At 36.0% G+C, this 72,089-nt stretch overlaps 1 protein-coding gene and 1 non-coding gene across 2 annotated transcripts; both read left to right on the top strand.

Moving 5' to 3' along the window:
- Positions 1 to 20,188: 20,188 nt before the first annotated feature.
- Positions 20,189 to 20,294, top strand: LOC131165143 (small nucleolar RNA R71). Its single transcript, XR_009139464.1, has one exon. It is a non-coding gene; the product is annotated as a small nucleolar RNA R71 (small nucleolar RNA).
- Positions 20,295 to 36,439: 16,145 nt separating this feature from the next.
- On the top strand, positions 36,440 to 46,462 carry LOC131163449 (putative 12-oxophytodienoate reductase 11). The gene is made up of 8 exons (XM_058120037.1): positions 36,440 to 36,583; positions 37,019 to 37,240; positions 37,389 to 37,694; positions 38,472 to 38,566; positions 38,627 to 38,898; positions 40,813 to 40,859; positions 44,203 to 44,221; positions 45,864 to 46,462. The coding sequence occupies exons 1-8, from the start codon at positions 36,440 to 36,442 to the stop codon at positions 46,460 to 46,462; spliced, it is 1,704 nt and encodes a 567-aa protein (XP_057976020.1).
- Positions 46,463 to 72,089: the final 25,627 nt, after the last annotated feature.

Raw genomic sequence — 72,089 nt, 5'->3', positions numbered from 1 at the left:
ATCATAATTCATGGGGTGTCTATATATACCCCTCCATTTGGGAAAATTAGTAAGGAGATTAACAAACCCAATTAAAAATTCTCTCTCAAGACAAAAATTTTCTACTACTCATTCTCTTACTCCAATCAATCACACTTACCCTCTACTATTGCTTAAACTCTTTGTAAGTTTATTAAGTGTATGTGTTGATAGGTTTGCTCTTCCATCTTTGTTTGATTGAATCAATTTTATTGAGAGTCAAACCTAAGTGTTCTTAGGGGACTTTGTTAATCAGTCTCTCGTAAGAAGACTTGTATTAAAATTCTGAGTATTGCACATTCGTTGCAATATCTTAGGTAGTTTGTATTTGTTTTTGGATTGCAAACACTTTTTCGAAACATTCTCAAATATCTTGGTTGATTTATCTTGACATACTTCTGAAAAGATATTTGTTTATATGGTCAAATCTTTGTTGCAATATTCATTGACTTATATATCATTTGCTGAATACAAAGATTAAACTCGTTTTGCAAACCAAACACATACATTACTTAAGCTTTATATGATTGAGAGAATATGCTGGTAGAAATATATGAAGTTAGACTGATATCTTTGTTTGAACATTTATGTTAAACATCTTGTGATACAAAGATCATACTGATTTGCACTCTCATGCACTGATTACATTGATAGCAAATGTATTTGAGAGTTGATATATTAGACCACATTGAGCTTACTTATTATATCTTGTTTGTGGTGTATGTGATTGCGCGGAACTGTACATATCTGCTTTACATGAAATCATAATCACTGTACCATTTCATTGATTGTGAACATACTTTTGTATTTCCAGGCACGAGCCTGAAGAGGGAGACTAGCCCTTTGAAATAGTCCCGAATTGGCTTAGACCCGGTTAGGAAAGTTAGGTGCACCATCTAGTTAAGGCGTGCTGGTTGAGGTTAGCCCCGCTAATTGACCTAGTTGTAAAGGTTAAGATCAACCCTGTGCTAATTGACCTGGTTGTAATCGGTGCCGCTCCACCCGTTAAGTGAGCCTTTAGTGGAATCCTCAGGCTTGTGAGCTAGAGGCGGGAACGTGGGCATAATTGGCCAAACCCCGATAACATATTGTGTGTCTGTTTACATTTCCACACTTTATATTTATCGCACGTGTATGTTATGGTATGAATGATGTGCATGATTTAAATTCCCGAATATTTTATTTATAGGCACGTTTGGAATTGTGTAGAAAGACCCTAGGTTACCAAATCACATTGACTTCTAATTTAACCTAGGAGAAAAGTTTAAAGTTCCAATTCACCCCCCCCCCCTCTTGGGAATACACCAATTCTAACAGTGATGCTAGGGTAAGACACCTTTTAGTAAAGGAGACAAATTAATATCAGTATGTGACAAAATGAGTATTTTTCGTGATATACATATAAATAGTACATAATTCATATCAGGTATAAATAGTTATATCATATTTGAATAAAACATGATTTAACATAACATAGTTTAACATACTAAATTCATGTACTAAAAAATCATCTTATATAAACATATCATACTTGAATTATTACCCATGATAGATAGATAGTTAGCTATCCTCATGTCTTACCTCCTACATAACAGGGTTGTGCGGTCCAAAGGCGGGACCTAGGAATGGTTGGCCGACCATGCTAAATCAAACATAGGTTATAGTGTAAGTACGATGGGCCTGTTCCACTTGTGTCAGACTATCAGGGGAACTACGACACTCCCATATAGCCACATCAAATGCCATCTCCCAAACTCTACACAAGATGTGTGGTAGCACTAACATAAAAGTAAACGTGAACATACCGCTACGGTACCGTGCTTCATAAAGCTGAACTAAGCTATCCGGGTTGTGATAACATATAATACATTTCATGATATTGAACATAGCATTTTCATATTTCAGAGTAAAACATGACATGGTAATATTTTCTTGAATCTTGGCATAATATGCGTAATTATGACATTTTATGTCGTCATATCATAACGTAAAAATCATGACACCGCCAGCATAACATGACGTACTTGTACATGGAATCTGCACTTGTTAACAAAATATTTTTATAATCATGGTTCTTGTACTGTTTTTATGGCTTTCCCTAAAACTGTTATAACATACTTATCTTGGAAAAATCATAATATTTCAAAATAACATAATTATCATGGAAATATTATACTCATGCCACACATATATAAATAACCCTCTATACTCACAATTTGTTCTGAAATCATATTTTCTTATAAAATGTATTAAAATCATTTCCCTGTTCAACAGTAGTATTCCCAAACATAGTTCTACAACATACATATTTTATTGAAAATAAACGCTATATAATAATAAATAATTCCATGAAAAAGACTAACTTAATTTATCCCCTTACCTGGCTTACTAAGAAGCCCAAATTTAAACCAAACCTACACCTATGTGTTCCCCTGCTCAACACCCTGAAATTATATTTTTCCTAACAAAATTTAGTATTATTCTATCTAAAGCATTTTCCGCTGTCTAGAAACACCAAATACCTTATAAAACTTAGAATACCCAACTTACCCAGATTTTGGGATGGTGCCCAAGTTAGCCTAACCAACAAACTACTCTAGCAGACTTGAAGAGAATCTTCGGAGGAGTAGTGTGGCAACTTCCGATCGTCGAACTGGTGAAGAACGAAACCAGAATCGAAAAGAGAAGGTGGGAGAGTCAAAACTTAGAGAGAGAAAGAGATTCATGCAAAATTATCGCTGAAAACCCCGGGCTCAACTTATTTATAAGGTGCGGATTTGTCGACGAGACACGTCATCTCATCAACGAGTCCATAAAGGGAGTTTATTGACGAACACTTATCCCTCGTCGATGAATTTCAGGCCCTGAAATCAGCCCTCTCAGTAATGTCTTGTTAACGAGACACATGTCCACGTCAATGAGCCCAAGAAGCCTGTTCGTTGACGAGACCCTACCGAATCTCCTTTTGAAAAATCCTTTTTCCTCCCTTCTTTTATTATTTAATTTCTATAATTCTTCGGGTCTCTACATTCTCCCCTCCTTATAAAATTTCATCCTCGAAATTTACTATCCATATTGAACACCATCCTTTCTGGAAAATGGGCTACCTATTTTATTACTTACCCTCACTTGTGGCGAAAGAATACCGTGGTTACATTCAGGGTTCTGGGAGATTACATAATATATATATATATATATATATATATATATATATATATATATATACAAGAAAATTCTCCCAAAACAAAAATACCACCTACTAATAGAAAATTATTACATGTACTAACTAACCTACACAAAGGAAACTTAACATACTTACCTTAATATTTTCGTGATTACTGCTGATCCCCATTAAATAGATGCAGGTATTTCTATCGTATTTCTTTCTCAAGTTCCCATGAAACTTCTTCAATCGCATGATTCCTCCACAGGAGTTTTACTAATGGAATTCTCTTATTATGAAATTAATGTTCCTTCTTGTCTAAGATCTGCACTGGTATCTCCTCATAAGTCAGGGATTCACAACTCTATCTTTGCATAACCGACCACGTGGGAGGGATCTAGGATGTATTTTCTTAGCATACAAACATGAAACACGCCATGTATTCTGGATAAAATTGGTGGTAAGGTTAGCCGATGGGCAACTAACCCCACCCTCTAAAGTATCTCAAAGGGCTAATAAATCTAGGGCTCAGCTTACCCTTTCTCCCAAACCTCATAGTACCTTTTAATAGCTCTATTTTCATAAATACATGGTCTCTTACTTTGAATTCCGATTTTCGACGATGATTATTGCATAGATTTTCTGCTGACTCTGAGCTACACTGATTCTTTCTCTAATAATCCAAACTTTATCGTATGCCTGCTACACTATTTCTGGTCCAAAAACTCACCTCTCACCTATCTCATCCCAGTATAAAGGAGAACGACATCTCTTACCATATAGTGCCTCATAAGGTGTTGACCCTATGGGTCACAACCGATTTTGATAATGATAAATGCTCTAGTATTTTATATCTGTCAAGTTTGTGTGCAAGTTTATATTGTCAGATCATATGCTGGTACATGAGAAGAATTGAAGACTAAAGACCCTAAAGATTCATTGAAATTTATATTTTGTACAATATGGGTTTGTAATAGTAATATAGGAACGGTCTGTAATAATTAATGCATGACATGCATGTAGGTACTAAAGCTCAAAGACCGTAGAAACCTTAGGGAACACTCTTTGGTCGACTGACGCCAGGTTTTTGGCATACTCAGTAAGACCTTAGAAAAGACCCCAGGTCCCAACATTTGCACATAAGAAAGTCTCCAACATCACTTATTATATCAAGGGAATCAATTCAGGCTAAAAATGAACTTAACAGAGAATATTGAGAGGGTTCGGGCGACCGAACCCAGGCCGTGTAAAATGGCACGAACGACCGAACTTGTAAACATGTTGACTTTGTGTTCGGGAACCCGAACTCATTTTGAGCGTATCGCCCCCAGGCACCCGAACCGGTGTCACGGCACCTTTTAACTACCCAGGCGACCGAACAACATGTTCAAATTGGGCTCAGGCGACTGAATTAGTCAGTTCGGCTAACCAAACTTGGAGTCAAGCACCTGAACTAATGAAAAAATGCTACTAACTTTTGTTCGGCCAACCGACTCACTCTTCGAGCACCCGAACCACTAAAAACTTGATTTTTTGCTGAGTTTGTTCGGGCACCCGAACCTCTGGCCGAGCGACCGAACATCGCGGGTTAAAATAATTTTTACTGAGTTTTTAAATGGGGTAAACTGGGTTAATTTTCTTAATGACTTTTGAAATAATTTTAATTATACCCATTGTGTCCCCAAAGGTCAAAAAATCCTCCTTGCCTATAAATACATGTTCATTTGTCTTAATTAGCAAGGATTAGCAAATTTGATTAGGGAAAAATTCTCTAAAAATTCAAAACCCCATTTTAGCCTATACTACTCCAAAACACTCATACACATAATCCTTATTGATCTTTAGAGTGTTGTGAGTATATTTAGAGTGCTTGTACTTAATCCTCATTAGCTCATACTCTCATTTGTTGTGCCTACTGTTTTTATTATTGAGAGTAAAACCTTAAGTTCTCCCATCAATTTTATTTGATAAATCTTATGTGGGAAGACTTAGTGGCTTGTGGTTCTTGCATTGTCATTGCAAGTTACCTTAGCCTATATTTTTGTATGCAAAAAAATATTTTAAAAGTTTGCATTCAAACATCCATTGTGCTTAGAACATTAAGAACATCTTATTAAGGTTGTTTGAATCATCTAGCTTGCATATTTGAAACATTGATCTGATATTGTGATATTCATATATTGTGTTTGAAATCTTGCTTTAATAAACACTTTTGTGCTTGATAGACCATAGACATAACCTTGAGTGTTGATTACAGACGTAAAGCACCGAGCTTATAGTTCTTACATCATTAAAGTGCATTGATTATATTGAATTGTACTGGTACACATTTGCTTGTCTAGAAGTGAATTTCCCTGTACACATTTTATACAAATTGGTAAATTTCCAAGCACGGGCCTAAAGAGGGAGACTAGCCTTGTGGAATAGTCCTGGATTGGCTTAGACCCGGCTAGGAAAGCTAGGTGCGCCATCCTGTTAAGGCGTGGTGGTTGAGGTCAGCCCCACTAATTGACCTGGTGTAAAGGTTGAGGTCAGTCCTATGTTAATTGACCTGGTTGTTTTAGGTGCCACACCACCCATTAAGTGATCCATTAGTGGAATCTTTGGGCTTGCGAGCTAGAGGCAGGGACGTAGGCACAGTTGGCCGAACCCCGATCACATATCTTGTGTGCACTGTTTATCTTTCTGCGATTTACATTCCCACATATTTATGTTATAGTTGGTGAATATTGCGCATGATTTTAATTTCCGCACATTATATTTATCTACACATTTGGAACTACATAGACAGACCCTAGGTTGTGAATATACTGCTGCTATTTAAGTCAAACCTAGAAAAAAGTTTTAAATTCCAATTCACCCCCCCCCCCTCTTGGGAATACACCAAAGCTAACAATTGGTGTCAAACCCTCGTTGCACTAGATTTAAAAGTTTTTGCAAAAAGATCGCAATGGCTCAATTTGGTGTATCCCCATTCGGTGAGGGACAGTCACCCACCAGTCCTCCATTGTTTTGTGGTGCTAACTACACCCACTAGAAAATTTGAATGTGCATGTTTATAAAATCTATGAACTGGAGGGTCTGGTAGGGGATTGATAAGGGAATTTGTATGCCCGTAGAAAATGATATTAATTTTATGCAGGCAAATTCATATGCCATGGATCTACTGTACTGTGCTTTAGATACTAATATTCTTCATGAGATTATGGCATGTAGTAGTGCATAGGAGATCTGGGTTGAGCTGGCAAAGAAATATGGAGAGACCCAAGAAAAAGAGATTGCCACTCCAAGATCAGATGATCTAGTAGTGGTGAATCACGAGCCAGTAATCAACGAGGAGGTATATGATTCACCTCTTGTTTCAGTTTGTTATGTGGTTAATGATTCTTATGTTGATTGTTGCAAAATATCATGTGGAGAATCATCTGTTAATCCTTGTGAAAATACTGCTATTGTTGCATGGAATGATTCATGTGAAAATTATTGTGTTAATTCATTTAATGAATCATTTGATATTCCTTGTGATAATTCCATTGACAAAGCATGCAATGATTCATGTAATAATTATGATATATCTTATGATGAATCATGTATTGAATTTACTGTTGAAAGCATGCCTTCGTGTGAAAAACTAGAAAATGCTTTATTGAAAATGAATAAGTTTTTAGTTAGGGTGAACAAAAAGAAGGTATCTTTCAAAAATGAAATTGAAAGGATAGCTCAAAAATTAGAAAAATTGAAGGAATATCATGCTATCCTTGAGAAGAAAAAGATTAAGAAGGTCTTGAAAATCATCCGCTTAGAAAGAAAAATTGACAATTATTCTGAAATGATTTTCAAATATAAGAAGTATAGTTCAAATAAACCCTTAGGAGCAGAAATAAATAAATCTTTTAAAAAGGGATCATTTTTTAAGTCCCACAGTCACAAAAATGCCTTAATGAGTAAAACTAGAATAAATAAGCATAATATTTCACGCATGCACAAAATTTGCTTATTCTGTGAAATGTTATGGCACACTCAATTTACCTGTCCATCTAGAAGTACTAGAGGCTTAGATAAGGAGAAGGCGTGGGTAGTTATAAAAGCAAACCCTATAGGACCTTTGATAAAATGGATCTAAATTAATATTATATAATCATCTAAGCCATCCTTAGTTCCTAGGTTTAGGGGTTAGTAATGCCAATAGGCTTGGGAAGTGGCTTAGGTTTAAAATGTAGAAGCTTTGTATACACATCCACTTCCAAATTGACAAGGCTTCTATGCCAAGTATATAATTCAAAATGCTTATCTCACACATAAATATGAAAAACTTAAGGTTAAGTATACATTGTCCATAGCACAAGATTGTGGTTTAGGGAACCCATATCGCACTATATATCATTTAATCCTAAACCCATCCATGAAATTAAAAGCCTTGAACAAGTAGCAGTCATCATTCTAGGCTTAGAGCACTATTGATCATAATTGACTAATACATATTAAGTGCTCATCATTAGACATCCTTTCTACTCACCAACTGTATCCCTGCTTCATAATTATAATTATATCTAAAAGATACATACCACTGTCCAAAGAGCTGTATTCAAAAATTCATACTCTCTTAGACACTCTTTGCTCATACCCAGACATGATTACTAAGCAACGAAAATATTTTGGAAAATGTCCACTCATTCTAAATACTCTTCTAGACTAAATAATAATTTAACTTTAAGAGTATTTATTTTTAATTCGCTTCATAAGCTCTCAAACCTTAAAATCAAATAATTTGGAGCTTCATCTTCAAGAAATAAGTTAAATGGCTAATACGATGGCCATAGGTTTCAACATATATAAAAACGCAATAACTATGAAACCTATGCATGACTGTTAAGAAAGAAAATCCATTTGAACTCGGGCCTCTGTCATATATTAAAATTCATAAGTAAAGAGACATACATTGGCTTTTGACCCTGAAGAAGTATTGAATGTGAATCTTTGGTTCTCTAAGCCTAAGCATGTTTAGCCAAGATCGAATCACGAAAAATCTAAACACTTGGCTAAGTAATTAAAAATGAAAAAGGCATAAAATGAGTTGAATGCATGAATCAGGGGGAGCTTCTATCCTTCATATATATAAATTTGAATGCTCTCATATTCTTATATCACTTATGCCTTTAGGCATATATGTGTACAGCATTGTCGCACTATCCATGATTCTATAAATGATTAAAATTTCTTTGATGGATAGTTTATTTCTTCTTCTAGCACAAACTTCTATTGAGCTATATTGAATATCTTGTGTTGTATATACTACTGGAATGCATGCTTAGTATTGAATGCCTCCTACATGGCGGATGCAGTTGATGAGAAATGCATGCTGGTAGTAGATTATAGGTTCTCGCATGCTCAAATTGATTTATTTTGAATTGATTGCTTGAATCTATCAGGTTTTGGTGCATGAAAATTTGGGAAATGTTCGACTTACAGACAATATGCTACCAAAATTTCGACAGGATTTTTCTCAAACCAAAACTTTGTGTTAAAGATGATTATGATAATAAAAATTTTAAAATATTTTTGAAAGGATGAGTGAAAATCAATTGAAAAATTAAACCTCATCCTCGCATAATCATCAGATATTTAGAAAGGCTCAAATCCATATAGGAGGTGCATAAATGATCCATATGCATCACTTTCATTTATTGATTATCGAGGCTCTTTAGAATACCCTAAACATTATATCCAATGCTTAAAGGCTTATGATTTGATATGAAATGTTCTTGGGTCATGAACATTATTGCACACCTCAATATATACTCTCTAATGCATCTACGATCTATAGGGACAACTATACTAATCAAGTGACAAATGTAATCGACAAATACTCAGTATAGTTGATTTTAAAGATTTGGATTGATGGCTTATACTACTGAGCATAATGAAATTAATCCTTGATTAGTATAAGTGGTTAAGAAAAAAAATCTAAGCACGTTCTCAAATTGATAGGGGGAGCATCTTAAATTTAAATTCTATCTTGTTATGCTCACCAATATTTTTGGCTAAGATCAGTTTGTTATTCACTGTGGCATGTGCTCAATTGTGATGGCCTCATTGAATATCTTAATTGAAAAATATAATATTTAGCCACAAGTTCTTTGTGTTTGCCATATGATATTGCATGTAATTGTTGAATTATTAGGATCATTATGGTTGTGATTTTCTGGTTATACTTTAGTATGTGCTTAATGGACATACCAGAAAATTTGTTGCTTGCTTGCATGATCTTTAAATTCGTTTTTGGCAAGCAACCCCTAGTATTTTTTGCAAACATCAAAGGGGGATATATATTTATATTTATATACATATGTATTTATTTTAATACTTCATGGAAAGAACTAATTTTAAAACTAAAACTTTTTCCCTTGCCTCATTATTAATACATACATATATGTTTTTAAAATTGCATAACTGGTTTTGTAACTTCATATGAAAATGCATGCGAACTAGTTAGACTGTTTTATGCTCAAACCTTCTATCTGTTATCATATGTCGTGTGTGTTAAACTCATATCTTCCACTGGTCTTATGATATAATTTAAATTGCTATAGTTTGAGGATATTTCTGGTTTAACTATGTTTTTCATGTCATTTAAATTTTTTTTAATAACCAGTTATACAGTTTATGTGCTTAATTGTTAAACCTGTCATTGCTTTATATTCTATGAATTTGTTTGTGATATGAAAAGCATGACTATAATATCTCTTGCGTGTTGGTAGTTATATTTATGTTTTTAGAATACTTAACTGTTTGAGTTGATTGTTGAGGATATATTGTAAATTTAAAATTCAATAAGGTCATTTCTATACAGTTATTTTTGGAAAAATGCTTTATTTTTAAACAACATGCTGCCGAATTTTCTTAAAACTTTCCCAAGCCATATCTTGTATATAAATGATAATTATCTTTTATTTACCTATATACTTAAATGATTTATTTAGGCCATTTTTGCTGTTGCCAAAAGGGGGAGAAGTAGCCAAGTATTTGTCATCATCGAAAAGAGGGAGATTGTTGAACCTATGGGTCACACCCGGTTTTCATAATGAAAAATACTCTAGTATTTGATGTCTATTAAGTTTTTGTGCAAGTTTATATTGTTAGATCATATGCTGGCACATGAGAAGTCTTGAAGACTAAAAAACTTGAAGAGTTATTGTAATTTATATTTTGTATAATTTGGGTCTATAATAGTAATATAGGAATGGTTTGTAATAATTAATGCATGACATACATGTAGGAACTAAAGCGAAAAGACCACAAAGACCTTAGGGAACACCCTTCGGTCGACTGATGCAAGGTTTTTGGCATACTCAGTAAGATCTTTGAAAAGACCCTAGGTTCCAGCACTTGCACATAAGAAAGTCTCCAACATCACTTATTATATCAGGGAATCAATTCAGGCTAAAAATGAACTTAATAGAAAATATTGAGAGGGTTCAGGTGACCGAACCTAGGCCGTGTAAAATAGCATGGGCAACCGAACTAGTCAACATGTTGACTTTGTGTTCGGGCACCCGAACTCGTTTTGAGGGTATCGTCCTCGGGCACTCGAACCTGTGTCAAGACACTTTTTAACTACTTGAGCGATTGAATGACACGTTCAAATTGGGTTCGGGTGACCGAATTAGTCAGTTCAGTTAACAAAACTTGGAGCCAAGCACCTGAACTAACGAAAAAATGCTACTGACTTTTGTTCGGCCGACCGACTCACTCTTCGGGCACCCGAACCACTAAAAACTTGATTTTTGGCTGAGTCTATTTGGGCACCCGAACCTCTGGCCGGGCGACCAAACATCGCGGGTTAAAATAATTTTTACTAAGGTTTTAAATGGGGTAAACTGGGTTAATTTTCTTAATGACTTTTGAAACAATTTTAATTATACCCATTATGTCCCCAACGGTCAAAAAATCCTCCTTGCCTATAAATACATGTTCATTTGTCTTAATTAGCAAGGACTAGCAAATTTGATTAGGGCAAAATTCTCTCAAAATTTAAAACCCTATATTAGGCTATACTACTCCAAAACACCCATACACATCATCCTTATTGATCTTTCAAGTGTTGTGAGTATATTTAGAGTGCATGTGCTTAATCCTCATTAGCTATACTCTCATTTGTTGTGTCTATTGTTTTTATTATTGAGAGTAAAACTTTAAGTTCTCCCATCAATTTTATTTGATAAATCTTGTGTGGAAAGACTTAATGGCTTGTGGTTCTTGCATTGTCATTGCAAGTTACCTTAGCCTATACTTTTGTGTGCAAAAAATTATTTTCAAAGTTTGCATTCAAACATCCATTGTGCTTAGAACATTGAGAACATCTTATTAAGGTTGTTTGAATCATCTAGCTTGCATATTTGAAAACTTGATCTGATATTGTGATATTCATATATTGTGTTTCAAATCTTGCTTTAATAAACACTTTTGTGCTTGATAGACTATAGACATAACCTTGAGTGTTGATTGCACACGTAGAGCACCGAGCTTATATTTCTTACATCATTAAGGTGCATGGATTATATTGAGCTATACTGGTACACATCTGCTTGTCTAGAAACTAATTTCCATGTACACATTTTATACACATTGGTTGTATTCTAGGCATGGGCCTGAAGAGGGAGACTAGCCCTGTGGAATAGTCCCGGATTGGCTTAGACCCAGTTAGGAAAGTTAGGTGCGCCATCCTGTTAAGGCGTGGTGGTTGAGGTCAGACCCGCTAATTAACCTAGTGTAAAGGTTGAGGTCAGCCCTGTGCTAATTGACCTAGTAGTATTAGGTGCTGCTCCACCCGTTAAGTGAGCCATTAGTGGAATCCTCGGGCTTGAGAGTTAGAGGCAGGGACGTAGGCACAATTGGTCAAACCCCGATAACATATCTTGTGTGCATTGTTTATCTTTTTGCAATTTACATTCCTGCACATTTATGTTATAGTTGGTGAATGTTGCGCATGATTTTAATTTCCGCACATTATATTTATCTGTGCATTTGGAACTGCATAGACATACCCTATGTTGTGAATATATTGCTGCTATTTAGGGCAAAGCTAGAAAAAAGTTTTAAATTCCAATTCACCCCCCCCCCCTCTTAGGAATACACCAAAGCTAACATAAGGTGTCATGCCAATGCTGGTTTGATAGCTGTTATTGTATGCAAACTCTACCAGCGGTAGATGCTGGGTCCAACTACCCCCAAAATCCAGCACACATGCCCGTAGCATATCCTCTAATATCTGAATCGTCCTCTCTGGCTACCCATCCGTCTGAGGATGAAATGTCATGCTGAATGATAACTGAGACCCCAGAGTTGCCTACAGACTCCTCCAAAATCATGGCGTGAAATATGGGTCTCGGTATGATATTATAGACACTTGCACACCATGTGATCATATAATATATATTTCTGTCAGTTTGTCCATGGACTAGTTGACTTTGATAGGAATAAAGTTAGCGGTCTTCGTTAATTGATCTATGACCACCTAAATAGCATTTTGCCCTTTTCGTACCGACGGTAAACCCATCACAAATTCCACAGAAATGTGATTCCATTTCCACTCTGGGACGTAAAGTGGTTGTAGCTAGCTCGCTGGCCTTTGGTGCTCAGCCTTTACCTGCTGGCATGTCAAACACTACTGCACAAATTCGGCAATCTCTCTCTTTATGCTGCTCCACTAGAAATACTCTCGCAGATCTTTATACATTTTAGTGTTACTAGGATGTACCGTGTATAGGGACCTGTGAGCCTCCTCAAGGATCACCTTTCTAATATCCTCATCTACAGGCACGCACAATTTGGTACGGAACCGCAGAGCTCCATCCTCTGATATAATAAACTCCTCCCCCTGTCCGTCCTGTACCTACTCTATCAACTCCATCAACTCTACATCATTCTTTTGGGATGCTTTAATCTTTCATATAGCGTAGGTTGTACCACCAGGTTGGCAATAAATGCCTGGTGATCACTCTGGAGTGCATACGGATAAAAAAAAATAATTTGATCATGCAAACCCTAATTATGTGATTAGGATTATAGCTGTGAGATCTGTTTGGTTTGATCCCGAATCTGCAAGTACGAAAATGAGCTCTTGAAGATGACCATGAATCTTCTACTACATTCCTTGAACACACCTTGCTCCTAAGAGAGTGGGCTCGTAAGCGGCTACTAGGGTTTTCTTCTCTTACGAAAAATGTGTTTCTTTGTAAGAGTTCACTCGTCTCACCCTAGATGCTGAATGGAGTGCGTGTATATAGGCTACAATAGGGACTTCTGATCAAATATGACTAGAGCTTCCCATGTAATTAAGAATTCCTAATGTGAACCGAATTCATCCTTAATTACGTTAATTATAATTCATACCACTAAAGAATTATAATTGCACTCCTTGTCATATTCAAAATTAAATTTCGAGCTCCTATTATTAAATTCTTGTTTATCTCCCCACTTAAAGAATACAGATTCTCATCTATTAAATTAAATTACCGATAATTTAATTAATTGACATATTAATTCCTTGAGACCTTCCACTTAACTTATTTGATGTGTTAGATTCAAAATCCACCTATAGGGTTTGATGCAATCAAAACTTATAAGCTTCCTCAAGGGGGTATCATCAATCCTGATACCAGAACGTGGATTCCATCAACAATTAATGTTCACCATACACATAATGTCATCGCCCAACCCACTGAGTTTTTTAACCCATAAAGAATCTCACTCTTCTATTAACCAAAGTAATAAACACTATATGCACGTGTCCAATAATCACATCAGGATTAAGAGTATAAGCATTCATAATAACCATGAGGTATTAATTGTTTTATACAGTTAGTATAAAAACAATTACCCCAAGATGATCATGTTCAATACACACAAAGTGTACTAGAACAAGGAGTTGGAACTGTACCATTCCTAATAGTCAAGACAGACCTATTAAAACCTTATGCTATAGTCCTATCAATCGTGTGTCTAATTTCATATAAGATTGTGAACAATAAACTTATATTCTATAAGAACTGATGATCTAATCTTCTGTGTATAAGTCGAACTCTACATACTAGATCACCTACTATATAGAATAAAAGACACGCATGCATAATCATTAAATAAATAATGTCAGGAAAACATTGCTCAAAAAGATTTTTATTAAAATGGACTAACTGAAGTTATTAATAAATACTAAAACTGATTACACATAAAGCATGTCTTTCAGTATAAATCCCTAACATCATTAACTTGGAAAATATTTTTATGAAATCTAAAATTCTTTTCAAAATAAATACAAACAAGTTTTGGAATCAAAATATAAAAACAAACTAAGTTACATAGTGTTCATGCAACTGAGGCAAATTGCTCAGGTGACTGAATTGCTACTGCCAGTGTAGAAGAAATCAAAACATTAGTTCAAGCAATTGATATGCTACTGCTAGTTCTAGAGCACTTATTTCAAATGGTTCAGGCAACTGAACATATGGCTCAGGTGACTGAAGTCTATGTTTCAAACTTACGAATTGCCCTGATTTCTTTCCTAAATTACAAGATATGGTTTCCAAGCTTGGGGAAAACCATAAGAATTTTTCCTGATCTATATAAGGCTTTTTATTTGAGCATTAGGGTAACCAATACACACAAATACTCATTAAAATACATTCAATACTCTTTTGATTCATACTCTGAAAAAGTTGTTGTGTGCATTCTTCGAGCCCTAATTGATTTCTGAATCACTCTACTAAAATTCTCAAACCACAAATCAAAAAACCGTCAATTTCTTAGTGAGCGTCATTGCAAATTGTTGTTTAGAGTATATAGTTCGTTTATCTTTGTACAAAATTTGCTCTATTGTGAGAGTAATCTACTTGTACAAACAATTGATTTACTATTTTTTCAAACTAATAACTCAGGGATAAAGTTGTTGCCTAGCAAGAGGATGTTCTTGCTAGAGAGGGGTCTCCACCTTCTAATGGAGAGAGGCTGCTCCACCTATTGAACGAAGTGGGTAAGGATAATCCTTATAGCAAGTTGTTTGGGGTAAGGACTTAGGCGGGAAGCCGAACCTTATAAAAAATTTGTGTGTTCAATTTTCATTCCCTAACTCTCTTTAATTTCTACACTTATTAACTGTTGTGTATGCCTAAATTTATTGGAAAAATCTGATTGAATGTTGAGTTTGGATTTGGATCACTTTGATTAATTACATCGGATTGTGAATGCTTTGTATGGTTTAAGTTTCCAATTGGAAATCAGTTAATTGTTGAAACTCTGAATTTAATTTGGTTGGATAAGGTAAAATTATTTTAGTTGTTTGATTGTTCAAGTATAAGAAGAATACTCACTTGATTAATATTATTGAATCTTGTTTTAAGAATATACTTGTCTATTGTTGGAATTCAGAGTTGATAGTTGAACTTGTTGAAGGTAAAATTTAGATTGTGTTTTTAAATTTCATAAATACCTAGGATTGTGGTAGGCTCGCCAAGGCTTGGGTCCTTAACTACCAAAAATATTATTTATACAACCTAACTATCCCAAGTTCAGTAGAAAGTGGGTAAGTTAGGTATCGATCCATGGAAACTTAAAGCATAGTTATCAAACCACTTCCATATTAGTTTATTAGAGCCTTGTTATGAAAAATAAGTAAAAGGTGGTATTTTTCAATGGGTGAAATCTAACCAACTACTAGAAAACATTTAAATGAAAGTAAGTAAATCTATATTAACTCTACTCTACAAAGTAGTGTTTAGACATGAGTATAGTTTAGGATGTTGTTCTGCTTACTCCAAGTTCACTGAGTTTACCATACTAAACTAACCAGAACCTAGCTAAATAATCCAAGGAGCCATTCAAGGGTATAGAGTAGCAAGGGTGCACCAGCCGTCTAAAGCACAGTTGGGAACCGGAGTATACTCTAGCACAATGATCACGAGAACCTTAATGGGAGACTGTAGCCTAAAACATGTACCTGACTAAAGCAATAGAGGTGCTAATCTTGCCACTAAACATCATCACAATCTAAACCACAAATTAAAGCATTAAAGGAAAGCTGTAAATGAAAGCATGTAAAAAGATCATCCCTTTGAATTCATTACGTCTACCACTAACCTTCGGAAGTACAAAAGAAGATAATAATATACGATTATTGTATGAACGCCGCCGATTGTCACTGGCCGTCGTACACTCCATACATGAACCGAAACTACTCTACTCCTATTCTAACTTGGCTCTCAATGACTTCCTATGTCTGTCACTAACCTAAGAGAGGCCAAAGAGGAACCTAGAGCTTGTGTTCATAGTGAATACTTGTAGGCTCTAGGGTTTACAAGGGTTGTTTTACAAGTTAGGAAAGTTTGCAGCAAATATCGTGCAGCAGATCGTCGCTTTCGACCAAGTCGCTCCTCTAGAATTCTTTTGTGCACCCTAGTCGAATCTCACGAGAAGTCAGGGATTCGAATCTTCAATGTCTTTGACTATGTCGTGCCTCAAGGTCTTGATGGTTGAGCTGATGGTTGAGACTTGCAGTATCTCGATCTTCGAGAAATCTCAGTATCTTGACATAGTCACCCTAGAAGGTCTCTTGGTCGCACACTTCGTCGAGACTCTTGGTATTTCTAAATTTTAGTTCTGTCTTAGTATCTCAACGTAGTCACTCCAGGGTTTCACTTGGTTATGCCCTTAGTCGAACCTTGTAGCATTTTGATCTCATTATGAACCTTAGAGTTTGTAGTGGAAGACTAAGTCGCCCCTGTGGTTTGCTAGTCACGCCACATTGTCGAGCATCATCTTCTTGTCTATTTATGATTTGAAGCTTCTGGAGCTTGGCTAAATATCTAAATCCGAGCTTCGTATCCTCCAAATCCTCGTTGGCTTCTTGTAATGCCTAACTCCATGGTTTTAACCTCTTTTTCCTGAAAAGACAAACAAACCTTGCATAGCTCTGAACAATGATAACTCTGGGTAAATACATAATAAAATGAGGATAAACAAAGGTAAATAAGGGTCTAAAAACATGTATTTTAGGGACTCATCACAACCCCCAACTTACACTTTACTAGTCCTCGAGCAAAGCAAAATCTAAGAAAACTACCAAATCCTACCTATTTCCTTTTTCGCGGGAAATACGATTGCATTTACCATATGCAACAAGGTTTTAAACTCCTAGATTGATCCTAGTTGATGAGTTCTAGTCTCATGAGGGTTTCCAGGGCGATAACCACAAAGCTCATGCATGTAACATTAGGTTATATAAGAGTATGTAGAGGGTATAAATATGTTAGCATAGTTCACTGTATTTTCAAAAATTTAAAATTGATTCATTTTTGTGCATGAATGTGCCATGCAGTGTGCCACCCCCTACCCCCCAATTTAGAACTTCAGTGTCCTCACTGAAGTGTGGAAAAAAAAAGAAACTCAGGTAAGGGATAGTACAGTGCAATGTGCCAATAAGAACATACAGTGTACCTTCATAATACAATAACCGAAATAGCATGCATGCAGAGATACCCTGTAGCACAAAAGACCAATGCCAGCCAAAAGAACCATATATATGTCGTTAGTATCAACAATTGGTACAATGGTGGAGAAGACATTTTGGTGAGTGTGTACTGATACTAGTGACAAGGTCGAAAGGAGAATGACAAAGCGGGAAAAGAGTTAAGCGTGAAAGCTTGTTTTAAATGACATTGCTGAGTTTTTGGCTAGGGCGCACACAATTTAGTGCTGGTTGTGGACATGATCAACCTTCTCAAAAAATACTGAAATTCAGCACAATGTAAGGGTTGGACCTAGTCTCCCAAGTATATGATGGTTGCTGCATTTGTCACATCCCCAACTTATCCTAAAACCTGCTCTAAGGACTCTGAGTTCTAATTAATCTATTCTAAATACTCTAAGAACCTAAAAGAAAAAATAAAACTATCAGGTTGCCTCTTGGAAGTTCTAAGTTAACTATCTTCAGCCAGACACATTGAAGCTCAATTTGGACTCATCCTGGTTCCCAAGTAGCATTGGCTTCTCTCTTTTCTTCCTCACATCCAAAGTTGCATAACCCCAACTTATGTTCAGAATTGGGGACCCACTCATGTTCTATTATAAATTGCTTAAAAGGGTCCACAAATTCAGCAGTGGTAGAGCTATCAAGTTGAAGCATACTTTCCCAAGGGTGTTGCCATAGCATCGAAGGAGTTACTTAACAATTTTTTTCAATCACATCTTCGTCCACAGCTTGGGTGGTGTTCAGACGATGTTGGGAAGCATTAAATATGTTCAGCTTACGCTACTTATGGTCCCATGAGATGTCCATAATCCTCGTCCTACATTGAATGTAGGCGTTAGCTATGGCTAGGAATGGTCGTCCCAAATGGACAGGGATCAGGTTTGTGGAAGTATCCATGTCCAAAATGATGAAATCAATAGGGTAATGGAAATCTCCCACCTTGACTACGACGTCTTCTACCACACCCCAGGGTTACTTAAGAGATTGATGAGCAAGGCATAAAGAAATCGAGGTGGGTCGCAACACTCCTGGCTTAAGTTTTTTATAAGCCGAGTATGAAAGGATGTTCACGCTTGCTCCTAAGTCTAGAAGGGCCTCATCAATGGTGTAATTGCCAATTGCGTATGAAATAGTAGGTGAGCTGGGGTCTTTTAGTTTAGAAACAAGGTGCTTTAGTATTATGGAACTCATGTGCTCGTCCTGCTTAACCAAACCATCCATGTGCACCCTTGATTCTATCCTATGCAATGACAAGTCCGTGAGGAATTTTATGAACGCATGTGATTGTTTAATTTCATCGAGGAGAGACTTATCCATTCTCACTTTTTTAAACATGTCCCAGATAGACTCAATGGAAGCCTATTTCCTAAATATAGAGGGTGCAAGTGGGGCTGTCAGATGTGTCACTGAGTGGCCGTGAAGAGCCATATGGGGGGCGAAGTGAGGTGTGGTCTTTCTGGTGGTAGGCGTGAGACTCAATGATCTTTATACCCGACTAGAGGAAGAAAGAGTGCATGAATCAGCGTTGGGTGCTTCCATTTTTTCATCTTGGGTCTCCCCCATGCTAAGCTGCTCCTTGCCTTGTTTAGATGTTAGCTTGCCATTTTGAAATGTGGTTACCGCATGGTCCTACTCCTTGTCCGGTTCACACTCTACCTCATATTGTCCTTTAGGACTTATTTTAGGTTGACTTGGAAACTTGCCTTCATCTCTATGACTCAAGGTGGTAGCTAGTTGTCCCAAAGTGGCTTCTAGCTTCGTAATGGATTTGGAGTGAAAGTGAAGAAGTTGCCGATCAGCTTCAATATTTTTAAGGGACCTCAACTTCGCCTCTTGAAATGTGTTGTACTTGGGTTGCAAGGGAGACGATTGCTGGGTGGTTGAAAATTTGGGGGCTGAATCAAGATGATTTTTGAGATTTGGTATGGCGTGGAGCCAATGCATTTGGGGCTTATGGAGGTCTTTAGGCTTGAAAACCCAGAGCTTGCAGCATCCATGAGAAGTTAGGACGTTATTTCCACCGAGGGTTGTATGTGTTTGAATACAGGTCATTATAGGGCTTATCATACTAGTTGTGGGTGGCCTTTACTTCCTCATGCCTAAGCTCATGTGGGGAATGCACGTGTGGACAATTATAACATGTATGGGAAGGGTCGGAGGATATTGCCCATATCTTTACACACACCGTTGTTTGCGGTCCTAGGGAAAAGCATTAATCTAGCTTTTTGGATATGACATGTAGAGTAGGAGCTAAGTCTTGACTCGTGGCTAACTCGTAAACTCCCTTAGGTTTTGAAGTTGATGGATTAGGTAGTCTACGGGTGGCAGCCATATGCTGCTGAGAGTTTTCAGCCAAATTTTCAAAGAGAATACAGGTCTCGTTCTCGTGCTTAGTGAGGAAACTACCTCCGCAACACACATCAACCATAGACCTATCTCTCTCAGCCAACCCTTCATAGAATGTTTGGACTAATTGCCACTTGGGGACCTAGTGATGTGGGCATTTACGGAGTAGGTCCCTAAAGCGCTCCCAAGTCTCGAAAAGAGTTCCCCATCCATCTTGTGAGAAAATTATATTTGGTCTTCGAAGCTGGTTAGTATTCCCAATTGGAAAGTACTTTTTTAAGAAATTCATGTTGCATGGTGGCCCAGTTGGTCACTGAGTTCGGTTCTAAGGACGTCAACCAATATTTGGCTTTATGGAAGAGCCTAATATAGAGAGCATCATTACTGCAATTAGGGATGCGTATGGTGGAACAAATTTCCAAGAACTCATCTAGATGTTGATAAGGATTTTCTGTCAAGTTCACATGAAAGTTAGGCAGCATTGCGATGATTGAAGTCTTTATCTCAAATTGTACTGCCTGAACATCCAGGAACCAGATGCAAGACGGGGATGTATATGCATTAGGTACAAAGTAGTCCCTAAGAGGCCGAAGGTGTTGCTCTGCCACCACAAGTAGGTGGGGAGCATGGGGTTCCAGGATTTGTTCAAGAAGAACCAAGGGGTTATCTTCAGCCATTGCTTTCAGTTTAGACAGCTCGACCTTCTCCGAATTAAAGATAGGTTTCCTAAGGGACCTACGGGATTTTTCAATCTCAATATCTATGGGAATTATCTCGGGTTCTAAAGAATGCAGACCAAACATACACACGTGTAAGCACACAGATTCAGACTTAAAAAAAAATAAAGAAAATAGAAATTAATAAAGAAAGTAAAAACAAAAAGAGGGCAAATCAAAAGAACAAGGCAATAATACTCTAAAGCGGAAGTTGGCTTATAACCATTGTCAAGTCCTCGGCAATGGCGCCAAAATTTGGTAGGCTCGCCAAGGCTTGGGTCCTTAACTACCAAAAATAATATTTATAAAACCTAACTATCCCAAGTTCAGTAGAAAGTGGGTAAGTTGGGTATTGATCTACGGAGACTTAAAGTGCAATTATCAAAACACTTTCATATTAGTTTATTATAGCCTTGTTATGAAAAAGAAGTAAAAGGTGGTATTTTTCAATGGGCGAAATCTAACCAACTATTGGAAAGCAATTAAATTAAAGCAAGTAAATCTATATTAACTCTACTCCTACTAAGTAGTGTTTAGACATGATTATAGTTTAGGATTTTGTTCTGCTTACTCCAAGTTTAGTGAGTTTACCGTACTAAACTAACCGGAACTCGGCTAAACAATCCAAGGAGCCGTTCGAGGGTATAGAGTAGCAAGGATGCACCAGCTATCCAGAGCACGGTCAGGATTTAGAGTATACTCTAACATAACAATCACGAGAACCTATATGGGAGACTGTAGCCTAATATGTGTACCTAAATGAAGCAATAGATGTAATGACCTACTTATTTATGCCATATATTTTTTTCGACATAATAACATTTAACAATTCTAATGTCCTTCTAAACTGTCAAAGTCATTATCAACCTAGACCCATGGGTACCAGGGATATACCTGTCATACTCCTCTAATACCTAAGCAGCGAAAAACATAAATTACATACATACTATACAACACCAAACATAATGTCAAAGTTCTACTAAATCTGTCATATATATATATATATATATATATATATATATATATAATCATCCACAAAAAGACCAAAAAACATCCTAGGATCATAATCCCGAAAACCAATCTGACCCCAACTCAAATACTTACCCTTCTGACAGGGCAACTCAGTCAACCTCTACTACTGCGGGGCTCTATCCACCCTTCTATGTAGATTTCCTATAATGTTTGTAATGCTAAGATGAGACACCTCTTAGTAAGAGAGATACAGTAATATCAGTGGGTGGTAACATAAGTATTTTCGTGTTATACATATAAACAGTACATAAATCATATCTGGTAAAAACTGTCTGTATCATATCTAAATAAAACATGATTCGCCATAACATAGTATAATATACTAAATTTATGTACATTAAAATCATCTTATATAACTATACCATACAGTAATGTTACCCAGGATAGACAGCTAGTTGTTGTCATGTCTTACCCCCCTCCCACATGACAGTGTTGTGCGGCCCGTAGGCGGGACCTAGCAATGGCTGGCCGACCATGCTAAGTCAAACATAGGTGTGTAAGTACGATGTGCTTGCCCCACCTGGTTCAGACTGCAAAGGGAACTACAACACTCCCATAAAGCCACATTGACTGTTATCTCCCACACTCTATTTAAGATGTGTGGTAGCACTAACATAAACATAATCTTGAACATATAGCTACGGTACCATGCTTCGTAAAACTAAACTAAGTCATCCGGGTTCTGATAACATATAATACATTTCATATTTATTAAAACATAGTTGTTTCGTATTTTAAAGTAATATTTGACATAATCATATTTCATGTTTTCTTACATATCATAAATAATCACGGCATCTATGCCGATATATTGCATAACGTAAAAATCACGACATCTACGTCGACATAATTCATAATGTAAAAATCATGAGGTTTCTGCACTGTTTAGCATAATATTCTAAAACCTTAGTTCCTGTACAACTTTTATGGTTTTTCTAAAAACCGTCGTAACATGCTTATCTTGGAAAAATCATAATATTTTAATATAACATAATTTTCATGGAAATTATACTCATGTCACACAAATGTGAGTAACATTATAAACTCATAATTTGTTCTAAATCATATTTTCTTATAAAATGTATTAAAATCATTTCCCTGTTCAACAACAGTATTCCCAAATATAGTTCTATAACATCGCATTTTTTTGAAAATAAATGATGTATAACAATAAATAATTTTATGAAAAATGTTGACTTAATTTATCCTCTTACCTAACTTACTGAGAAGCTCGCAATTTATTCCAAACCTACACCCATGATGTTCCTAACTCAACACCCTTAAATTTACATTTTCCCCACAAAACTCCAATATTATCTCATCTAATACATTTCCTTCAGTCCATAAATACCAAATACCTTATAAAACTTGAAATAACCAACTTACCCAAATTTTGGGATGGTACCTAAGTTGGCCTAACCAACAAACTACTTAAGCAAACTTGTAAAGAAACTTCTCAGGAGTAGCGCAGCGGCTTCTGATCGTCAAATCGGCAAGAATTGAAGTCAAAAATCTAAAGAGAAGGTGGAGGGAGTCGGTTTCTAGAAAGAGGGTTTTATGAATTCTCGCTGAATCCCAAGTTTGGTATATTTATAAAGTGTTGACTCATCAACGAGCCATGTCACCTTGTCGACGAGACCAAGAAGGAGATTCGTGGACAAATCTTAGCCTTCGTCGACAAAATTCATACCCTGATAACAACCCTCTTAATAAATTCTCGTCGACGAGACATGTGTCCATGTTGACGTGCCCAAGAAGGTTGTTCGTCGACGAACGCTTTGCACTCATCGACGAGACCCTATTGAGTCCCCCTTGGAATTTTCCTTTTCTATCCTTTCTTTTATTATTTAATTACTATAATTCTTTGAGTCTCTACATTCTCCCCTCCTTATAAAATTTTGTCCCCGAAATTTACTGTCTATGCTATACACCGTCCTTCGAGGAAAAATTGGCTACTTATTTTATTACTTAGCCTCACTTGTGACGGAGGAATACCATGGTTACATTTAGGGTTCTGGGAGATTACAAATACATAAAATAAAATTCTCCCAAACCAAAATCCTATCTACTATCAGAAAATTATTACATATACTGATTAACCTGTACAAAAGAAATTTTACATATTTACCTGATTAATTTCCTAATTATTGTTGGTCCCCACTGAATAGGTGTAGGTATTTCTGTTATATCTCTTCCTCAAGCTCCTATGAAGTTTCTTCCACCACGTGATTCCTCCATAAGACTTTTACTAATGGAATTCTCTTACTGCGCAATTCCTATTCTTTCCTATCCAGAATCTGTACCGGTGTCTCTTCATAAGCCAGTGAATCTGTGAGCTCTATCTCTACATAACTAACCATGTGGGAGGGATCTGAGATGTATTTCCTCAGCATGGAAATAATGAAATACTTCATGTATATAGGAAAAAGCTGGTCGTAAAGCTAGCCAGTAGGCAACTGACCCCACTCTCTCAAGTATCTCGAATTGGCCAATAAACCTAGGGTTCAACTTACCCTTCCTCCCAAACCTCATAGCTTCTTTCAATGGCGCTATTTTTAGAAATACATGGTCTTCCACTTCAAATTCCAAATTTTGGTGGCAAGTATCTGCGTAGCTTTTCTGCCGACTCTGAGTTGCACTGATTCTTTCTTTAATAAGTCAAACTTTATCGTACGCTTGCTGCACCAATTCTGGTTCCAAAACTCGCCTCTCACCCATCTCATCCTAGTATTGTAGAGATCGGCATCTCCTACCATATAACTCCTAGTAAGGTGCTATGTCAATGCTAGCCTGATAACTGTTATTATATGCAAACTAGACCAACGTCATATACTGGGTCCAACTATCCTTGAAGTCCAACATGCATACGTGTAGCATATCCTCAATGATCTGTATCATCCTCTCTGTCTGCCCATCATTTTGAGGATGGAACACAGTGTTGAATGATAACTAAGACCCCATAGCTTCCTACAAACTCCTCCAAAATTGGGATGTGAAACGTGGGTCTCGGTTTGATACAATAGACACTGGCATGGGATCGTACTATCTCTTGAATATATAATTCTTCCAGTTTGTCCATGGAATAGTTGATTTTAATAGGGATAAAGTGAGTGGTCTTCGTCAGTCAATCTACAACCACCTAAATAGCATTTTGTCCCTACCGCGTTGGTGGTAAACCCGTCACAAAGTCCATAGTAATGTGATCTCATTTCCATTTCGGGATGTAAAGTGGCTACAACTATCCTACTGGCCTCTGGTGCTCAGCCTTAACCCGCTGGCACATCAATTAATGCTATACAAATTTGGTAATCTCCCTCTTCTCTTTGCTCCACTAGAAAGATTCTCGAAGATCCCGATACATTTTGGTGCTATGAGGATGAACCGTGTATAAGGATCTGTGAGCCTCCTCTAGGATCATTCTTCTAATATCCACATCTGTAGGCATACATAACCTAGTACGGAACCTCAAAGTTCCATCATCTAAAATACTAAATTCCTCTCCTTGTCCATCCTGCACTTTACTTATCAGCTCTACTAATTATGTGTCATTCTTCTGGGCTACTTTAATCTTTTCCTATAAGGTAGGCTACACCACCAGGTTGAAAATAATTTTTTGGTGATCACTCTCTACTAGCTCCACACCAAGCCTCTCCAAGTCCATCTAGATCGGATGTTGAATTTCCACTACTAACAATGCTGCTACCATGGAATTCTGACTCAGCGTATCAGCCACCACATTTGCCTTCACTAGATGATAACTGATGGTACAATCATAATCCTTGATGAGCTCTAACCATCTTCCTTGCTGCATATTCAACTCCTTCTACCTAAACAAGTACTTTAAACTTTTATGATCTGAAAATATTTCACATCTCTCTCTGTACAGATAATGCCTCCAAATTTTCAATGTATGAACCACTACAGCCAATTTTAAATCATGTGTAGGATAATTCTTTTCATATTATTTCAATTTTATGGAAGCATATGCCACAACTTTGCCCTGCTGCATTAACACACATCTGACCCCTTTCAAGGATGCGTCACTGTAGACATATAGCCATCACCTCTGGATGAAATGGTCAATACTAATGTAGTGACGAGTCTTTACTTCAATTCCTGGAAGCTCTGCTCACAATCATCATTCCATTCAAACCTAGCATTCTTCCTGGTTAGTCACGCCAGAGGCCCTGATAATTTTGAAAATCCCTCTACAAACCGAGGGTAATAACTCACCAGTCCCAAGAAACTCCTGATTTCCTATACATTCCTCGGCCTAGCCCAATTTATCACTGTCTCTATCTTGCTGGGATCTACTGAAATTCCATCCCCTGATATAACATGCCCCAGAAACGAAACTTTCTTACCCCAGAATTCACATTTGCTAAACTTGACATACAATTTCTTTTCTCTGAGCATCTGAAGTACCAGCCTTAAATGTATCTTGAAATTAGGAATAGCTTCCCAAGAGGGGGTGAATTGGAATCTTTTTAATTTGATGATATTTAATATTTTTTTTTTCTTAAGATACTAAAGAAAGCACAACAGATAATTTATAAGCACACTTTAGAATACTTGTAATTTAAATGAACAAGACAATCAATAAAGCTAAAATAATTCAATCACTCAATCAAGGATAATTTTGCTTTTTGTTGATTTCCTTATGAATGTTTATCACCTTCATTGAATTAGATTTTAGTATGCACTTCTCTTGATTAAGATTTCCATAAATTAACCAACGTACTCCCTTTTGGGTTTCCGCAAACGGTTAATCGAAACGTACTCTCTAAATACCAAAAGTCTTTGTTTCTTTCTCTTTGGAACTTGTAACCTGCACTTTGAAATTATACAACATAACAAGTATAGTATGTAAAATAGAGAGAAAGATGCAAGATTTTTACGAGGTTCGGTTTCAACATTGCCTACGTCCTCGCCCTTGGCAAAATACCAAAGGATTCCATTATAGCAGTTCCGTTACCGGGTGGAACAACGCCTATTTACAACCACTCCTTTAGTCAAGGCTAGAGCCCGCCTTCTCCAAACAATGTGCCCTTGTTTGGTCAACGTTCCAACAGCTTGGAATCGTTCAAAATCTACAAGAAAAATATCAAAATATGGTATACAAGAGAAGCTCACACAAAGAGCAGATTAGTACAAATCAAAACTATGTACTTCAAAAGATAAAATATCAAGAATGAAATAAACTTTTGAAGCTTTTCAAAGAATTCACCAAAATCCTTTTCTCCAGATGAGAAATCAGTAATTCTTCACGATTTGATGAACAAAAGATCAGAACAACAATACTTTCAGCTTTGCAAGAGATTGAGTAAAAGAGATTTTGAGAGCAAGAGAGCTTTAAGAGAATTTCAATGCTTAGGATAAGTTTTTAATTCACAAGAACCATGTATTTATAGGCTTCTAAGTAGGTTTCCTTGTTGCAAGAGTTTCCTTAAAAAATTTCCGAAGATATTAGAAAATTTGGGTTTCAAACGGCTACAATTTAAAAATAAGAGTTTTAAAATTTTTTCCTGTTGAACAGTGTTCAGACGTCTGAAGAGTCAAGGTCAGACGTCTGAAGTTCCTGAAACCTTTGATAAATAGAACTGGATACAGGTCAGATGTCTGAAGTTAGGGTTCAGTCATCTGAGGTCGCAGGTTCAGATGTCTAAAGTCGCAAGTTCAAAGAACTTGCTACTGAAACTCTTTGCCTGTTTTGTAAATTCTTCAGACGTCTGCACTTAATCTTCAGACGTCTGAAGTAATTCTTCAGATGTCTGAACTTAAATTTCAGTCATCTGAACTATTAAAAATTTGTTTTATAAAATGTATTTCTTTAAAACTCTTTTGCTCTCCCATGATCTTTATAAAAACTCAATTTAATATATTTAAATAGGTCTTTAAATCTTTATAATCTCTTTCAAAAAGCTTCAAAATATATTTCAAATGATATTTTGCCTTTTGAAATACTTACAAATATGTTTCCTAAGCCTTCATGCTTAAGTTCTCTTTGCTTTTGAGATTCTTTGAACAATTTGTTTGAGTTGGGCTATATTTGAACTTTGCTTTGAATCACACTTGATCCATATTTCCCAAAACACCTTGCTTTGAACCACACTTGATCCATATTTCCTGAAACACCAAAACTCAACCTTTTTCAAGTTAAATCATCCTTTATTTGTTATCACCAAAACCAATTGAAAGACCTTGTTAGGCCAACACATCTCATGTTCCTCAAAACTCCTCGAGTAGACCAGTATGTCATCAATGAAAACCATAATGAACTGGTCTAAATACTAGTGAAAGACTTTATTCATCAAATCTATGAATACAGCAAGAGCATTTGTCATACTAAATGGCATAACTAGAAACTTATAATTCTCATACCTGGTCTTGAAAGTGGTCTTTGAGATGTCCTCTGCTCCGACCTTTACCTGATGGTACCCAGAGCGTAGATAAATATTTGAATAAACCTGTGTACCCTGAAACTAATCAAATAAATCATCTATACGGGGTAGAGGATACCTATTCTTAACTGTTACCTTGTTTATTTCTCAGTAATCTATACACATCCTCATGGTTCCGTCTTTCTTTTTTACATATAAATATTTGAATAAACCCGTGTACCCTGAAACTAATCAAATAAATCATCTATACGGGATAGAGGATACCTGTTCTTAGCTGTTACCTAGTTTATTTCTCAGTAATCTATACACATCCTCATGGTCCCGTCTTTCTTTTTTACATATAACACTGAAGCTCCTAGGGCGATACACTCGGTTTGATAAACCCTTTATTCAATAAATCCTGCAGTTGTTCCTTTAATTCTACCAATTCTACTAGAGCCATTCGGTAATGAGCTTTATAAATCAGCACCGTTCTTGGAAGCAAATTGATGGCAAAATTTACTTTGCGATCGGAAGGCAACTCAGGTAACTCTCTTGGAAAAATGTCTGGAAACTCCTTAATCACTGATGTACTGACAAGCTTCAATTCATTTTTTTCACCTCCGTTACATAGGCCATAAACCCCTAACATCCGTTTAGGAGTAGTCTTCTCGCCTATATGGCTGACACTAACTGAGGTGGGGAATGCACCTACGACCCCACAAATCTGAATTCTTGCTTTCCTAGTGGTCTGAATATCACCTCTTTCAGATGACAGTTGATACTAGCATAGTTAGCTATCAACCAGTCCATACCCAGTATTACATCGAATCCATGCACGTCTAGTACAATTAGGTCAGCTGGTAGCACTCTTCCCTGAATATCTACTGGATAGCCTTTGAGCACCCTACGACACTTTACCATTAACCCTGTCGGTGTAGCTACTGACAATTCAACATATAATATCTGTGTCTCAACACCAGACAATTTAACATATCTCGTAGAAATAAAGGAATGGGTGGCTCTTGTATCAAATAAAATAATAGCTTGATATGATAAAGCAGTAAGGGTACATCTCACGATGTTGCCTGCGGCCTCCGCATCTCTCGGCCTTAAAGCATAAACCCTCACCGGGGTTATATTCCTCTGCTGGCCTTTGTAAGGCACCTGATAACCTCCCTAGTGAGGTCTGGGAGTAGGTGTGGTACCAGGTGGTGTAGGACAATCTCATAAAAAATGTTCCTGTACTTCATAGCAATAGCAGACACCTCTCCCTGCTCGACACTCTCCTAAGTGTCTCTTCCCATATGTCTGACAAACTTGGTAGATTTGCATACCCTGAACCTCATGGCCCCTCATCTCCTTCCTCTGTCCTTTGCCATAATTACCTCCCCTCCACTAGCCCCAACTAGATCCCTGCTAAAATCCTGAAGGAGTGGACCTCTTCTTCTATCCCTGCTTCTCTAGACCCATCCGCTCACTAGCCTCAGCCACAGCTGCTCTGTCTACCAACTCAGCAAAGTCCTGCATTTTCAACACCGCTACCTATTTGTATATTTCTCGCCTCAACCCTCTTTCAAATTGTCTCACCTTTTTTGCTTCATCGGGAACAATATACGAGGCAAAGCGGGATAATTCTATGAACCTCACCACTTACTACTAGACTGTTTGCTGTCCCTAGTTCAAATTCAAGAACTCCCCCACTTTGGCCTCCCTGGTGGTGGCTGGAAAGTATCTGTCAAAGAACAAATCTCTAAACCGGCACCAAGTCATAGTAATAGGTACCGACCTCCATTCCTCCAATAGTTTCATAGCAGTCCGCCATCTCTCGGCCTCTCCTGTCAATTTATAGGTGGCAAATAAGACCCCTTGCTCCTCCGTGCACTGTAATACCACCAAAACTTTCTTTATTTCCTGCATCCAATTTTTGGCGACTACAAGATCAGCTCCTCCTGAAAATGCCAAAGATTCAACTTGGTAAATTTCTCTATCATACACCCATGGCCTGCAGACATATCTCCCTGCTCTTTGGAGCTCCGTGCAATCTCATCCATGACCTGTTGAACTACACTACATAATACTGCATCTGAATCGGCGCCGCCTGCACCCGAGGGCCCTGCACCCTCACTACCGTCGCATGAGCACTACCACCTCCAGGGTCCATCCTGAAAATACAATAAACATGACTTAGGGACCCTATCCTTATAATTTACGTATCTAACCAAAATCTCATATTATCCTTCTATCTTGACATCCTTATCCTAATTTAAGATTTAGTCCTACACTTTAGAAACTCAACCCGGCAATAGTTTACTATGGCTTTCCTGAAATCGTCACCCTAGGAAAGACACAGAAACCACCACGGAAGTCTTGCCTCCAGATTGCAAAACAATACCTCAAATCCTTTTTCCTATACTTTGGTATTGTTTCCGCTGCACTCTAGAGTCTATAGAACCTAGCAACCTAAGCTCTAATACCAAACTGTAACAACCTGCTTATTTATGTCATATTTTTTTTCCACATAATAACATTTATAACAATTCTAATGACCTGCTAAACTGTCAAAGTCATGATCAACCTGGAACCATGGGTACCAGAGATATACCTGTTATACCCCTCTGATACCTAAGTAGCGAAAAACATAAATTACATACATACCATACAACACCAAACACAATACCAGAGTTCTACTAAATCTGTCATATATATATATATGCACAAAAAGACCAAAAATTATCCTAAGGTCATAATCCCAAAAACCAATCTGACCCCAACTCAAATACTTACCCTTCTGGTAGGGCAACTCAGTCAACCTTTACTATTGCAAGGCTCTATCTGCCCTTCTATGTAAATTTCCTATAATGTTTGTAATGTTGGGGTGAGACACCTCTCAGTAAAGGAGATAAAGTAATATCAGTGTGTGGCAATATAAGTATTTTCATATTATACATATAAAAAGTGCATAAATCATATATGAATAAGACATGATTCGCCATAACATAGTATAATATACTAAATTTCTATGCATGAAAATCATCTTATATAACTATACCATACAGTAATGTTACCCAGGATAGATAGCTAGTTGTTGTCATGTCTTACCCCCCCCCCCCACATGGCAAGGTTGTGCAGCCCATAGGCTAAACCTAGCAATGGCTGGCCGACCATGCTAAGTCAAACATAGGTGTGTAAGTACGATGGGCCTGCCCCACCTAGTTCGGACTACCAAGGGAACTACAACACTCCTATAAAGCCACATCGACTGTCATCTCCCACACTCTATTTAAGATGTGTTGTAGCACTAACATAAACATAATCTTGAACATATAGCTACGATACCGTGCTTCGTAAAACTAAACTATGCCATCCAGGTTCTGATAACATATAATACATTTCATATTATTAAAACATAGTTGTTTTGTATTTCAGAGTAATATTTGACATAATCATATTTCATGTTTTCTTACATATAATACATAATCATGGCATCTACGCCAACATAAATCATAACGTAAAAATCACAGCATCTACACCGGCATATTTCATAACGTAAAAATCACGGCATCTACTCCAACATAGTTCATAACGTAAAAATCACGACATCTATGCCGGCATAATTCATAACGTAAAAATGATGAAGTTTCTACACCGTTTAACATAATATTCTAAAACCCTAGTTCCTGTACGACTTTTATGGTTTTTCTGAAAACCGTCGTAACACGCTTATCTCGGAAAAATCATAAAATTTTAATATAACATAATTTTCATGGAAATTATATTCATGCCACACAAATGTGAGTAACTGTAACAACATGAAATTTCCATCCATTTTTTTTTCTATATAAATAAATGGACTCTAAAACCTTACATGAACATAACTGATGTCATCACGGCCTGAAGTGGGACTGTGGTATCCTGTGCATTTCATATAACTCCTAAGCAGCATAAGTACATACACATCCAACATATACTAGAGTACAATACCAGAGTACTATATACCTAGCTGTACACATACACACATATATACATAACACTTCCCAAAAAGTCCCCAAAAACACTATGGGCTCCACAGACCAGCCCAAAACTCATCCCAAAAGCTATGTCGACTTAACACCACCTCTACCTCTAAGTCAGCCCTGCTCGTCTCTCCGGATTACCTGAAATGTTTAATAATTTTGGGGTGAGGTACCTCTTAGTAAGGAGAAACATGTTATCACCAATGTGTGGCATATGAGTTAGTTGGCAACATATCACTTAATTAATATTGTATACAACATATATCAAGAAAACATCTGTATAATAACACATGCTCATATCATATAGAATATGAAAATTTCTAAGTTATCTATTCAAAAGTACTTCTATCTATAATATGTAATATCTTCTTTTAGTGTGTACTATACATAACTATATATCTATAAATTTCTCCCTAGATGGCTATATGTCATGACTTACCCCCTTATGACAAGGTTATGTGGCTTGTAGGCGGAGCTAAACACTAGTTGGCCCTCCAGTGCTAGCCTAACTGTATGCATATCTAGAAGCCTATAGCATAGAAGGCCCACTCCACTTGGTCCGGACGCTAGGGAGCTAACAACTCTACCCAAGGGCATAATCGACTGTACCATACTCTATTTGAGACGTATGGTTGCACTGTCTATACTGTAACGCAACGGTACCGTGCTTTGTAAACTGTTGTATTCCATCAAGGTATGATACTGTATAATAATATTTCTATATAAATCTAGTTGTTTTACCATGATTCTGTATTTTTGTATTAACCATGATCCTGTATAAACTGTATAGCCATGACGCTATAATAACTATATATTTGTATATCTATATATCCTATAATTATGTAACTGTAATTCTGTATTTTGTATGTCATGGCTCTATATTTTGTATAGTCTATATTTCTGTATATCATGGTTCTATATTATGTATAACATGATTCTATAAATTTTGTATAATCATGGTTCTATATATTTATGTATAATCATGGTAAATAAAAACACTGTATAGTCACTCTATAAAATATTGTATAATCATGCTCTGAGATTTACGACGAAATCATAATTCTTTAAAATACTATATAAGCATGATTCTGTAAAATACTGTATAATCATATAAGTTGTATTTCTGTATAATTATGTATATAAAATTGTATACGTTGTATTTCATAATTCTGTAGGCTATATAATCATGCTTCTGTAAAACTATATAACATATTCTATAATATTCCAGTATTTCTTAAGCCACACAATTCAATAAACTCTTTACATATGTTATGTAAAACTGTATAATTTTCCTGCTTTGATCAAATACTATATCATATTAATAAAACGTCTAATAATGCTGGCATAACATGTATTCACCTTACTTAGTTATCTAGCTCTAAATACTACTCATAATTTCACATATGCAACGTTCATAATTTTCAACTCCCTGAAATAACACCTATATAATTCCAAATCAAACAAATGAATTTACCATAATAATTATCACAATCATATTTTCCCCAACTCCACATATCCAACATTTCTAAACTGTAATTTACCTGAGTTCTTGGAAATATACCCGCTAGGGTTCTCAACCCATATCCATAGGGTCCCAAAAACACCCTAATCTTGAAAATGCAATACCCCGATTTTACTCCACAAAACACCAGTATATTCTCAAACAACATAGAATCTAAACTCAGATAAGCTTGGTAATACTGAAAATACCCAAATAATCAACTTACCTTGGCTTTGGGATGGTGTCCAAGTTAGCCTAACCAACAATCTACTCCATCAGACTTGAAGAGAATCTTCCCAGTAGTAGCATGGTGACTTCCAATCGTTGAACCAGCGAAGAATGAAGCTAGAATTGTAGAGAGAAGGGGAGAGGGACAGTTTTAGAGAGAGAATGGATTTTTTGCATGAATTTCTCACTAAAAACTTTGAGTTAAGCATATTTATTAACCTGGATTCGTCGACGAGACACGTCACCTTGTCAACAAGTCTATGAAGGAAGTTCGTTGATGAACTTGAATCCTTCGTCGACGAACTTCAAGCTCTGCTAAACCCCTTCGGTAACTTCTCGTCGATGAGACATGTGTCCATGTTAACGAGTCCAAGAAGTTGACGCCCTGCGTTCGTCGACGAGACCCTGTGAGTCCCTTTTTTAAATTTTATGTTTATTCTCTTTTCATTTATTATTTAATTACAATAATTCTTCAGGTCCTACAGTAACATTCTAAACTCATAATTTGTTCTAAAATCATATTTTCTTATAAAATGTATTAAAACCATTTTTCTGTTCAATAGCAGTATTCCCAGGCATAGTTCTATAACATACGTTTTTTTAAAAAAAAATAAATGTTGCATAACAATAAATAATTTCATGAAAAATGCTTACTTAATTTATCCCCATACCTAACTTACTGGGAAGCCCACAATTTATTTCAAACCTACACCTGTGATGTTCCTAGCTCAACACCCTAAAATTTACATTTTCCTCACAAAACTCTAGTATTATCTCACCTAATACATTTCTCTTGGTCCAAAAATACCAAATACCTTATAAATTTTGAAATAACCAACTTACCCAAATTTTGGGATGGTGCCCAAGTTGGCCTAACCAACAAACTACTCTAGCAGACTTGTAAAGAATCTTCCTAGAAGTAGCGTAGCGGCTTTCAATCATCAAACCGATAAGAATCAAAGCTGGAAATCTAGAGTGAAGGTAAAGGGAGTCAGTTTCTAGAAAGAGAGGGTTTTATGCAAAAATTTCTCGCTAAATCCTAAGTTTGGTATATTTATAAAGTGCTGACTTATCGACGAGCCACGTCACCTTGTCGACGAGACCAAGAAGGAGATTTGTTGACAATTCTTAACCCTCGTTGAAAAAATTCAGGCCCTAAGAACAACCCTCTCAGTAAATTCTCATCGACGAGACACACGTCCACGCTGACGTGCCCAAGAAGGTTGTTTGTCGACGAGACCCTACTGAGCCCCCCTTAGAATTTTCCTTTTCTATTATTTATTTTATCATTTAATTACTATAATTCTTCAGGTCTCTACAATAGAGGTGTTAATCTTGTCACTAAACATCATCACAATCTAAACCACAAATTAAAGCAGTAAAGTAAAGTTGTAAATGAAAGCATGTAAAAAGATCATCCCTTTGCATTCATCACGTCTGTCACTAATTATAGGAAGTACAAAAGATCCTAATATATATGACTAGTGTATGAACGCCACCGGTTGTCACAGGTCGTCGAACACTCCGTACATGAATCGAAACTACTCTACTCCTATTCTAACTTGGCTCTCAATGACTTCCTAGGTCTGTCACTAACCTAGAAGAGGCCAAAGAGGAACCCAAATCTTGTGTTCATAGCTAATACTTATAGGATCTAGGGTTTACAAGGGTTGTTTTACAAGTTAGGAAAGTTTGCAGCAAATCTCGCGCAGCAGATCCTCACTGTCAACCAAATCGCTCCTCTGGCATTCTTGTGCATGCCCTAGTCGAATCTCGCGGGAAGTCAAGGTTTCAAATCTTCAATGTTTTCAACTTCGTCCCACCTCAGGGTCTTGATGATCGAGTTGATGGTTGAGACCTGTAGTATCTCGATCTTTAGGAAATCTCAGTATCTCGACATAGTCGCCCCGAAAGGTCTCTTGGTCGAACACTTCAATGAGACTCTCGGTATTTCTAAATTTCAGTTTTGTCTCAATATCTCAATGTGGTCACTCTAGGGTGTCACTTGGTCATGCACTTGGTCGAACCTTGCAGCATTTTGATCTCAGTCTGAACCTTGGAGTTTGCAATGGAAGACTAAGTTGTCCCTGTGGTTTGCTGGTTGTGCCACATGGTCGAGCGTCATCTTCTCGTCTATTTATCATTTAAAGCTTCTGGAGCTTGGTTGAACATCTAAATTCGAGCTTTGAATCCTCAAAATCTTCCTTGGCTTCTTGTAATGTCAAACTCCATGGTTTTAACCTATTTTTCTTGAAATGACAAACAAACCTTGCATAAATCTAAACAATGACAACTCTGGGTAAATACATAATAAAATGAGGATAAACAAAGGAAAATGAGGGTCTAAAATCATATATTTTAGGGACTCATCAGATTGCTTATTTGTATAGTTGTTCGTCGCTTAGTTGTTTTTGTGGTGATTGAAATTAATTAAAATGTTTAAAGTAAATCAAGCTTCCATTACAATATATTTTAAATACCCAATTCACCCCCTCTTGGGACTACACCATTACTTTCAATGAAGTCAGATGGTTCTATTGAGCGATACAAAGCTCATTTGGTTGCTAAAGGTTTTACCCAAGAGTATGGTATGGATTATAAGGAGACTTTTGTCCTAGTTGCCAAGATGACAATTGTTCGTGCTCTTATTGTTGTAGATTTTGTTTGTCAGTGAGCTATTTCTTAGTTGGATGTTAAAAATTCTTCTCTAATGGGGATCTGAAGGAGGAAGTTTACATGGTACCTCCGCCTGGTATCTCTCATAACTCTGGTAAGGTTTGCAAACTCAAGAAGGCTTTATATGGTCTCAAACAAGCTCCTCGAACTTGGTTAGTTTTTTATGGTTGTCACTTCTCTTGGCTTCTCTTCCAGTGCTCATGATTTAGCTTTATTTGTTAGGCATACTTCTGTTGGTCGTATCATTCTTTCTTTATATGTTGACGATATGATTATTATGGGCAATGATGTTGATGGTATTGTGGACTTAAAAAAGATGCTGGCTCGAGAGTTTGACATAAAGGATTTAGGGCTAGTCCGCTACTTCTTGGGAATTGAAATAGCCTAATCCCCCAAAAGTTACTTGCTCTCCTAATCGAAGCATGTTGCAAATATTCTTGACCGCGCTCGTCTCACTGATAATCGAACTGTTGATACTCATCTTAAGGTTAATGTCCGCTACACTCCCACTGATGGTGTACCCTTACCTTATCCCACCTTGTATCATACTATTGTTGGCAGTTTGGTTTATTTGACTATTACTCGCCCAGATATTGCTTTTGCTGTCCACATCATGAGTAAGTTTGTTGCTTCACCTACATATGTACATTGGTCAGTTGTTTTGGGCATCTTGTGATATCATCTTTTATTCTCTTTGACCTCGTTTTTGAAACTTTGTACCTACTCTGATGCGGATTGGGCTGTTGATCCTACTGATCAAAAATCTACTACCAGTTTTTGCGTATTTTTAGGTGACTCTTATTTCTTGGAAACTCAAGAAGCAAGCAGTTGTTTTGTGCTCTTCTACTGAAGCTAAATATCATATGATGGAGTCTACTATGATTGAGATTGTGTGGTTATATTGGTTGTTGGCTGATATAGGTGTTATATTTTCTGCTCCTATTCCTCTATGTTGTGACAATAGGAGTGCTATCCAAATTGTAAGGAATTCAGTGTTCCATGAATGGATCAAACACATTGAAATTGATTGTCATGTCACCAGACATGACCTTCAGCAAGGAACTATTACTTTGCGCTTTGTTCCTTCCTCCATGCAGGTTGCTGACTTCTTTATGAAGTCCCACACTATCCAACGCTTTCGTTTTTTGGTTGAAAAACTCTCGATGCTTCTTGCTACCACATCATGAGTTTGAGGGGGGATATTAGTTATAATAATTATTTGCATTCTATCAGGATGGAATAATCTTTTTCCCTTTTATTCTTGTAAGTTATATAAGTCATCTTTATCTCTTGTAGAACCCTAATGATTCAATGAATACTTTTTCTTTTCTCAGTGTTTTGCTCCCCTTTGATTCTATCAAATTTGTCAAAACTCGAACTATATCATTTATAATCAAAACTCTCTTACTCATTATCACATATTTCATATTTAAAAAATTAAACAAATACATGATGACAAAGATAAACAAGTGTTATGCATAATTTCTCTTTACAAACAATACCTGTAAAGTGAATAGAACTTGGCACTTTCTTGCAAAATAGATCTCACTACTTGCATAAAAATAATAGACGAGATATATTCTTGGAAACAAAGTTTGCATGTGTTGAATCTCGATTTAAGTATGTTGCTCTATTTCACGCTTATAGCTAGCATGAAATTGGCGCGTAGCACTGTTCCCTGCAAAAGAGAAAATGCCAAATGACAAAGGCCATAGCTAGAGTAGGGAGGGGGCACTAAAATTGCATGAAATTCACATGGGCTTCGTTTGACGCACATAAAGAGATTACTACATTTCTTCCCTTGATCACTATAGATTATAACACACCCACTTCACAGGCCAAGGAAGCATAACACAGCACAAGCCCAAAAATAGAGAGAGAGATTGCAAGCAACACAACCCCCACTGGCCACCACCCCCATTCCTCTCCTCACTCCATACAAAATGGGAAAGTTCAACCTCTCACACAGGTTCTCTCTCTCTCTCTCGTGATAGGGTAATTGAAAACTTATGGTATTGTATACATGTAGGATAGTTTTAGCACCATTGACGAGGAGCAGGTCATACAACACGATTCCTCAGCCACATATTGTCGTGTACTACAGGCAACAGGCGACAAAGGGGGGTTTGCTGATAGCGGAGGGGATGGCAATCTCCAACACTGGACAAGGGTACCCAGAAACCCCTAGGATATGGATGCCGCAACATGTCGAAGCTTGGAAACCCATTGTCGATGCTATCCATGCCAAGGGTGCCTTCTTCTTCTTCCAAATCTGGCAGGTTGGTCGTGTCTCCACTTATGGTATGCTTGATTTTCCATCATTTATTCCTCAAATTGACTTTCATCTACCAATTTCTAAGTGACTATGTTAGCCACATGAGTAATAACTTTAAATTATGTTTATCTTAACTATACATAATAACATTAATCGCTGATTGAATTAGAAAGTAATTTTTTTAAAAAAATATTTGAAGAAATAAGAATGGCTCAAGGCTAGCATTCATGACATCTACATCCAAGACCCCAAAAAGAATGAGTGTAATAACATTAGCTGTTCTTCTCCATTATAAATTGTTTATACCCAATTGCTTTTGCTGGTGTGATGGTCCATTTACAATAAAGCTTGTGGTGTGATGGTCCATTTACAATAAAGCTTGTAAAGGGTATCACCAAACCACGCATGACTATCCGGCCAATGAGTTTATTTTTTATTCTTTTTCTTAATTATCTTAAACTCTTCTTGGCATTTTCTGCGTCCCACCCGATAAAGCAATCAATTTTCTGCCAATAGCTGAAGCTTAGGCTGCCCCAGCATTCTTTAATTGATAAATTTAAATTTTTAAAATTATATGTTAGGTTCATCTGTTCAAGTCTTGGGAGTTCAAGATTTTAAATTAAAATTAAATTTATACTTTTGGGAAAGAAGAGTTGAATTGAAAATGAATCTACACAATTAAGATTTAATATTTAAATTAGGGAAGGATGGAATAATTGATTATTGTTTGGGTTAATTAATCCAGTATTTAAAGAGTTTCCATCATCAAACAATATTTACATGGTTGCTAAATTTATTACTTTTCTTTGTTCATAATTAATTTTGAAATAATTATTATATGGGGGAGAAAATTTTTTCAAACACAACATGATTTTATTGTCAAATATTCTAAACGATCCTTACCATCTAAGTTTCTAGTCTTAAAAATGATAATTAAGGACATTTGAAAAGTTCACGCACACAAAGTGTTCTCTTAGCTTTTGATAATTATCAACAAAGTTCCACATAATCATATATATGAATGAGTACAAAAATAAAGAAAGTGTTTTTTTGCATTTCAATAATTATAAACCTAATTTTCAAGAGTAAATGAAAATAAAGAAAGTATTTTTTTGACTTTTAATAATTATAGTTCGTTTGAATAATCATGAACAAGAGTGCGTAAAAAATAAAAAATAAATTCAAAAAATTATTTATAAAATGATCCATTTAGTAAAATAAATCATTAAGTTTATTTTACAACTAAATTTGAAAGAGCATGATTTTTTTGAAACAATTAAGAAAAAAAATGCATCCTAATTACTATTACTACTTTCTTATATTAATAACTGGCCATGGGCACCCTTTCTAAAATTAAAAAACAAAAAATATAATCAATAACAATTTGGACAAAAGACACTAATAACCTTCTTCTGAGATTTGACAAAAAAGATAATAATCATGGGACATCTATGAGGTTTCAAAAATTCAAAGGACGTCCCCTTACGCTTGTGAAAAAAGGTACAAACTTCTCATTCAATTTTGTAAAAAGACAAGTTTTTTGAGTGGATACCTTTGCCTTTTAGGCAAACCTAAGGAGAGGTTTATGATATTTTTTAAATCTAAGGGAAGATTTGTATTATTTTGCCAACATTATCAAATGTGTCTGTCTTTTTATCAAACATCAAAGAGGTAACTACCTTTTTACTCTATCAATTTATGAAAGAGAGATGAAGTCATTACTAATTTGAAAAAGTACTCTTAAAATCACTGAACTATCTATTAATTGAAAATTTTATTTTATTTTTTTAATTTATAAAACAACGAGAAGATTTATTGATATTATATAATTGAAAATTATATTTTAATTTTTTAATCTATAAAACAACGAGAAGATTTATTGATATTATATATATATATATATATATATATATATATATATATATATATATTCTGAGTAGGTTTCCAGCCAAATGGGGAAGCCTCAATCTCATGTGGCACCAAGGGAGTCACGTGTTGGGAAAAATATAATATATACGAACAAATTCCCATAAGTAAATCAATGGAGTAATGCAAACAATAAATAAAAAAAAATGAGACACGAGAAATTTAACGTGGTTCCCTCAAATGTTGAGGTACGTCCACGGGACAAGGCGGTCCAAATCCATTATCACCAAATATGTTGTACAAAGTAGATACAAAAGGCATAAGCCTTACAAATACACAAGAGTGTATAAACAAATGTAGCAAGATGAAAAAACCTCATCAAATATTTTGAATAAAGCTCCAAGAAAACCAACTAGTCAAAGAAGAGCACAACCAAAAAAAAAATACCAATATACTGTAAATAATACACTGCCAGAGTAGAGAAGAGCAACAGCTTGCAGCGGAGAAGACGACCCCCACTAGCTGCAGGCATGGGCATGAGGAGCTGTGAGGTTATGTGTGAGTAGAAATAATCCAAAACTAGAGAGAAAATGATGAAAGGCCAGCTGCTTGCTATATGCGCTCAATACTACGACTGAAGGGGAACTCACTCGGAAGAATTTGAAAAATTAACAAGAGACAAGGCATACACCTTGAGAAGCCAAAAAAACCAATTGAAAAAAGTAACCCATTTAATGCATGTCCCCCACAAGGAGGGAAACTCAACAAATCTCCCCCTCCCGACTTACGGAAACGACTCCACTAATCAAGCCAAAATTCGACACTTCACATGCTTGTCTCTAGATAATGATTTTGTCATCATATCCGAACCATTATCATCTGTGTGAATTTTGTCCAGCTGCAATAATTTCTTATCCAACACATCCCGAATCCAATGATATCTAATATCAATATGTTTTGACTTTGAATGGAAGATAGAATTCTTACTCAAATGAGTTGCACTTTGGCTATCACAATAAAGAACATACCTTTCTTGTTCCATGCCTAGCTTTTTTAAAAATATCTTCAACCAAAGCAATTCTTTGCAAGCTTCTGTAATGGGAATAAACTCAACTTCTGTAGTAGATAGAGCAACACATTTATGCAATTTAGATTGCCATGCCACAGTCCCCCCTGCAAAAGTTATCAAATAACCCGAAGTAGATTTTCTAGAATCAACATCACCAGCCATGTTGGCATCCGTGAATCCATGGAGCATAGATTTACCATTTCCAAAACACAAACACACCTTTGAAGTGCCTCTAAGGTATTGGAGAATCCATTTTACCGCTAACCAATGCTCCTTTCTCGGATTAGATAGAAACCAACTAACAACTCCAACAGCGTGAGCTAAATCCAGTTTTGTGCAAACCATTACATACATCAAGGAACCAATGGCTGAAGCATAAGGAATTTTCTTCATCATTTCCTTGTCTTTCTCACTTATAGGACTTTGTTTTGTACTAAACTTGAAGTGACTAGCAAGTGGGCAACGAACGGGTTTTACTTTATCCATATTGAACCTCTCAAGCACTTTTTCAATGTAACTTTCTTGAGACAACCAAATTTTCCCTTTTTCACAATCACGATCAATTCTCATGCCAAGAATTTGTTTTGCTGATCCCAAGTCTATCATTGTAAAAGACTTGCTCAACTCCAACTTCAACTTGTCAATCTTGGAGAATTCGTGTCCTAGAATGAGCATATCATCAACATAGAGTAAGAGAATAATATAAGTACATCCGAAAATTTTTCACAAACACACAATCATATGAAGAGGTTTTTGAGTAACCATGATCAATCATGAAAGAATCAAATTCCTTGTACCATCTCCGTGGTGCTTGCTTCAACCCATACAAACTTTTCTTTAATTTGCACACTAAATTCTCTTTCCCTTTTTGTTTGAAGCCTTCCGATTGTTCCATGTAAATTTTATTTTCCAAGTCACCATGTAAGAAAGCAGTTTTCACATCTAGTTGCTCAACTTCTAAATTCAAGTATGCTGTCATGCCAAGAACAACACGAATAGATCACATCTTCACAACCGGTGAAAATATTTCATCAAAGTCAATTCCCTTTTTTTGACCAAAACCTTTTACCACAAGCCTAGCCTTGTACCAAAGATTCTTTCTATCATTTTTCAACCTAAACACTCATTTGTTTTTCAAAACTTTCTTTTCAGGAGGAATTTTAACCAAATCATAAGTGTGATTGTCAATAATGGAATTCATTTCCTCTTGCATAGCCTCCGTCCATTCAACTTTATTTTCATGGTTCATGGCTTCTTAATAGCTTTCGGGTTCCCCTTGATCCGTTAGAGTAACATAATCACTTGATGGATATTTCGTTGAAGTTCTTGCCTCTCTTGAAGATCTTCTCAATGGAACTTGCTCTTGAACTTGTTGCTCCCCCTCATTTTCATCTTTAATATCACTAGGAATTTCATCATTTCCAACATCTTCAAGAGGTGGAAGAACATCTTCAAAATTTTCATTATGTGCCAAAGGTGGAGAAGGTAAGTCTAAGTTAACAAAATCATTCCCATTAGATTGTGGTTGCTCAACCGTGCCAAAATCTTCAATTGTTTGATCTTCAAAAAATACAACATCTCGGCTTCTAACAATTTTCTTGTCAACCAGATCCCACAATTTGAATCCAAATTCATCATGCCCATAGCCAAGAAAAATACATTGCATTGTCTTGTCATCAAGTTTGGATCTTTCATCTTTTGGAATATGAATAAATGCACGACAACCAAACACTTTCAAGTGATCATAAGTGACATCCTTACCTTTCCAAATTTTTTAAGGAACTTCGCCAAGTAAAGGAGTTGAAGGATAAAAATTAATCAAGTCCACCGTCATCCTCATTGCTTCACCCCAAAATGATTTTGACAACTTTGCATGAGAGAGCATACATCTTATTCTCTCTAGTATAGTGCGGTTCATCCTTTCAACAATTCCATTTTGTTGTGGGGTTTTCTTGACGGTCTTTTGATGTCTAATGGCTTGGCTATAACAATATTCATCATATGGGCCAATGTACTCTCCACCATTATCCAAGCGCACACATTTCACCTTCTTTCCAGTCTCTCTTTCAACTTTAACCTGAAAATGCTTAAACACATCTAAAACTTGATCTTTAGTTTTCAAAGTGTAAACCCAAACTTTTCTTGAACAATCATCAATAAATGTAACAAAATAAAGTGCACCACCATGAGATTTAATTTTCAAAGGACCACATACATCTGAATGTATAAAATTTGAAACATAAGATTTTTTAGTAACAAACTTTGTACGAAAATGAGCTCTATGTTGCTTACCGGCCAAACAATGAATAGAAGCTTTAAGAGTGGTACCTTTCATCCTAGGTAGGAGCTTCTTTTTGAACAAAAACTGCATTCCTTTTTCACTCATGTGCCCAAGCCGCTTATGCCACAAATCGGTGGAATAGTGACTTTCAATTGCATTCACAACACCATTACCAATTTTACCTTGCATCATATAAAGTGTACCGATCTTCTTGCCTTTAGCTACCACCAAATTACCCTTTGTGAACTTCCATTTTCCATCATCGAAATGAATGTCAAACCCTTTATCATCAAGCTTTCTAGTAGATATCAAATTTAGTCAAATATCGGGTACATGTCTCACATCTTTAAGCACCAACTTGCATCCTAAATTTGTTTCCAAACAAACATTTCCCATGTCAACAATGTTTGACAAACCTTTATTTCCCATTCGAACAACTCCATAATTTCCTTTGGAATAAGAAGTAAAGAAATCTTCCTAAGAAGTGACATGGAATAACGCACCGAAATCAATAATCCAATCAGTCTTTTGACTTATCAAATGAATGCAACTTTTATCACAAACAACTATAAGATCACCATCAGATGCAACTGAAGTTGTGTCTTTATGTTTTTCTCAAAATTTTTCTCTTTGTTTTGCTCCTTGAATTTTAATTTTTTACACTCCTATTTTATATGCCCCTTTTTATGACAATAGTAACACTCAATATCTTTTTTCGAAACTGAGTTGGACCGGCCTCTTGATTTATCATTGCGGTGAGAATATCTGCTTTTGCTTCTGCCTTTCCCCCGATTTTCTGTCACAAGTGCCTCTGAATGAGAAGAACCAACTTATTTTCTTCTAATTTCTTCATTCAATAAGTTGCTAGTTACTTTGTTCATAGTAACAATTCTATCGAGAGCCGAATTACTAATTGTTACCACGAAAGTTTCCCAACTTTTCGGCAAAAAGTTAAGAAGCATTAAGGCCTGTAATTCATCATCAAAAACTATTTTCATAGTAGCAAGCTGATTGATAATATTTTTCATCTCATTCAAATGTTCGGTAATAAGACCACATCTTTATATTTCAAATTCACTAATTTTCAAAAAAGAAAAGCTTTATTTGTAGTCGACTTTTTATCATAAAGACCCTCTAATTTTTTCCACAATTCATGTACCGAAGTTGCAGTAGAAACATGATGAAAAACACTATCATCAATCCATTGCCGGATAACACCAACGATTTTCTTATTAAGCATATTCCACTCATCATCACTTATGTCTTTAGGCTTTCGGATATCACTAGGCTCATCCAAATCTTTGTAAAATAAAAGATCTTGCATTTTTGTTCTCCAAGTTATCTAATTGCTTTCATTGAAGTTAATCATACGGCCAATATTTCCATTCATGATTTACATAAATTTAATGCGTATAAATAACACGACTCTGATACCACTTGTTGAAAAAAATATAATATATACGAATAAATTCTCACAAGTAAATTAATGAAGTAATGCAAACAACAAATAAAAAAAAAAATACAAAAAATTTAAAGTGATTGTCTCAAACGTTGAGATATGTCCGCAGGGCACAGCTCTGAGTAGAAATAACCCAAAACTAGAGAGAAAAATGATGTAGGGTCAGCTGCTTGCTATATGCGTTCGGTACTACGGCTGGCGGGGAACTCAACCGGAAGAATTTGAAAAATTAATAGGAGACAAGGCATGCACCTTGAGAAGCCAAAAAAACCAATTGAAAAGGGTAACCCATTTAATGCATGTCCCCCACAAGGAGGGAAACCCAACATCACGCCCGGCATCGAAGGAGTGGACTGGTCGCCGCGGAGGACCGACGAGATCCCCAACATCGTTCGCGATTTCCGGCTCGCCGCACGAAACGCCATCGAAGCTGGCTTTGACGGCGTTGAAATCCACGGTGCCAACGGCTACCTCCTGGAACTGTTCATGAAAGACCAAGTGAACACCGAGCGAGAGGCCCAGTACGGCCGCAGCCTGGAGAACCGGTGCCGATTCCCGCTGGAAGTGGTGGCGGGAGTGGTCGACGAGATCGGCGGCGACCGGGTGGGGATGAAGCTGTCCCCTTGCGCTGATTACCTGGAGACCAAGGACTCCGACCCGGATCGGCTCGGCGTCTACATGGCGAACGAGCTGAACCGGTTCGGCATCGCGTACCTGCACGTGATTGAGCCTAGAATGGCGAGGATCGGGGAGAGGATGGAGACGCCTCACAGCCTTCTCCCGATGAGGAAGGCCTTCAAGGGGACTTTCATCGTCGCCGGCGGGTACAACCGGGAGGACGGAAACAGAGCCATCGCCGACGACTACGTCGATTTGATTTTGACGACTACGGAAGAAAATACTTTACCAACTTAAAGAAAATTTATCACTTGTTCCTGAAATTTGATTAACTCCAAAGGATTTGGTTTGCATCTCCTCTTCAATCTAAACTAAACCAGGTGATAGGAATTTGGGAGTTCCTCTGTTTCTTAATTAACAACAAATGATTAATGGGTTTATTAAGAAAAGAAGGAATTACAGGAGTAGATTGTTAGACAGACGCAATCTTTTGTTGGAGATGTCTTGGGCACCTTTTGTTTTGGGAAATAATTTTTATTTTTTATTTCAATTTTTCAAAAAATAACAAAAAAAATTTAGCTAATTTTTTCTTTTAAGATATTTATGAGAAATAAATGAATAACAATAAACAATTTTGTCATTATTTGCTTGTGAAAATAGTTTTATTTTTTTTTAAATAATTATAAAAATATCACCTTATTTTTCAATTTTCAAATTTATATAGAAAGGTTGAAAGTCAAACATTGTTTTTGGGGAGTTGGACTTTAATTTATGTGAATTATGTATAAAATTTCTTCTAAATTCATATAAACCCAAATACAAATCTCAAAATCCTTGATTTCAAATATTATCTTATATAAAATTTAAAAAATTAAATTTTTTTTTTGTGCTCAATTTTAAATCTAAAAATAAAAAATAAAAAAATAATTTGCAAATTTAAACAAGCTCTTTATTTCTATTTTTTTTATATGAATCTAAAAAAAATTAAAATTTTTATAATTATTTGAAAAACTAAAAATTAGAAAATAAAAAATATTTTCTACAAAAAAAAAAGACTTGAACCTTGGGAGTTTGGATTTCAAATTTGAACTCTGATTTCTATAGATTTAAATAAAATATAATATAAAACTATATTGAATTTTGTTAAAATCTAGATAAATTTAAATCTAAGACTTAGAATTTATAATTCAAACACAACCTAAAGATATTAATGTAGAGGCTCGGGATAATAAAACTGTACTCTATTGAATTTTTTATTTTTTATTCTTTTGTAATTCTAGCGTGATATGATGTATGTTTATATATGAATTTTTTTTCCCCAAACATCTTTGTAAGTTAATAGATGCTTCCATGTAATCAATGTATTTAAAGTCAAATTAGTTTGTTATGTCTTGATCTCGATATTTCTAGAGTATGAAAAAAATAATGTGGTCTAATTTATTAGTTTCTCTTGTAAATAGAAGATTGGAGCCTTTTGGGAATAAAACGTTATTATTAAACCCATGTGTTTCACAAAAATTGAATAGTTAACTTTCCGTTCTGATTCATGAGTCAAAAATGAAAATTTCTAATAGTTCGCATTTATCCAATAGGTTGAAATAAAAAAGAGTCTAATACAACGATAAAGTACTCTCGACAGAGTTTGATTTATTACACTTCTGATTACGGCTATGACAAATAGACATCCAAACAACACAACCCAACACTCTAAATCCAACAAGTATGATAGGAAGACATTTTATACCCCTTATCCGGTTGTTGGTTACACAAACTACTCCTTTCTTGATCTACCCGCCTAACGTCATAGGATAAATTGCAATAGTGGTTCTTAGATTATGGAGTGAGTTTACCCCTTATCCGGTTGTGGGTTACACAGACTACCATTTTCTTGATCTACTCGCCTAACATTGTGGGATAAATTGCAGTAGTGGTTCTTAGATTATGGAGTGAGTTTATTTTTATCTTTAAATTTCAATGTGTTTCACCAATAATTCCAAACTAATAGAGTTGTTGTAATAAAGTTTTATTGTTAATTTGTGCAATGAATTTAGAAGGAATTGTGGTGGTGTGTTAGGGTAAATTATACTAATGATAGTTTTCAAATTATTAATTGATTTTTATATTTATTTTGAACTTGGCTTACACATGCACATAGAGGTTAATTATTACACATGCACTTACGCATGCACACACGCACATAGAGGGTAGCATATGACACTAGGTCAAGATAAAATTAAATTATAATGGTGTTAGAAACTCAACTCATATCTTAGAAAGGACAGTAAATGACACTAGGTCAAAATAAAGATATCATGCCCAAGATTTGGGAACCATGACACATTCCTACGGTAGGTGAACGAACACGATTTGCGAAGAAAAATACCCAAATGTGGGAATTATTGCCTCATGCCTCGGTGGACCAACCAACAAGATTTGAAAAGACAACTACTTGAATTTATATATGTTTGATTTTGTTTGGCTTGTATTTGTGTTTTGGCTAATTTTAATTTAATTTATATTTTAACAAAATTTGATCTGATATGTTACTTATTTGCATATGATAATGTGTGAAGAAATAAGGAAATTTTAAAAGAATAAAATCTCAAAACAATAAAAATAAAAAAGGACATTTTCTTTTGCAATTTGGCGTATTTTATAATTTTTTTTTGAAAAAAAAAAACGAAACACTAAAATAATTATCTGAGGCAATTTTTTTTAAAAAAAAAAAAGCTAAAATTTTGTGCTGAAAATAAAATTTTCACCTAATTTTTAATTTTCAACATTTAGAAGAATTAAAATAAAATGAAAATTGAGAATTAATTACCAATAAATAATTGTCATAGTATAAAAAAGCTAAAATGAATTAAATCAACCTCTTTTTTCTTTTTCTTTTTGCTTTGTTAGGTGCCCATTGGCTTGCAACTGCAATGGACATTGCGCTTTTAAAAAAAAAATAAAATAAAATATTGTTTACATCTCATACTTCTCATCTCCTCTCAAAAAAGTTTGAACCTAATAACTTCAACATAAAATCTATAACTTAATTATTAAAATGTTTCCTGAGAAAAGATATTTGGTTCTTGACATATTTCAATAGTTTTTGTGAATATAGTGTGCACGACATGGTTCGAAATCGCGGTCACTAGTAACGTTGCATAATGGTCGCGGGTGTCGCGGAACACGGGAGATGTGGACGTTATGTAACGGGAAGCGGGCGTAACATTCATGAATTTTTTTTCACGCATGCACAACCATGCCAGCATCAAAAAATAAGCATGAAATCCATTAATATATGATTTTTAATGAATTTTGAAGGCTTTCATTCAACCTACAAATGCTTTTTAATAGGCATTGTGATTTTTATATTAATTTTAGTACGCTGTTTACAAAAAAAAAAAACACATATATTTTTTTATAGTTTACATCACTCTAATGAATAAAAAGATGTAGAAATGTAATTAAAATGAAGAATCAATTAATTAAAGACATATAGTTACTAAAAATGAGTCAATAGACTTAATACTCAATATACACATTACACATACATGATGTAACGACCCAAAAATTCTACTAAAAATATGCCCTGATACCAATAATAATATCCACAATGTCAACTCAGACCCAAAGTGGGGTATCGAGGATATACTTGTCTATAAATACAGACTATCAATGTAGCGGAAAACATAATGTACCTGAACCTCATATATAATACCAGAGTTCTACTATCTCCATAAATATACATATATGTCCCCAAAATCGATAAAAAATATCCTAGGGATTACACAAAACGTATCCCTCAACTTCAAACTCTTACCCTAAAACTAGAACAATACCAAGGCCTCCTCTACATCGGAGCTCGCTCTACCCGGCTGTCTGAGTTTACGAAAATGTTTAAATTCTTGGGTGAGATACCTCTTAGTAAGAAGGGATAGATTATCATTAGCGTGTGGCAACATGAGGTCTAGTGCATTATAAACATATCCTATAAATAATTAACTGTAACATAATCAACTATAATTGATAAATCATGTAAATTTGTACTGATACTTATATAAGTCTGGTAAATCATACTTTTTAGCATAAACATACTATATCATAATAAGTTACTATATATATGTAAATCATCTGCTATATCTATATAATACTAAAAATTTTCCCTAGATGGATAGTTTGCTGATATCATGTATTACTCCCACATGATTGAGTTGTGCGGCCTGTAAGCGGGACCTAGCAATGGTTGACCTACCACGTTAAGCCAAAACTGACTCATTTGTAAGTACGATTGGCTTGCCTAGCCTGGTCCGGATTGCCAGGGAGGCACACTACTCTCTTCTGGGCTTAATCGACTATCCAATCACCAACACTCTATTTAAGACATGCGGTGGCACTAATCGGACATAATAGCTATGATACCGTACTATGAATCTAAACTAATTCATCTGGGTTCTGCTATCATATAATACATTTCATAATATAACTGTAACATAACTCATTTTCATGTTTTTGTGTAAAATCTATCATATCATCATTTTTGAATAAATTGTTATATCATAATTTCTGAATAAATTGTTATATCATAGCTGATCACGGCATAAAGTCGGGTGAACTATCACGTCACTAGATCGGCTGAACTATCACGACACTGGGCCGGCTGAACTGTCATGACACTAGCCCAGCTGAACTATTATGACATTAGGCCGATTGAATTATCACGACACTAGGCTGACTGAAGCTAAACGGTCATAATATACTGAACAATATCATAATTTTTGTAATGTTTATAACATTTCTAAAAATCATTATCAAACTGCACTTGTTCTATATAATCATAAAATTATCTGGTCTGCATATATATATATATATATATATATATATATGTATTGTAAATTATTCATACTCATGCCACACAAGTGAGTGTTACACTATAATTTACTAACTGCTTGGGGAAAACATGTTTAGTTGAAAAATAATATTAAATCCACTTCTAGGGTTTACTCGGTTCAAACATCTGATTTCCCAAAAACATACATTAATTCATAAATTTCATTTCCATATGCCTGAATATCTAGAAAAATCATACATATAATTTCTGTAATCAAATACTGCATTTTAGTCGGTAAATTTTCTAAAAATAGATGACATAATCTATTCCCTTACTTGATTTCTAGAGAAATTCCTGTAGGGATCCTAAATAGTGCCTACGACGTTCGCACAAAACCCTGTATTCATATACCCTAATTTAATCAGCTCAACCCTGAAATAATGACCATTTAACATTTCCTAAGCCCATACACTCCCTATAATTGGTTAAACTTTAAAAATAACTGATATAATTCATATTCCTTACCCTAACTTTGGAGTGGTGCCTAGAATGTCTAAATTGCAAAACCGCTCCAGTTAAATTGCAGAGAATCAACGTCGAGATCCCGAAATCACGTTTATCCTTCAATTCAGACTAAAAATGGGTGAAGAATTGAAAAGAGAGAGAGAGAGAGAGAGAGAGAGAGAGAGAGAGAAGAGGATTTTACTTTTCCAAAAAAAAAAAAAAATTGAGCTTGAGGACTATATATAGATGGTTGTACTTGGACGAAATCGTCGACGGTTTCATTGAACTCCAAATCGTCGACGGTTTGGCCTGCACCAACCCAACTTTCCTCATTTTCTTAATTATTTTTAGTATTATCATTTTCCAGGTCTTTACATCCTCCCTCTTTATAAAAATTTCATCCTTGAAATTTACTATCTAGCACCTATACTAACATTTGGAGAAAATAGCTAAAATTTTATTAATTACCCTCACTTATGACGGAGGAATACCGTGGTTACAATAGAGGGTTCTAGGAGATTACAATTAACCATAAAAACTCTCCCAAAACCATGCAAAATATAAAACCATTACATGAAAATCTTCAGTTAATTACACCCAACTGTTTAACCTACTTAAGACATACTTACATATCACTGAATTCTTATTTGAACTATTATATCATCTGTCTAACTCTGGGCCCCGCTGAACAAGTGTGGGTACCTCTGGTGCATCTCCTATTCTAGTTCCCATGAAACTTCCTTGACTGCATGATTACGCCAGAGTACTTTTACGAGTGGGATTTTCTTAGTGCATAATTCCTGCTCTTTCTGGTCTAAGATCTGAACTGGAACTTCATCGTATGATAAAGTATCTCCAAGCTCTAGTGCTTCATAACTTATTACATGTGATAGATCCAGGACATACTTTTTCAACATAGACACATAAAATACATCGTGGATCCTGGATAATGCTGGGGGGTAACGCTAACCTATAGGCAATTGGACCGATTCTTTCCAGTATCTCAAACAACCCAATATACCTAGGACTTAGCTTATCCTTCTTCCCAAATCTCATCACTCCTTTCATTGGTGCAATTTTCAAGAACACGTTATCTCCTACACCAAGTTCCAACGCTCGTCAGCAGGTATCTATATAGATTTTCTGCCGACTCTGAGCTGTTTTAATTCTCTCTTGAATAAGTTTGATTATCTCAGAAGACCGTTGGACAATTTCCGGCCCCAAAATCTACCTTTCACCCACTTCATCCCAATATAGTGGAGTTTGGCACCTCCAACCATATAATGCCTCACACAGTGCCATTTCAATTGTAACGACCTACTTATTTTACCATATTTTTTTTTTCACATAATAACATACATAATATCCAGCTAAAATGTCCTAGTCATGGTCAACCTGGACCCATGGGTACCAGGGATATATATGTCATAAAACTCTAATACCTAAGCAGCGGGAAACATAAAATCATATACATGCCATAAATACCAGAAACCATACCAGAGTTCTATTAAATCTATCATGTACATATACATACAGTCAACCACAAAAGACCAAAAAGTGCTCCTAGAAATTCAACCCCAAAGTCCATCTAACCCTTGCTCAATCCACTTAACCTACAAATAGGGTAGTCCAATCCTCTTCAACTGCTGCGGGGCTTTATCTGCCGTCCTACCTGAATTTCCTGAAATGTTCGCAATGTTGGGGTGAGACACTTCTCAGTAAGGGAGATAAACTAATATCAGTGTGTGGCAACATGAGTATTTTTCGTGATATACATATAGATAGTACATAATTCATAACTAGTATAAACAGTTGTATCATATCTAAATAAGACATAATTTATTATAACATAGCGTAACGTACTAAATTTTTGTACTGAGAATTCATCTTATATTATCATATCATACTTGAATTATTACCTAGGATAGATAGTTAGTTAGCTATCGTCTTATCTTATCCCCCACATGACAGGGTTGTGCGGCCTAAAGGTGGGACCTAACAATGGTTGGCTGACCATGCTAAGTTAAACATAAGTCTGTAAGTACGATGGACCTGTTCCACCTGTGCTAGTCTACTAGGGAAACTATGACACTCCCATAAAGCCACATCAACTACCATCTCCCACACTCTACATAATATGTGTGGTAGCACTAACATATTTATAATCATAAACATATAGTTACGGTACCGTGCTTCGTGAAAATAAACTAAGCTAGTCGGGTTATGATAACATATAATACATTTCATATTAAAACATAATTGTATAATATTTCAGAGTAATATCTAATGTAAATATTTTTCACAATTTCTTTCATATCATACGTAATTACAACATTAATGCCAGGATATTTCATAACATAAGATTCATGGCATTTACGCCAGCATAATTCATAACGTAAATCACGACATTTTCGCTGGTATAATTCATAACGTAAATCACGACATTTTCGCTGGCATAACTCATAACGTAAATCACGGCATTTTTGCCGACATATTTCATAATGTGAAAATCATAAATTGTTGCATTATTTAACATAATCTTTAAAACATATTTCTTGTACTCGTTTTAGGGTTTTCCTGAAACTGCTATAACATACTTATTTGGGAAAACTTATAATATTTCAATATAGCATAATTTCATGAAAATATTGTACTCATGCCACACAAATATACATAACCTTATAAACTCATAATTAATTCTGAAATCATATTTCCATATAAGACATACTTAAATAATTTCCTTATTCCACAATAGTATTCCCAAACATAGTTCTAAATCATATATAATTTTCCCGAAAATAAATGTTGTTTATTTCATAATAAATTCATGAAAAGTACTGACTTAATTTATCCCCTTACCTGACTTACTGAGAAGCCTACAAAATACCCCAAAACTACACCTATGGTGTTCCCAACTCAACACCTTGAAATTTACATATCCCCAAACAAATCTTCAGTGTATTCCGTTTACTATACTTTCCTCAATCCAGAAATACCAAATACCTTATCAAATATAAAAATAACCAACTTACCCAGATTTTGGGATGGTACGCAAGTTGGCCTAATCAACGATTTACTCCCACAGATTTATAGAGAATCTTCCCAGGAGTAATGTGGCAGCTTCAGATCATCGATCTGGTGAATAACGAAGCCAGAATTCTGGAGAGAAGGAGAGGGAGAGAAAGTTAGAGAGAGAAAAGGGTTCTAGATGAATTTCTCTCGCAGAAAAGTGATTTTTAGCCTCATATAGAGTGCTTGTTCGTGTGGCCTCGTCGATGAGCCACGTCACCTTGTCGACAAGTTCATGAAGGAGATTTGTCGATGAGCACTTGACCCTCGTTGATGAATCTTAACGGTCCTCTCTGACTATCCGTTAGTCTCGGGGTGAAATTCTGTGCTAAAAGTCAATTGGGATCCTAGAGCCCTCTACAGCCTTTTCCAAAACTAAGATGTGAATCATGGGTCTCGGTCTGATACGATGGACACTGGTACTCCATAAAGTCTAACTATCTCGTGGATATATAACTTAGCTAACCTATTCATGGAGTAGTTATCCTTGATTGGAAGAAAATGGGCAGCCTTCGTCAAATGGTCCATGACTACCCATATGGCATTTTGCCTATGTTATGCTGGTGGCAATCCTGTAACAAAATCCATGGAGATATGCTCCCACTTCTATTTTGGAATATGAAGTGGTTGCAATGGTCATGTCGGTCTCTGATGCTTAGCCTTCACCTGTTGGCATGTCAAACACTGCTCCACATATCGAGCAATTTCTCTCTTCATATTATTCCACCAGAAAGATTTCCGTAGATCCCTGTACATTTTTGTACTTCCTGGATGTACCATATATAAGGAACGATGCGCCTCTTCCAAAATAGCCCTCTTAATTTCAGCGTCATCAGGTACGCATAACTTGGAACGAAACCTTAAAGCTCCCCCATATGAAATATTAAAATCTGCTCCTTGCCCACTCTGCACTTTATCCCTATTTTTTACCAATTCTGCATCTTGCATCCGAGAAATCTTAATCCTCTCTAGTACAATGGGTTGAAGTATCATATTAGCAATAAATGCCTGGTGATTACCCTCTACAGATCCACACCAAGTCTTTCTAAATCCATTTTAATTTGATGTTACACCACCACTGTTGATATTGAGGCATTCATTGACTTCCAACTCAAGGCATCAGCTATCATATTAGCCTTTCCTAGGTGGTAACTGATGGGTTTCCTAGGTGGTAACTGATGGTACAGTCGTAATCTTTAATCAATTCCAACTACCTCCTCTACCTCATATTCAAATCCTTCTGCATGAAGAAATATTTTAAACTTTTATGATCTGTGAATATTTCACACTTTCCACTATATAGATAATGCCTCCAAATTTTCAATGCATACACCATTACAGTCAGCTCTAAGTCATGCGTAGGATATTTCTTCTCATACTCCTTAAGTTACCGAGAAGCGTATACCACAAATTTTCCCTATTGCATCAAAACACACCCCAACCCCTTTTGAGACACATCACTATAGATCATGAAACCATTATTTCCTGACGAAATGGTTAAAACTGGAGCAGTGATGAGTTGTTGTTTCAGTTCTTAGAAACTCTGCTCACAATCATTGATCCACTCAAACTTCACATTTTTTCTTGTTAACCATGTCAGAGAACCCGATAGTCTAGAAAAACTTTCCACAAACCCGTTAGTTTCCTGCCAGACTTAAGAAACTTCGAATCTCCTGAACATTCCTTGGTCTTCCCCAATTCACTACCACCTCTATCTTGGTCGAATCTATAGAAATACCATCCTCGAATATCACATGTCTAAGGAATGAAACTTTCTCTAGCTAGAATTTGCATTTCTTAAATTTAGCATACAACTTCCTTTCTCTTAGCAACTGAAGTACCGACCTCAAATGATTTTCATGCTCTTCGGAACTCTTTGAATAGACCAGAATATAATCAATGAAAATCACTACAAATTGATCTAAGTATTCATGGAAAACCCTATTCATTAGATCCATAAATGCCCCAAGAGCATTGGTCAGTCCAAAAGGCATAACCAAGAATTCATAGTGGCCATACCTGGTTCAGAAAGTTGTCTTTGGAACATCTTCTGATTTAATTTTCACCTGATGGTACCCGAATCGAAGATCAATCCTAGAATATACCCGTGTTCCCTAAAGCTGATCAAACAAATCATCAATACGGGAAAGAGGATACTTATTCTTGATTGTTACTTTATTTATATCCTTGTAGTCGATACACATCCTCATCGACTCATATTTATTATTTAAAAACAAAATTGATGCTCCCTAGGGTGACACACTAGGTCTGATAAACCCCTTATCTAGTAATTCCTGCAACTGCTCCTTTAATTCCTTTAATTCAGTTGGAGCCATTTTATAAGGAACTTTAGATATCAGTGCCATCCGTGGAAGTAAGTCAACGAAAAATTTAATTTCACGATCATGAGGCAATCCAGGTAAATCCTTTGGAAAGACATCTGAGAATTCCCTTACTACTGGAATATCTGCAAGTTTCAATTCTCCTCCTAGCGCTTCCTTTATACAGGCTAAGTATCCTTGATATCCATCAAGAAGTAGCCTCCTCGCTTGAATAGCTGACAATAGTTGTCGTGAGGAGTGCACGCATAACCCCACGAATCTGTACTCCTGCTCCCCAGAAGGTCTGAATACTACCTCTTTTTGTTGACAATTGATGCTGGCGTAATTAACGGCTACCTAGTCCATCCCTAGAATCACGTCAAACCCATGCATATCCAACACTACAAGATCAGTTGATAGTGCTCTTTCCTGAATATCCATTGTATAGCCTTTAAGCACCTTCATACAAACCACTACTACTTCTGTCAATGTGGCCACAGGTAATTCGGCATCCAATAATTGAGGTTCTATCCCACAATTTAATGTACTCCCAAGAAATAAACGAGTGTGTTGCCCTTGAATAAAAAAATAATAATAGCTTTAATTGAAAACATAATAATGGTACTTGTCACCACATCATTAATCGCCTCTGCGCCTCCTGGTGTCAAGGTATAAACCCGCGCTTGCACGGTATTCCTCTGCTGGCCACCTAGAGGTATTTGATTATTCCCTTAAAATTGTATAGGTATGGGAGCATTGCACGACTGCTCACAACAATCCCGTGCCATGTGACCAGGTCTACCCCACTGATAGCAGACATTCATTCCTGCTCAACATCCTCCCATATGCCTTTTGCTACATCTAGGGCAAATAGGGTAAGTTTGATCACCCTGACACCCACGACTCCCCATCTCCTATCTCTGACCCCTGCTGTATCTTTCTCTCCTCCATAGGCCCCAGCTAGTACCTGCTTGGAATTCAGGAGGCATGGGTCTCTTCCTCTAACTCTGCACCCTAGCACCTCTCTATAGGCTGGACTCTATCATTGTCGCTTTATCTATTAACTCTGAGAAGGTCTGGACTTGGAATGCCACCACCTGCTCATAGATACTCTGTCTCAGGCCTCTCTCAAATATCCTCACCTTCTTCTCCTCATTTGGTACCATGTATAGGGAAAATCAGGATAGCTCTACAAATCTAGCTACATACTGCTGAACCGTTAAGTGCCTCTAGGTCAAATTCAAAAATTACGCTGCTTTAGCATTCTTGGTAGTAGCGGGGAAGTACCATTTGAAGAATATTTCCTTAAAGTGGCTCTAGGTCAAAACTATGGGTATCGACCTCTGCTCCTCCAGCAGCCTCACTAATCTCCACCAACGTTTAGCCTCCAGTGTCATCTTAAAAGTAGTAAACATCACTTTCTGCTCCTTGGTCGGCTTCTCCTGAGAACGATGGGGGATTTATATGAGTGAACTGCTTGATCATGCAGCCCTGGTGAGTTAGTGGGTAGCCCTGATCCCTTGAATTCCTCGCTATCTCTACCATAACTTGCTGGGTGACACTACACAATACTGCATCAGAATCACTACCGCCCATACTGGAAAACCTCGCATCATTACCACCACCAGCGTGTGCATTGCTATTCCCAAGGTCCATCCTGAAAATAGAACAAAATAGTCTGAGATTCCTAACTTCATAACACAACTAACACATTTATATAACTAAGAACCATGAGATATCCTCATACAACCAATTAACTTAACATCTTTATTTCCCAATTTAAGGTTCAGTCTTACCGCTCAGAAACAAAAAATGACGATAGTTTATTATGGTTTTTCTAAAATCGTAATTCCAGGAAAATCATAGAAGCTATCATGAAATTCTTGCCTCCAAACTGCGAGACCAAACCCTAAATTCTCATATTAACTTCCAACAATGACTTACTGAAATCCCAGTCTACCCATTTCCTACCCTCATTAAGATTTATTCCTATACTCTGGTATTGTTATCCACACTTTACTAAAGTCTACAGATCCTAGAAACCTAGGCTTTGATACTAAACTGTAATGACCCAAAAATTCTACTAAAAATATGCCTTGATACCAATAATAATAATCACAATATCAATCCAGACCCAAAGTGGATACCGAGGATATACCTATCCATAAATACATACTATCAATGCAGTGGAAAACATAATGTACTTGAACCTCATATACAATACCAGAGTTCTACTGTCTCCATAAACATACATTATGTCCCCAAAATCGATAAAAATATCCTAAGGATTACATAAAATGTATCCCTCAACTTCAAACACTTACCCTAATACTAGAACAGTACCAAGGCCTCCTCTACATCAGAGCTCGCTCTACTCGGCTATCTGAGTTTCCTGAAATGTTTAAATTTTTGGGTGAGACACCTCTCCATAAGAAGGGATAGATTATCATCAGTGTGTGGCAATATGAGGTCTAGTGCATTATAAACATATCCTATAAATAATTAACTGTAACATAATCAACTATAATCGATAAATCGTGCAAATTTGTATTGATACTTATATAAGTATGGTAAATCATACTTTTCAACATAAACATACGATATCCTAATAAGTTACTGTATACATGTAAATCATTTGCTATATATGTATAATACTGAAATTTTCCCCTGGATGAATAGTTGATATCATGTATTACCCCCCACGTGATTGGGTTGTACGACCCGTAGGTGAGAGACCTAGTAATGGTTGGCCTACCACGCTAAGCCAAAACTGACTCGTCTATAAGTACGATTGGCCTACCTAGCTTGGTCCAAACTTTCAGAGGGGCACACTACCCTCCTTTGGGCTCAATCGTCTATCTAATCACCAACACTCTATTTGAGACGTGTGGTGGTACTAATCTAACATAAAAGCTGCAATACCATATTCTGAATCTAAACTAATCTATCAGGGTTCTACTATCATATAATACATTTCAAAGTATGACTGTAACATAACTCATTTTCATGTTTCTATGTAAAATATGTCATTATAATTTCTGAATAAATTGTTATATCATAATTTCTGAATAAATTGTTATATCATAGCTGATCATGGCATAAAGTCAGCTGAATTGTCATGGCACTAGGCTGGCTGAGCTATCACGACACTGGGCTGGCTGAGCTATCACGGCACTAGGCTAGCTGAATTTTCACGGCACTGGGCCGATTGAACTATCATAGCACTAGGCTGGTTGAATTGTCACGACACTAGGCCGACTGAATTGTCACGACACTAGGCCGGCTGAAACTGAACGGTCATAATATAATGAACAATATCATAATTTCTGTAATGTTTATAACATTTCTAAAAATCATTATCAAACTGTACTTATTCTATATAATCATAAAATAATCTGGTCTGCATATATATATATATATATATATAGGTATTGTAAAATATTCATACTCATGCCACACAAGTGAGTGTTACATTATAATTTAATAATTGCCCCGGGAAAACATATTTAGCTGAAAAATAATATTAAATCCGCTTCTAGGGTTTACTCTGTTCAAACATCTGATTTCCTAAAAACATACATTAATTCATAAATTTCATTTTCCATATGTCTGAATATCTAGAAAAAGTATACATATAATTTCTGTAATCAAATATTGCCTTTTAGTCGGTAAATTTTCTAAAAATCCCTAGCATAATCTGTCATGCCCCGAACCTGCCATGTGGGGCCCAAGGTGCCATATAGGAAAACCTTCATAAATCCTTGTAATAATCTCTGATACCATAAATACACAACCCGCCCCCAAACTGGGGTCCTAGGTGTTCCTATCCCTAACCGAAAACATAAATATGCAACAGAAGACTAACCACCTCAAAACACATTACCAGAGTTTCAATTATCCCAATTATACATATGTATCTCCATAACATATATTACATCCCAAAGTAGACAAAATATAACATAATCCAGTATTTCACCATACTTACATAAACTAACAAGAGAAACTACTCCTAGCCCCGTAGCACGCTAGGACTGATTCCCTATAGGACTTGAAATATGAGATGGATATTGGGGTGAGACATTTCTCAATAAGGATCATCAATGTGTGGCTAACATGAGTTTTAGTGTGAACATAATATTCCCATTTATTTAATTGAATAGGAAATGACATTTGAAAATTGTACTCATGTAACTGAAAATACGTATATTTTCCTATATAACATAATTTGGCTCAATATAGACTATTTCTCATAAATTCACAAATAAATGCATAGAAGAACCAGTCTCTTGGGTCACTGAACTAACAACATGCTTTTGCCCTATGACGGGTTGTGTTGCCCAAAGCTTGGACTTAGCATATGGCCAACCGACCAATGCTAAGCCAATCGAACTGATCTGTAAGTACGATTTGCCTACCCTATCCCGGAATGTACCTCAGTAGGGTACCTTGGAATATCCTTTAGGAGGGGTCTCTCGGCATAGCCTACAAGAGTAGTATTGTACCCAAACCAAATCGACTATTCACTACCACACTTTCATACCAATGTCGTTGCACTCCCTCCTGATTATAGCTACGGTACCATGCTCACATTACATATATCCCTCAGGGTTCTTAAACCATATATTGCAATTTACGTGATAAAAACTGTAATAAAATCTCATTTCCATATATCTATATAAAACATGCCATATTATAACTCGGCATACAACCGCCATTTCATAGCTCAACATACAGTCGCCATTTCATAACTCAGCATTTAGCTGCCATATAAGTATATCACAACTGGCATATAGCCGCTATATCATTATATCACAACTGACATATAGTCGCCATATCGTTATATCATAACCGTACAAATCTATTATAACATATACTGATAAAATCAGCTGATTAAACTATCATATTTAATCATACTATAATACTCGTTCTCATGCCACACAATTTTGACTGATAAATTATAATACAACAATCAGCCCGAGGAAACATATAATTTATTGAAAACAAGGGTATGATCATCTCTAGGGTTTTATTTAACTCAAACTATATGTTTTATAGGAAAAAGGAGATGATCAACCCATTCACTTTAGTTTTTCCCAAATATGTATAATACCCAAAACTATCATTTCATAAGCTCGATTTGTTCAAAAAATCACATATACCATTTATAAAATCATATACATCAGTTTAATCGTTTTATAATTCAAAAAGAGCTGACATAATCTAATACCCTTACCCATTCCTAGAAAATCTGCCTAAAACCTTCAAAATCTCGAAACCTTAGTCATTTAAATTTTCTAAGGATAGACAACCAACGAGTTGGGAGGAGGGAGAGAGGATTGGAGAACACAAGGAAGCCCGAAAGAGCATTAGAGAGAGAAAACCTAAAAACCCTAGGAGAGAGAAAGAGAGAGAAATTTTTTTTCTAAACAAAAATGAGCTCATTTCTGATTACGCGCTTAAACTGCGTAATTAGGTTGTTTAATTCATGCGTTGGGGCTTATATTTTTAATTAAATACCTAATTATTCTCAATATTTTAACACGGTGTCTTATTTATAATATTTGGATTTTATTGAACAATTTATGAATTTTTCGCATTTTTTTTATTGCAGGAAAATTATCGGGAGCTAAAATCGGTACCAGTTCATAATTTGCGCATAATTTTTCCATCCGAGATTTGATCGAGATAATTCAAAATCCTGGAGAAATATGAGAAGATTATTTACAACTCATGGGTTTTGATTTTTGAGGGAAACAGACTCTAAGATGGCCAAAATCATCCTCGTTTGCTAAGAATAAAACAAAGAGGAAAGAAGAAGAAAAAAATTTGATTTGACCTGGCCATACAGCTGGGTCCGGATGCTCCATCCGTGTGTGCTAGGGCTGGTCTCTCCCTTCCCTTATATATTTTATATTTTTTTTCTCTTATATACAGCTCCCCTCACCCTCCTCTTCTCTCTTCCTCTCTTCCTTCTCTTTTTTTGCTTTGTTTGCTGTTGCTGCTGTATTCTTCTCTTTCCCTTCCTCTCTCTCGGTTTTCTATAGCAACCCGAATGCTGCCGCCTCTTATTTTCCCCCTTCCTCCCTCTTCTCTCTCTCTCTCCCCTATTTTCTCCCTATCCTTCTCTCCCTTCTCTTCCTCATCCTCCTATACTTCTTTCTGCCTTCTTCTTCCTCTACTGAGCCCAAACTCCAGCTACTGTGTAGCCTTTCCACCTAAGCCCCTGCCGCTAGTTCCTACTACTGCTGCATGAAGGAGAACAACCTGTGACTGCCACTGCTGCTGCCTTTTTCAGCCACACCAGCTACTGTCTACTCTCCATCTTCTCCTTAGCTTGCTGCAGTTCCCGAGACCTGCAGCTGCTACATTAACATGGCCAACCACCATTGTTGATTCCATCAGCTATAGATTTGCTCTCTCTCTCTCTCTCTCTCTCTCTCTCTCTCTCTCTCTCTCTCTCTCTCTCTCTCTTATTCATTCTTTGAATAATGTTCATTGTTTATTGAAATTTCAATTAAAGTCAACTTTTAATTCCATATTGTGATATTATTATTTAATTCAATTTAATTTCTTCCTTTTCTTATTTAGTATTATCATTAGATTAAATTTTTTTTTTGCTTGAATTAATTTATGTTTGATTTAAGTTCGGTTTGATTTCTTAAAAAAAAGGAATAAATACAAAAATAAAAATATCTTCTTTATGATTTAAATTTGTTGTCTTTCTTAGAAATTAAATTTTGTTGAGTTCGATTTAGTTTAAGTTTTAGTAAAGTCCGATTATTTTTTTACCGTGCTCCATTTACTTTTTAATTCTTAAAGTTTTGAATTTCTGTTAAGTTCTTGATTGCAATAAAATTAGTTTTTATTTAAATTTGTGATTGGTTGAGTTTTTAGAATTGCGTGTTTTAATTACGTAGGAAAATTATCGTCTTTAATTTTTATTTCGAAGTGTAACGCGTGTTTCAATTCTTCCCTAGTTGAATATAAGATTTTAGTTTCTTATTATTTAATTCAGTGCATGTTAGGATTAGAATTTAAATTGCATGTTCAATTAATTTGTAAAAAAAAATCTTAAATATCCTGAAAAACCCGAATCTGAACTGTGTTCAGTGCCTTTTTGTTTCATATTTTCTGATTGGAATTATGCACAATTTGAGATTAAACACATTCCCTGAGGAGACGATCTGACCCTTGGTCTAAATATTACACGACAGAACTCCTATACTTAGGATAGCTTCTGAGCTGCTCATTTCTTGAGTGAGTCAAGTTTTTGGTACCGTTGCTGGGGAGTGCCAGTTTTAATTTTAAATTTTGTATTTTTTTCAATTATTTTTGATTTTTAATTTAAAAAATAAAAAAAATAAAAAAATAAAATAAAAAAATAGTAATAAAAAAATAATTGAAAAATCTGGAAACATAACATGCTTAATATTGAAGTTCGGTGCATCTTGTGGTAACATAATACAAGACGGTGTGGAAGTGCATGTAGGCTATAGAAAATCTTGAAGTGTATATGGTGCAAGTGTAGTCATAACTTCCTCAAAGAATTTTTCAAACTGATCACTCAAATCAATTTCAGAATCACTCGTAAAAGTAACAGGAGAATAGTCAGATTTTATGCTCTGTGTGTCACTACTGATGTTAAGTGAAATTTTAGATACTCGATTAGAATTATCTCGGACCCAGGGCATCAAACATCAATGCAACAGCAGAAATTCACCAACATTGGAAATGAACGTGTTCAATGCTCACAAGATGTAAAATGGGTGCGATGACACAAAAACACATGTAGTTGATGTAATAGATAATTTGGATATTTCAGAGCTACTGTCAGTACTTGATGTTGATGGCATGTTTGAAAATGACTCTTCTGAACAGCTTGAGTTATTTGATGAAAAATTGCCAGGATCAAAGGGGCAGTTTCCACACATATATATATATATATATATATATATATATATATATATATATGGTTCCCCTCACTTGTTGGATGCAAGTTACACGAATAGTTGGAGAAAGCCAACGTTTGAAGCTATCGACCTGCCTGAAATTATGAAGTCATCAAAAGAAGAAATTCAAACACTTGAGCTGAAACCATGGAATGAAGAGCGGACATATGTTTTCTTGGGTCCAGTAGAGGGCACATTCCCTGTGGTAATTTCTTCTCACCTTACTATTAAACAAGAAACTGAGTTATTGTAGGTACTAAGGAAGCATCGCGAAGCGATAGGATGGATCATTGCAGACATCAAGGGTATCAACCTTGCGATTTGCACTTACAACATCTTCCTTGAAGGAGACGCTAAACTAGTTTGAGATGCACAACAGAGGCTGAATGCAACCCTAAAGGAGGTGGTAAAGAATGAAGTTTTGAAATTATTAGCTGCTGACATCATTTATCCGATCTCTGACAGCAAATGGGTAAGCCCGACATAGGTAGTTCCAAAAAAACCTAGTTTGACTATCATTGAAAATGCTAATGGAAGTTGATCCCATCTAGGAAAGTAATGGGTTAGAGAATGTGCATTGATTATTGTAAATTGAATTCAGTTAGCCGAAAAGATCACTTCCTGTTACCTTTCTTAGATCAGATACTTGAAAAAGTAGCTGGTAATTCCTTTTATTGTTTCTTGGATGGATTTTATAGTTATTATCAAATTGTTGTAGCACATGAGGATCAAAAGAAGACTACCTTTACTTTTCCCTTCGGTACTTTTGCCTTTCGTAGAATGCCATTTGGCCTATGCAATGCACCTACTACTTTCTAGCGTTACATGATGAATATTTTCTCTGATATGTTAGATGATATGTGTGAAATTTTTATGGACGAATTTTCTATGTTTGGTAAGTTTTTTGATATTTGTTTGAAAAATTTGACTGCTAATTTGAAAAGATGTGAGGAAAATAATTTACTTTTGAATTGAAAATGTCAATTTATGGTTAGTGGTTCAGTGCTTGGTCATTTGGTTTCTGAGCGTGGTTAGAAGTTGACAGGGCCAAGGTAGAGCTGATTTCCCAATTACTTGTCCCTAAGACAATTAGGGATATCTGTTCTTTCCTTGTTCATGCCAGCTTCTATAGGCATTTTATTCAAGGCTTTAGTTGTATTGCTAAACCATTATGTACTTTATTGTAGAATGAGACTAAATTCTTGTGGACTGATGAATGTCAATATACTTTTGAAATGCTAAAGAAACATTTGACTATTCATGCAACCTCCTCAATGGGACTTGCCATTTGAAATCATGACTGATGCTAGTAACTATGCTCTTAGTGTTGTTCAGGGTCAAAGAATTGATAACAACCCGTCTGTCATTTATTATGTGAGTCAAACTCTAAATGATGCTTAGAAAAAATTATACTACCACTGAGAAAGAATTGTTAGCTATTGTATTTGCCTTAGAAAAATTTCGTTTTTGTGTCATTGGATCACCTGTTATTATTTTTACTGATCACTCTGCTCTATAATATTTGTTAGCAAAGAAAGATGCTAAACCCAGGATGATCAGATGGATTTTACTTCTCCAAGAATTTGACATCACTATTCGAGATAAAAAGGGCGTTGAAAATGTTGTAGCTGACCATCTCTCTTGTTTGCAGCTACCTGATGTGTCTGTGCCTCCCTCTCCCTTAAATGATGATTTTCCTGATAAGCATCTTTTTGTAGTGTCACGCGCTCCGTGGTTTGCCAATATTGTGAATTACCTTGTCACCGATCGAATGCCAAAACATTGGTTAACTCAAGATAAACGTAAGTTCCTTGCAGAGGTATGACATTATTATTTTGACAATTCATATCTGTTTAAATACTGCTCTGACTAGTTGGTTCGTAGATGTGTGCCAGATGATGAATTCACTTCTGTGATGCATTTTTGTCATAGTGGAGCATGTGGAGGTCACTTTGCCGCAAAGAAAACCGTTTCAAAAATTTTGCAAAGTGGACTCTATTTGCCTACTATGTTCAAAGATGTTGAGAATTTTTGTAAAACCTATGAGCCTTGTTAGAAATTAGGGAAAATTATAGTAAAGAATTAAATGCCTATGTCTCCCATTTTGATTCTTGAATTTTTGACTATTGGGGAATTGACTTTATGGGACCATTCCCAAACTCTTTTGGGCATTCTTACGTTTTAGTTGTTGTGGACTATGTTTCAAAATGGGTGGAAGCTATACCTCGTAGAACAAATGACCACAGGGTTGTCATCCATTTCCTGAAGGAGTTATTTGCACGTTTTGGCATGCCCAAGGCGATCATTAGTGATGGAGGGTTGCATTTTTGTAACAAACCTTTTGAAAAATTCATGCAAAAGTATGGCGTGACCCATAAGGTCTTTGCTTTATACCACCCTCAGATTAATGGTCAAGTTGAGCTGGCCAATAGAGAGATCAAAATCATACTTGAGAAAACCGTGCGTCCTAATCGAAAGGACTGGTCAGAAAAACTTGTTGATGCACTCTGGGCCTACTGAACTGCTTTCAAGACAAACTTAGGGATGTCTCCCTATAGGTTAGTTAATAGTAAGGCATGTCATTTACCTATTAAAATTCAGCATCGTGCTTTATGGACAAAAAAACATATTAACTTTTCACTTGATGATGCCAAAGGTTTAAGAAAATTGAATGTATGTGAGCTTGAAGAATCTAGGAGGGAAGCTTATGACAATGCCCACTTAGCCAAGGAGCGGATGAAGTTGCTACATGACAGGAAAATCAAAGACAAACAACTTTTCCCTTCTCAACAAGTGCTTCTCTATGACTCCAAATTGCATGTGTTTCCTTGGAAACTGAAGTCCTGATGGGGTGGCCCATACGTTGTTGAAAAAGTTCATTCTCATGGCGCGTTGGAGATTGTAGATCCAAAGAGTGGCAACCGCTTCATAGTCAATGGACAACGTCTAAAGCCCTTCATGATTCCATTTGATCCAAATAAAGAGGTCTTGATTCTACAAGACCCTAGGGGAGTCTTCTAACCTTTCTATCTTACTATTTTTCTTTTTCATTTTTTTATTTTCATTTTAATTGTTCTTATTTGCATCTTTCTTTTCTTTTTCTGTCGCATTAGTTGGTAGTGATTTTCTATTAATTTGTTCACCCATGCACAATTTTTTTTTTATATTTTCCCTATGCTTTCACATTGAGGACAATGTTCCACTTTAGTTGGGGGGGGGGTGAGACTTTGCATGTGACACTGTGCATGTATACATGCTGGGTTTTATATTAAAAAAAAATGACTTATGCCATGATGAACACTGACTTACCCTTCACATATTTGCATATAACCTAAGAATTACACACCCGAGTCATTTATGCGTAGTTTTTCTTTATATGATTTTGTAACTCTATTAAGAATTGATTGGTAGTACACTCATGTTAATTTGGATATATAAACTCTTGCATTTACATGGTATCTCATAAGGCTGAGAATACACATTCACGTGACTTGTAACACTTAGGGTTCCTTGTGAGTACTAAGAGAACACCTGTGACGACTATGACACCTTGTGAGGTATCCTTGAGCTATTTATCGTCCTTTTGAGTGTTAACATCAAATTAGAGTTCCTGAAACTCAGTTCTCCTTTTTTCTGGATGATTCTTTGCACACCAGTCTCTGTTTTTAACTTGCTAGCCTAGAGGTGACATCTAGTGGGGAAATAGAAACGTAGGTCTTGTAGGCTACTCAAGATGTGAAGGCTAAGCCACCCTCAGAAATAGACTTAGTTCATGGACTACTGATCGAGCTTAATTCCCATTGGTGGTATGAAGATAATACAAGAAGTGTAATGATTTTTCTAATTGACTAAAAAAAGACAGAAATTGAAGAATAAGCAGAAGAAAGAATAAGAAAAATAGAAATGCACATGACATGAAAGGATAATACCTGCTCCACATAAATACCACAAAAAGTCAGGGACACGACACATGTTCTCCACATATGAAGATTCTTCAATCGTTTAATACCTTATATGTATTCACTCCAAGTTTGTGAATAAGTTGATCTAGGGTGGTCTCGGTTGGACATGGCGAGTAGGTGAGAAGATGTTAGGGTGAAGGACCCGACACCTCACAGATAGGCTAGATCCTTTTTAGATTAGTCCACTCCATATACTTAGTATTTATTCATTGCAATATGTGGGATGTTTGATCGCTACACTCCTCCTCACATATGACGAGTGAACCCATTGTTTTGGAGTGTTTTTTAAGGTATACCAGTTAGGCAGAGTCAAAACGACTGTTTTGTAGGTGTCCATTAGTATCCTATGTGTAATGAGTCATGCACATCACACATTCCTCGAGATTTCACCTATTTATACTCGAATTTATATGACTACATAAACTTTGAATTGTACTGCTGGGTAACTTCATGAGAGTATATTGTTCTTAATTGTTATATAACGATGAAACTTGCATGGATGACTTACTTCGGAGATGTGTGCATTGTATATCCCTATATTGGAAAAGGCATGGTTGTGCCACATGTGTACTCATCTCATGTTTGTTGAAGTTAGTATTTGTGGATACTGCCATGAAATTAATTCATGTTATTTGCTAGAGACTAGCAAAAAGTTAGTTGGGGGGCATGATTACGTGCTTAAACTACGTAATTAGGTGGTTTAATTCATGCATTGGGGCTTATATTTTTAAGTAAATACCTAATTACTCTCAATATTTTAACACGGTGTTATATTTATAATATTTGAGTTTTATTGAGTAATTTATAAATTTTTGACATTTTTTTTATCGCAGGAAAATTATCAAGAGCTAAAACCGGTATCAATTCGTACTTTGCGCATAATCTTCCCTTCTAAGCTCCAATCGATACGATTCAAAATCCTAGAGAAAGAGAAGAAGATTATTTACAACTTCTATGTTTTGAGTTTTGAAAGAAATAGGCTCTAAGATAGTTAAAATCATCCTCGTTCACTAAGGATAAAACGAAGAGGAAAGAAGAAAGGGAAGCAAAAAGAAGAAAAAATAAAATAAAAATAAATCTGATGTGACCTGGCCATGCAGCCGGGTCCCGATGCTCTATCCATGTGCGCTAGGGCTAGTCCCTCCCTTCCCCTATATATTTCTTGTTTTCTTTCTCTTATAGGCAGCTCCCCTCGTCCTCTTTTTCTATTTTCCTCTCTTCCTTCTCTTTTTTACCTCCGTCTGCTACTGCTACTGCTGTGTTCTTCTCTTTCCCTTCCTCTCTCTTGATTATCTGTAGCAACCCAAGTGCTACCCCCTCTTCTTTTCTCCCTTCCTCCCTCTTCTCTGTCTCTCCCCTATTTTCTCCCTATCCTTCTCTCCCTTCTCTTCCTTCTCTTCCTTATCCTCCTCTGCTGCTTGCTGCCTTCTTCTTCCTTTGCTGAGCCCAAACTCCACCCAAGCCCTTGCCGCTAGTTCCTACTACTACTGCGTGAAGGAGAACAACTCGTGGCTACCACTGCTGCTGCCTTCTTCGGCCGCATCAGCTGCTACCTGCTCTCCATCTTTTCCCTAGCCTGCTGCAGCACCCGAGACTTGCAGCTGCTACATCAACACGGCCAGCCACCATTGTTGATCCCATCTGCTGCAGATTCTCTCTCTCTCTCTCTCTCTCTCTCTTTTATTCTTTCCTTGAATAATGTTAATTGTTTATTGAAATTTCAATTAAAGTCAACTTTTAATTCCATATTGAGATATTATTATTTAAGTCAATTTAATTTCTCCTTTTCTTATTTAGTATTATCATTAGATTAAATTTGTTTTTTTTTTCTCTTGAATTAATTTCTTTTTTATTTAAGTTCGGTTTGATTTCTTTAAAAAAAGAATAAATACAAAAAGAAAAATATCTTCTTCATGATTTAAATTTGCTGTCTTTCTTAGAAATTAAATTTTGTTGAGTTCGATTTAGTTTAAGTTTTAGTAAAGTCCGATTATTTTTTTACCATGCTTCGTTTACTGTTTATTTATTAAAGTTTTTAGTTTCTGTTAAGTCCTTGATTGTACTAAAATTAGTTGTTATTTAAATTTGTGATTGGTTGAGTTTTTAGAATTATGTGTTTTAATTACGTAGGAAAATTATCATCTTTAGTTTTTATTCTGAAGTGCAACGCGTGTTTCAATTCTTCCTTGGTTGAATATAGGATTTTTGTTTCTCGTTATTTAATTCAGTGCATGTTAGGATTAGAAATTAAATTGCATGTTCATTTAATTCGTAAAAAGAATTCTCAAACATGTTGAAAAGCCCAACTGTGAACTACGTTCAATGCCCTTTTGTTTCTTGTTTTCTAATTGGAATTACGCACATTTGAGATTAAATTGCATTCTCTGAGGAGACGATCTGACCCTTAGGCTAAATATTACATGATAGAACTCTTATACTTGGGATAACTTTTGAACTGCTCATTTTTCGAGTGTGTCAACTTCTATTTATAGGCAAGCTGGCCCGCACGAAATCGTCGACGGTTTGGCCATTTACCAAACCAAAATCTTCCTCAGAAACCTATCGATAGTTGAAACCATTGACTGTTTTCCTAAACTTTACAAAACCATCGATGGTTTAACACCTAAAATGCTCTCGGTAGTTTTAACCGTCGACGGTTTCCTAAGACTCCTTGAAACCGTCGATGGTTTGGTCCTGTGTTGAACCAATTTCCTATTTTCTTTCCCTTTTTCTCTTTTGTTTTTCTTTTTCCCTTTATTTTCTTGGTCCAGCTTCCTATATCCTCCCATCCTTACAAAAATTTCATCCTCAAAATTTGTTAATTGACTTTCATCACAATCACTAGATTATCATTGATTTGCTGGTTTGACTCAAGGAAAGCCGGTAGCCATCCACATGACAGCCCCGTCTCAAGTTTATTAATTACCTTCACCTATGGCGGAGGAATACTGTGGTTACATACAACACCTCTGGGAGATTACATTAACTATTCAAAATTCTCCCAAAGACCATTCTTATACTAAAACTAGAAATAAACAGATAACTAAACAAACCTATACACAAAACCAAACACCTACCTATACTATCATACTTACCTAAACCATTGTACCTACTTGCCTAGTGTTGGGTCTCGCTGAATAGCTGTGGGTACTTCTGACGTATTTCCTTTTCTAACTCCCATGAAGCTTCCTTCACTGCGTGTTTATGCCAAAGCACTTTCACTAGCTGGATATTCTTAGCAGGCAGTTCATGTTCCTTACAGTCCAAAATTTGAACTGGAATTTCCTTATAGGATAA

This window comes from Malania oleifera, chromosome 9 (genome assembly GCF_029873635.1).
Source record: "Malania oleifera isolate guangnan ecotype guangnan chromosome 9, ASM2987363v1, whole genome shotgun sequence".
NCBI classification, from domain to species: domain Eukaryota; kingdom Viridiplantae; phylum Streptophyta; class Magnoliopsida; order Santalales; family Ximeniaceae; genus Malania; species Malania oleifera.
The sequence above is the reverse complement of the archived record's forward strand: the minus strand, read 5'-3'. Positions and strand labels throughout refer to the sequence as shown.

What these genes read in the sequence shown, in the direction of transcription:
- LOC131163449 (XM_058120037.1), top strand. Translation starts at nt 36,440, where the DNA reads ATGAAGTCAGATGGTTCTATTGAGCGATACAAAGCTCATTTGGTTGCT. An exon ending in TTGTTCCTTCCTCCATGCAG is followed by an intron (nt 37,695 to 38,471) that starts GTTGCTGACTTC and finishes GCCCAAAAATAG; the next exon opens with AGAGAGAGATTGCAAGCAAC. An exon ending in AAGTTCAACCTCTCACACAG is followed by an intron (nt 38,567 to 38,626) that starts GTTCTCTCTCTC and finishes GTATACATGTAG; the next exon opens with GATAGTTTTAGCACCATTGA.